Source organism: Mizuhopecten yessoensis, unplaced genomic scaffold (assembly GCF_002113885.1).
Source record: "Mizuhopecten yessoensis strain PY_sf001 unplaced genomic scaffold, ASM211388v2 scaffold10917, whole genome shotgun sequence".
Taxonomy (NCBI): domain Eukaryota; kingdom Metazoa; phylum Mollusca; class Bivalvia; order Pectinida; family Pectinidae; genus Mizuhopecten; species Mizuhopecten yessoensis.
In genome coordinates, this window is record NW_018408786.1 from 676850 (window position 1) to 748938 (window position 72089).

The following is a 72089-nucleotide window of genomic DNA, read 5'->3' on the forward strand; positions in this document are numbered from 1 at the left end:
TACGTGCGTAACCGTATGATGTGATCGCGGCTTTATACCTCTGTCGAAATTGAACGCATCCATCAGTTCTTTTCAACCCATTTTGCAGTGGATCATGAGCATCCCGGAGTCGGCATATAATTGCGCAGTAGTTCTCTGACCTTGAAGGGGAATGTTTCAAGACTTGTCTATTATACGCCCTCTCAGAATGAATTTGTATTCCCATTAAATTACCTAAACAAATCTGACAAATTCTCTGAAGTATTTTGCAATGTTTTGCAATGTTTGCAGACAAAACTGTTATCGATTGTGTAATAAATCATGTACATTGGTTTATGTAGCAAAACAACCACTATTCAACTGTCACTCCACCTGCATATGAGCAGAATTATTGATGCAGTAAATAGAAAGAACCATTCTGATTGGTCAATAATCGATATGATAACTTCACACTGGCAATTGCTAATATTTCGTCGGTAAAAATATAATGATTTGAAATATTTTGTTAAAAATGTTTATTAAGAAGTACCAGTACATCAAAATAAATGGTACAAAGTTGTAAAAAGTATTCTACACATTTCCTCCAACCAGCAGATCCATGTATAATATTTGTAAGGTAATATATAAATGCAAAATACAAAATACAAGTGCAAAATACAAGTGAAAATATTGGTATATTTTGTCATACAAGTGAAATGTATGCATGGTATTCAATGGGAAAACCATTAAATTTCTATCCCCATTAAATTTCTATGTAATACATTTTTTAAGTAGAAACATGCAAATGTTACTAGATCAAGAAAGAGGTGGGATTAACAGTGCGATCTTTGGCGCCGTTATTCTGATGACATTATGCTTGACAACAAGGCATGCTATTTTCAATGAGCTACATAACAAAATTCTGCTTTATTCTGCTATAACCCTGAAGTATTTTGCAATGTTTGCAGACAAATACCCTGAAGTATTTTGCAATGCTTGCAGACAAAAATGCTATCGATTGTGTAGTAAATTATGTACATTTGTTTATGCAGGAAAATCCCATAATGGGATGAGGGAAGTTATATAAACTAGATTGAACTGAAGTAACAAAGATGTGTCCCTTCCTTAAACTATATTCAAAATAACCAAAACTTGTTTTAAAAATGTTTATTATGACGTACCAGTACATCAAAATAAATGGTACAAAGTTGTTAAAAGTATTCTACACATTTCCTCCAACCAGCAGATCCATGTATAATTTGTAGTCAAACCCTTCACTTTTTCTGCGAGATAGATTTGAGGAACTCTACAATGTTTATGTCATCGATGTCGTTGATATCATCAGGACTATAGTCAGTCATTGTTGCCGACAGCAACAGCGACGGATCAAATGCACCGGAATCATCCATGTCCTCATCGATTGGTTGTAGGTGATTCTGAGCCATGCCGACACTGGAAATAGAATGTGTACAGGCTTTTCTTAGTCTTCAGTTATAAATCTTGGTAAACGTCAATAAGTTACATCATCTGTACAACACAATTATAATAAACCCATGGGTATCTTTGATATTAAACTATAAAAGATATGGTTTATTACAGAGTTTGATGTTTATGAGAAAGTTCCTTGTCAGACGACACAATTTACTTAATTGCATCAAGGGAAGAATGCACAATAAGCGTGTTTATGATAGACTACAAGACTCTTTCATGCCCAGGGGTGAAGGATAGGGAAGTTCCACCTGAGGGGTTTTCAAATTTTGTAAAACCTGAGGCTGTGAAATTTGAAAATCCCAAGGATGGAATGTCCCTACCCTACAACCTTGGGCATGAAAGAGTATTTTTTCTCTCATTCCAGCTACAACAATAAGCACAGAAACCATGAAAATGCATTTGGACTGTCTACCACTTTTATATCAATTTCCCCCCTGAGCTTTTTTGACGAAATTGACATCGTCAGCGAGATTAAGCATACCCCATATCTTGCACAGAAAAAATATTCTCATCTCTCTAGCGTGTACGGTAAATATATCGTAAAAGGTTTTAATTTCATCACGTTGCCTTTTTCCGCATTGCGGCATCAGTCTTTTCCAAATTTGTGACGTGACGTCATTGTTGAGCCATGCGCTGGTCATGCAAAATTGTTTCTTTATTGAGCAGTAAATATGTCCCTCAATTCAATTTGCTTAAATAATGACAAACACATGTAATTTACTTTTCATTAAAATTAAGATTCAGGTAAACTTAATATTTTTTTCCAAAAAATCTGAAAATACCCTGTGCAAAGAAGTCACAGTCTAAACATATATATAGTGATTACTGTGAAATCTTTTTTTTTCTTTTTTTTTTTTTTTTAAATTCAAAATCTGCAGTTTTACAAATACCCGGTACTTTGACAATAATGGGGACAAGATATTGCAGAAAAAAATGTTTTGGTAATTTAATGGGAATACAAATTCATTCTGAGAGGGCGTATAACAGACAAGTCTTAATTGAATGTTTAATCAGTAGATCTAGAATAGTACAGATACTGTAGATTATTCCTAATTTGCATAAATATTTATTTACATGTAAACCTGATTTAAGCATCGATTGCAAATTTGTGAATTAGAGGATGCTATATTTTTGCTATTTGAACATTAATATTAATTATCTATAGAATTATCATTCACAGAAAAACACATGCCTAATTACCCTAAAGAATTAACACAAAAACTTATCTTTCACACAAAAATAAAGTGATTATAAGACTTTTAATATTAAATGTTACAAAAAAAATTTCAAAGTCTGAGTTGTTAATGTTACAAAATGATAAGGAATTCCAATGGATAAAAGTCATGAACATATCATATAAGGCACAGTGTTTACACTAGGGTTGATCTGCAGAATTACATCTTACCTGTTGGGTTCGTACACGGGGGAGTCCGGGCTGAGATGTAAGCCTTGAGGAGTCTGGGGATTGTTGAAATCTATCGGTGCTGCATTTGCTCTGAGAAAGGTAAATTGATACAATGCATATAGCATTCTACTTAAGCAACTTACATATAAATACATACTTCGATGTTTTGAACTTTTTAGGGACAACTAAGAAAAATTTGAAAACTTTGATTCACAAATGTTCCAACATCGAACATTAAAATCTTAAGACAGAATTTGACTCTTGTGTAACGAAACACAGACTAAGGAATTTAATTTAAAATGTATAAATATTGGATTTACAGTAATAAGATTAGCATATTTATTTATACACTCTAACTTGCATGGTGATCAAATTCAACATTTCTTGTAAATTAAATTTCCGAAGTCTGTGTGTTTATATGACTGCTAGACACTTCAATGTTCTAGTACAGGTAAAAGACTTGGGGCGTTATGGGTCATTTTTAGCCTCATAAATAAGTAAAAAATTCAACTTGAATTTATTTACCAATTTCTGTTATGAACATCATATTGGTTATTAGGGCTATATATCTTTCTTGGTGTAGATTCTTTCCAATGCACATGCGAAGATGCCATACCATAGCAACGACATCTCGTTGTTATGCAGAAATAGCCAAAATATGATGTTTTTGGACAGTTAGCATGTCTTTACTCTAAAAAGAATACCTTTTAGGGAATGAACACTGGTATGACAATGTTTCAGCATGTCAAATATTTTTTGTCTGTTGCATGCGGAGGCTTTCAAAACTTGAAGAGCATTTAATATCCTTCAAGATGGAAAAATTGCAGGTGTATGTCTCTCTTTGTAATGCCATATCTCCAAAACCACTTGTAGAATGATTTTGAAATTTCATATTTGCATACTTCATTTATTCCAGATTCCGAATATAACAACTAATTCAAAATCCCTGCTGAGGCCAGAAGTTACCCTTAGCGCCCCTAGTCCTTTTTCACTCAATTTACTAGTGTTTTCATGCCGCAAGTATGACTATGTTTATTAATCGTGACTATCGCTGTGTGATAATTTCAAGTTGATGGACAGATTAACGAGATTGTCTCAACGAGAATTATCATAGGACTAACGAATGTTCTCTAAACATATAGACAATATTAATGTATTCGCCCACAAATTTTACTTTTAGCGTACTCGCCCACAAATTTGACTTTTGATGTACTCGCCCACAGGTTTTACTTTTGATGTATTTGCCCACAAGTTTTGCTTTTGATGTACTTGCCCACAGGTTTTGCTTTTGATGTACTCGCCCACAAATTTTACTTTTGATGTACTCGCCCACAGGTTTTACTTTTGATGTACTCACCCACAGGTTTTACTTTTGATGTATTTGCCCACAGGTTTTACCTTTGATGTACATGCCCAGAGGTTTTACTTTTGATGTACTTGCCCACATGTTTTACTTTTGATGTACTCGCCCACAGGTTTTACTTTTGATGTACTTGCCCACAGGTTTTACTTTTGATGTACTTGACCACATGTTTTACTTTAAGTAACAGGAGATAAATCAGGCAGTAAAATTGTATTGCCCATTATAAATTAGGTTATATGTCATTACCCGTGTTATATATCAGGCTATTCAAAGAGACAAACGTTTCATTGTAATACATCTGAAGTATAACCCAAGTTTTATAGATGAATTATGTAGCGTTATCCAAATTTTATAAAAGAAATCTGTAGCATAACTCAAGTTTTATAAATGAAATATGTAGCATTTCCAAAGATTTAAAGATAAAATCGGTAGCGTTACTAAAGTTTTATAGATGAAAACTGTAGCTTTACCCAAGTTAGATGAAACTGGACTACAACAGCTCTGTTTTACCGCCAAGCAAGTTTTTCAAAAAGCATATTTACAATAAAACTATTCACTGACAGATAGACTTAATTTTTGTTTTTATCATATAGAGTTTTTGCGTTTTTAAATACTCACAGACTGTCTGGCAACCTGGCCACCAGTGTGCTTTGTACATATCCATCCTTCACTTCGTTATGTTTTTCTGGAAAAGTCCAAGCATAAATATCAAATACTGTGCTGATTGGGTTTCTTATAAATAGTCTAATGCAGTTAAACACTGAACACAAGCTTGTCAGATTCAGGAAAGATGTTAAAAAGAAATATCATATTTCATAACATAAATATCAATAACAACGACTAAGTTGGGCAGAATAATGGGACAAAAAAATGTGTCCACTGAAAGATGTTTGTCATTAACTTTAGAAAGGACTTTTTAAACATTTTCACCTCTATTGTCCCCATTGTGGGAGGCCTAGGTGTGTTGGGGTTGGCAAACCCTCCAAGTATACAACATTAAGACTAAAAATGTTCCCGACTGAATTTGGTTTAAATCTGTTCTGCCATCCTGGACAAGTATTGTTGAAAAATAAATGTTTATGAAAAAACCTTCAAAAACACAAGATTGATTTCCCTTTGTGGTAGCAGTCTTTTAAATGAAAAATTGATGGCAGATGATGAATACTGCATAAACTCAATGGTGGATTTAGATGTGAATGGTGATAGATGGTACACAGTAACAGTTAATACAGTCCTGGCATTGAAAAGTTGAAGATGCAGTGACATTTTTCATTGAACTAAAAGCAAACATATATCATTCTAAGTACATCTGTGTCTGTTCTACAGTGTAGAAACTCCAGTTCAATATTTTTCATGGGCCTGTGACATAGACCTGTTCAGCACCGTACCTACCTGATACAGCTGTGTAGTATTTCCCAAAGGCTTGTGATTTAGATATGTTTGGATAGAGGGTAACAAGAGCATCCAGGTCCTTGATTCGATCAGACAGGCTGCGAATTATGAAATCTTTACGGCCGTAAGGAGCCAGGTTCCAAACAGACCTCTCTCCTGTAGTGAAAAAGTCAGACGCTCATGATATTATATTCTCATTCCATTTCGTCAAAATATTTTCTTTTCTTTTACGAAAGGAAATGAATATAATTGAACAGATAGAGACATAAGAAAATGCATGAGAGAAGATAGAAAGACGGAGGTGGAACAGAAAAGAAAGAGAGGTTATCAGGAAAGGGAATATAAAAAGAAAAATAGGAAAGAAGAAATAACAGAAAAGAGGAGTGGAAGAAGATGAGAAAGAAGAAATGAGAGAAGAGGAAGAATTTGATATAAGAAGATGACAAAATAGAATAAAGGGAGATAGTGATATAGAAGAAAAGATGTACCTGTTTTAGAAGGATCATCAGCTACCCATGCTATTGTGATCCCACCCGTCTCAGAGTCGCTGAACCTCAGCAGGAACGTTCCATTGGGTTTGGTCATCAACCATTCTTGAGCAGAGTTCTTGCTGATAAACCCAATCACTGACCTGTTCCCAAACATTCAAATCCACAAACTAATTACATTTTCTGGATAGAATCATAAGTTTGCAAAAGATTTCTGCCCGAACAGTATACTGTAAATTTAGTGCATTTTCGATTTGTTTTAAAGATTAACATTTCGATAAACTGGCACTCTCACACTATATGCAGTAGTAAATTGTGTACAGAAACATCTAAAGCATGAACGCTAACTTTAGAATACTGCTAAAATATAACATGCAATGTTCGCTGAAACTTTTCTTTGTGGTTGGAAGCAATTTAGATTGTTTTGGGGTACAAACTTTCGTTTATATACACACAGCAGTCAAGTATATCAAATACATTTTTCATATTTATTTTTTGTAGTTTCATAGCAACCACGAACACCAGGAATGTTTGTACACAGCAAACATTTCATGTCAGTCAGTACGTACGGGAACAGTAGTTAGACAAATTAACAGCATGACTTGCAACAAATAAAAATCTTTCTAAAATAACACTTACCCGTCCATCCACGGAGATTTGAGGTGTTCCTCCGTCAGTTTCATTACGTTGTAGAACCACTCCCAGAATGTGAAGTTACGAGCGGATAAAGCGTCCTTTCAATACAAACATAAATTCATCTAAGGGTCTGTCAGAGTCACCCAACAGATATCTAGTTAAGTCCCCCAAACAAAGTAGAGGACTTATTGGTTTTACTCCGTTTCTTCTTCTTATTAATATTATTATTCTTCCGCCTTAAAAGTTTTCGACACATTTCTCGATAACAATTGGACGAAAATTATTATTAATGAAACTTTACTCAGGTGATCATCAAGGTAAGGGTGTGTGCAAATGACCTTTCATTACCCGATTGGTCAACAAAGATGGCCGCCACGGCCTCTGATTGGTCGAAAATAAATATTGGTCGATTTTGCTCAAATTTCATATGTAGGTGTATTTTGGCACTGCGAACATAGCTGCAGGGTTGTTTGGGGGACTTCTGTAATGATCCCTCATTGCAATTAGTACTTGTACTCTTTTAAAATAATTCATTATTCATAAGAAAAATAGGATAACTATAAACAAAATATTCCTTGTACTGTTTACTGTACAGTGGTTATATTTACGTACAGTACTGAATAGTATTTGTTTTATCTGTATTGAGGTTTTATTTACTGCGATTCTTTTTATATTTACTTGTAATATATAGGGTTTAATTTATTGTACTGTGGTGATATTTACTGTATGATAACGTACATTTACTGTGTAATACCTATACAGCATAGCACTTTCATTTACTGTATAATGTAGGTAATAAATACATTTATATGTTTAGTGCAATTGTATAGTTTATATTTTCTTTATTATACTTAAATATTTACCTACAGCATTTACATTATTTACTGTATAGTGGTAATGTTTAATGTATAGAACTAAAAACTAATTACAATTCTTGGAGCTTAATTTTAGCTATATTTGTGGTCTGATATAAGCGTGAAAAATATAGACCCTGCAAAATTGTTTCCCTTCTAATATATATATGTACTATTCGTAATTAACCGAGTTTTGCAAAACTTCAACCCTGAAATTTCTTTCATGAAGAAATTCCGCCAACATTATTATCCCACAAAATGAAGTACTTCTTGCTAGGTAATCAATGCAATGATAGAATTGTACCGGTATACTATTGATCTCTAGGCAACCTCAGATAAACTTATTTCTTGTACTCGAACAATGTTTTTTTTCTGCTGAATGTATGAATGTTGAGTGCATAAATTAAAGTTCCCTTGATTTACTTTCGCAAATAATGCTTTCTTAAAATACCTTGGCTGAGTTCTGTGATACTGACCTTGTTGAACATCGGCCACGATATTAGTCTTTGTGAGAAGTCCTCCCCGGGTTTGATCTGACCTCCTACAAGTACGAAATTTAAACTTTCACAAACATAAACATAATCCAACCTTTCATCAACAAAATGGCTTGTTCTCAGGAAATGAATTACTTACAATTATTATTATTTACAATTTCATACCCCCAAAACATAACTAAACTTAATAAATATATATCCAAGAAATATAAATTACATAGAAAAATTAAAAGTCACACACAAAACATACAAAATTCAACCTCTCATACACAAAACATACAAAATACAACCTCTCATACACAAAACAAACCAAATCTAACCTCTCATACAGAAAACATACAAAATACAACCTCTCATACAGAAAACATACAAAATACAACCTCTCATACACAAAACATACAAAATACAACCTCTCATACAGAAAACATACAAACTACACTCTCTCATACACTAAAAAAAACCATAATCCAACCTCTCATACAGAAAACATACAAAATACAACCTCTCATACACAAAAACTACAAAATACAACCTCTCATACACTAAAAAAACCATAATCCAACCTCTCATACACAAAAAATACAAAATCCAACCACTCATACACATACACACACAAATTCCAACTCTCATACACAAAACATACAAAATACCACCTTTCATACACAAAACATACAAAATCTAACCTGTCAGTCACAAAACATACAAAATCTAACCTCTCATACACAAAACATACAAAATCTAACCTCTCATACACAAAACAAACAATATCCAACCTCTCATACACAAAACATACAAAATACAACCTCTCATATACAAAAACATACAAAATCCAACTCTCATACACAAAACATACAAAATCCAACCTCTCATAAACAAAACATACAAAATACAACCTCTCATACACAAAAACTACAAAATACAACCTCATACACAAAACATACAAAATCTAACCTGTCAGTCACAAAACATAAAAAATCTAACCTGTCAGTCACAAAACATACAAAATCTATCTTCTCATACACAAAAAAACAACATAATCCAACCTCTCATACACAAAACATACAAAATACAACCTCTCATACACATGCACATACAAAATACAACTCTCATACACAAAACATACAAAATCCAACTTCTCATACACAAAACATACAAAATACAACCTCATACACAAAACATACAAAATACAACCCCTCATACACAAAAACTACAAAATACAACCTCTCATACACACAAAAAACATAATCCAACCTCTCATACACAAAACATACAAAATCCAACCCTCATACAAATACACATACAAAATCCAACTCTCATACACAAAACATACAAAATCCAACCTCTCCTACAGAAAACATACAAAATACAACCTTTCATGCACAAAACGTACAAAATAAACTTTTCATATACAAAACATTCAAAGTCTAACCTCTCATACACAAAACATACAAAATCCAACCGCTCAAACACAAAACAAAACAAATCTAACCTCTCATACACAAAATATACAAAATCTTACCTCTCATACACAAAAAAACATAATCCAACCTCTCATACACAAAACATACAAAATCCAACCTCTCATACACAAAACGTACAAAATACAACCTCTCATACACAAAACATACAAAATACAACCTCTCATACACAAACATACAAAATCTAACCTCTCATATACAAAAAATACAAAATAAACCTCTCATACACAAAACATACAAAATACAACCTCTCATACACAAAAAAAACATAATCCAACCTCTCATACACAAAACATACAAAATCCAACCTCTCATACACATACACATACAAAATCCAACTCTCATACACAAACATACAAAATCTAACCTCTCATACACAAAACATACAAAATACAACCTCTCATACACAAAAACTACAAAATACAACCTCTCATACACAAAAAAACATAATCCAACCTCTCATACACAAAACATACAAAATCCAACCTTTCATACACATACACATACAAAATCCAACTCTCATACACAAAACATAAAAAATCTAACCTTTCATACACATAACATACAAAATCTAACCTTTCACTCACAAAACATACAAAATCTAACCTCTCATACACAAAACAAACAAAATCCAACACCTCGTACACAAAACAAACCAAATCTAACCTCTCATACACAAAAACTACAAAATGCAACCTCATACACAAAACATACAAAATCCAACCTCTCATACACATACAAAATCCAACTCTCATACACAAAACATACAAAATCCAACCTCTCCTACAGAAAACATACAAAATAAACCTTTCATACACAAAACATACAAAATACAACCTCAACCTCTCATACACAAAACAAACAATCCTCTCATACACAAAACATACAAAATCCAACCTTTCATACACATACACATACAAAATACAACTCTCATACACAAAACATACAAAATCCAACCACTCATACACAAAACATACAAAATACAACCTCTCATACAAAAAACTACAAAATACAACCTCATACACAAAAAATACAAAATCTAACCTCTCATACACAAAACATACAAAATACAACCGCTCATACACAAAACATACAAAATACAACCTCTCATACACAAAACGTACAAAATTTAACCTCTCATACACAAAATAAGCTAAATCCAACATCTCATACACAAAACATACAAAATACAACCTCTCATATACAAAAAATACAAAATAAACATCTCATACACAAAACATACAAAATACAACCTCTCATATACAAAAAATACAAAATAAACCTATCATACACAAAACATACCAAATAAAACCTCGCATACACAAAAAAAACATAATCCAACCTCTCATACACAAAACATACAAAATCCAACCTCCCATACACATACACATACTACAACCTCTCATATCCAAAAAAAACAAAATCCAACCTCGCATACACATACACATGCAAAATACAACTCTCATACACAAAAAAAACAAAATAAACCTATCATACGCAAAACATACCAAATAAACCTCGCATACCCAAAAAAAACATAATCCAACCTCTCATAAACAAAACATACAAAATACAACCTCTCATACACAAAAACTACAAAACACAACCTCATACACAAAACATACAAAATACAACCTTTCATACACAAAACGTACAAAATCCAACCTCTCATACACAAAACAAACCAAATCTAACCTCTCATACACAAAAACTACAAAATACAACCTCATACACAAAACATACAAAATCCAACCTCTCGTACACAAAACATACAAAATACAACATCTCATACACAAAAACTACAAAATACAACCTCTCATACAGAAAAAAACCATAATCCAACCTCTCATACACAAAACATACAAAATCCAACCTCTCATACACATACACATACAAAATTCAACCCTCATACACAAAACATACAAAATCCAACCTTTCCTACAGAAAACATACAAAATACAACCTTTCATATACAAAACGTACAAAATACAACCTTTCATCTGCAAAACATACAAAATCTAACCTCTCATACACAAAACATACAAAATCCAACCGCTCATACACAAAACAAAACAAATCTAACCTCTCATACACAAAATATACAAAATCTTACCTCTCATACACAAAAAACATAATCCAACCTCTCATACACAAAACATACAAAATACAACCTCCCATACACATACACATACAAAATCCAACTCTCATACACAAACATAAAAAATCGAACCTCTCATACACAAAACATACAAAATCCAACCGCTCATACACAAAACAAAACAAATCTAACCTCTCCTACACAAAATATACAAAATCTTACCTCTCATACACAAATAACATAATCCAACCGCTCATACACAAAACATACAAAATCCAACCACTCAAACACAAAACATACAAAATACAACCTCTCATACAACAAAAACTACAAAATACAACCTCTCATACACAAAAAAAACCCCATAATCCAACCTCTCATACACAAAAAATACAAAATAAACCCCTCATACACAAAACATACAAAATACAACCACATACACATACAAAATCCAACTCTCATACATAAACATACAAAATTTAACCTCTCATACACAAAACATACGAAATCCAACCTCTCATACACAAAATATACAAAATACAACCTCTCATACACATACAACACATACAAAATCCAACTCTCATACACAAACATAAAAAATCTAACATCTCATACACAAAACATACAAAATACAACCGCTCATACACAAAACATACAAAATCCAACCGCTCATACACAAAACAAAACAAATCTAACCTCTCCTACACAAAATATACAAAATCTTACCTCTCATACACAAATAACATAATCCAACCGCTCATACACAAAACATACAAAATCCAACCACTCAAACACAAAACATACAAAATACAACCTCTCATACACAAAAAAAACCCCATAATCCAACCTCTCATACACAAAAAATACAAAATAAACCTCTCATACACAAAAAAACCCATAATCCAACCTCTAATACACAAAACATACAAAATCCAACCTCTCATACAAAAAAAAAACATAATCCAAACCTCTAATACACAAAACATACAAAATACAACCTCTCATACACAAAAAAAAACCATAATCCAACCTCTCATACAGAAAACATACAAAATACAACCTCTCATACAAAAAAAAAACATAATCCAACCTCTCATACACCAAACATACAAAATCCAACCTCTCATACACATACACAAACAAAATCCAACTCTCATACACAAACATAAAAAATCTAACATCTCATACACAAAACATACAAAATACAACCACATACACATACAAAATCCAACTCTCATACACAAACATAAAAAAATCTAACCTTTCATACACAAAACATACAAAATGTAACATCTCAAACACAAAACATACAAAATACAACCTCTCATACAAAAAAAAAACATAATCCAACCTCTCATACACAAAACATACAAAATCCAACTCTCATACACAAACATAAAAAATCGAACCTCTCATACACAAAACATACAAAATCCAACTCTCATACACAAACATAAAAAATCTAACCTCTCATACACAAAACATCCAAAATGTAACATCTCATACACAAAACATACAAAATACAACCTCTCGTACACAAAATAAACCCACTCATACACAAAACATACAAAATACAACCGCTCATACACAAAACATACAAAATACAACCGCTCATACACAAAACATACAAAATACAACCGCTCATACACAAAACATACAAAATCCAACCGCTCATACACAAAACAAAACAAATCTAACCCCTCATACACAAAATATACAAAATCTTACCTCTCATACACAAATAACATAATCCAACCGCTCATACACAAAACATACAAAATCCAACCGCTCATACACAAAACAAAACAAATCTAACCTCTCCTACACAAAATATACAAAATCTTACCTCTCATACACAAATAACATAATCCAACCGCTCATACACAAAACATACAAAATACAACCTCTCATACACAAAAAAACCCATAATCCAACCTCTAATACACAAAACATACAAAGTCCAACCTCTCATACACATACACAAACAAAATCCAACTCTCATACACAAACATAAAAAATCTAACATCTCATACACAAAACATACAAAATACAACCGCTCATACACAAAACATACAAAATCCAACCTCTCATACAAAAAAAAAACATAATCCAACCTCTCATACACCAAACATACAAAATCCAACCTCTCATACACATACACAAACAAAATCCAACTCTCATACACAAACATAAAAAATCTAACCTCTCATACACAAAACATACAAAATTAATCCAACCTCTCATACAGAAAACATACAAAATACAACCTCTCATACACAAAAAAACCCATAATCCAACCTCTAATACACAAAACATACAAAATCCAACCTCTCATACACATACACAAACAAAATCCAACTCTCATACACAAACATAAAAAATCTAACCTCTCATACACAAAACATACAAAATGTAACATCTCATACACAAAACATACAAAATACAACCTCTCTTATACAAAATGAACCAAATCCAACCTCTCATACGCAAAAAATACAAAATAAACCTCTCATACACAAAACATACAAAATACAACCTCTCATATACAAAAAATACAAAATAAACATCTCATACACAAAACATACAAAATGTAACATCTCATACACAAAACATACAAAATGTAACATCACATACACAAAACATACAAAATACAACCTTTCATACACATACACATACAAAATACAACTCTCATACACAAAACATAAAAAATCTAACCTTTCATACACATAACATACAAAATCTAGCCTTTCATTCACAAAACATACAAAATCTAACCTCTCATACACAAAACATACAAAATCTAACCTCTCATACACAAAACAAACAAAATACAACCTCTCATACACAAAAACTACAAAATAGAACCTCTCATACACAAAAAAAACATAATCCAAACTCTCATACACAAAACATACAAAATACAACCTTTCATACACATACACATACAAAATACAACTCTCATACACAAAACATAAAAAATCTAACCTTTCATACACATAACATACAAAATCTAACCTTTCATTCACAAAACATACAAAATCTAACCTCTCATACACAAAACATACAAAATCCAACCTGTCATACACAAAACATACAAAATCCAACCTCTCATACACAAAAACTACAAAATACAACTTCTCATACACAAAACAAACCAAATCTAACCTCTCATACACCTACACATACAAAATACAACTCTCATACACAAAACATACACAAATCCAACCTCTCCTACAGAAAACATACAAAATACAACCTTTCATGCACATAACATACAAAATCTAACCTTTCATATACAAAACATACAAAATCCAACTGCTCATACACAAAACAAACCAAATCTAACCTCTCATACACAAAACAAACCAAATCTAACCTCTCATACACAAAACAAACCAAATCTAACCTCTCATACACAAAACAAACCAAATCTAACCTCTCATACACAAAACAAACCAAATCTAACCTCTCATACACAAAACAAACCAAATCTAACCTCTCATACACAAAACAAACCAAATCTAACCTCTCATACACAAAACAAACCAAATCTAACCTCTCATACACAAAACAAACCAAATCTAACCTCTCATACACAAAACATACAAAATAAAGCCTCTCATACACAAAACATACAAAATCCAATTGCTCATACACAAAACAAACCAAATCTAACCTCTCATACACAAAACAAACCAAATCTAACCTCTCATACACAAAACAAACCAAATCTAACCTCTCATACACAAAACATACAAAATAAAGCCTCTCATACACATATATACCATCTCACATGATAGTCTAAGCATATTTTTCTCCAGTATTCACAACCTTCTATACATTGAACCTACCAAAGGCTTTGTTGGCTAGGTAGGACAGATTGTCTGCTGTCAACCCACGACCAGTAGCGGCCTGGAACATTCCATTGAGCAGTTCAGCCATCTGACACCACGGAACAGAGTCTGGAACTGCGAACGGGGTCCGGCCCTGAAAGGGAACAGCTGGCACATCGAATACAGGAAGTTCTCCAGTGACAAGCTTTACGAAAGATCCAGTAAGATTTAGATTCTATCATACCAAGCCTTAATGAACCTAGCATGAAAAATAAATCCCTTGTACGATCACATGTTTATCAAGACCAACTGTAATGAGATAAAAGACATGGTCACATCAAATCCTTACAGAGATCAACATTTGTTACATCATGCCATCCCCTTGTTGGCTCAGGGAAAGAATAAGCCCTAAAAATATCTAGTGTGGCATAATATGCTCCTTAAATGATGTACATACTCCTCTTTTACCCTATCACTTTCTGTTCTGAGCTGGCTTCCCTTAGTCACCGACTGTAGTTGCATCATCATTTACTGTGGACTAAATGACATTCTTTTGTTGATAGACTATTAAAGTACAAAAAATACCAAAGAAAAGCAAATATCATACAACATCCTGACTGAGATTAACCTTTGTACCAGTATAACACACTTTACTCACCGGCTCAGCAAATTGGTTGTCCCACAGAACAGTTGCCATGGCGTTGCATTCCTGGTTACCGTGGACAGTCACAACGACAGGCAGTGACAGTGTCTGCAAAAATGATATTTTCTGATTAACTACCCCCATTCATTTATCTAAATAAATTGTATTTCTGGGCAATCTGTTGTAAACCAAAATATATAGATTTCAAAAATTCAATATCGTACAGCTGCTGGACTTTCCGAAGAAAGTTTAACTTATCAACCAGGAAAACCAAAGGTGATCACGAGTACAGGTAAGCCCATATCAAGATCTGCTGTACGTTTTGACAGGTCTGTAACTGTCTTCACCAACGAATTTTCAAATGAAAGTGCCAAGTGTGCTGTAAATTTAGGAATGGATGTGGAAGGAAACAAGCAAATTCGTGGAATGTATATCCCTCCCTTTCAGGACATATTGTTGGTAAACATTATTGAGGTTAGGTTTAACATGTGAGTATCGTGCTGTTGAGACATAATGTATAGCTTGAAACTAGAAGAAAAAAATTCCTTATCTAATATTTGCTAGAGTTATTTAGCGGAAACTGCCTGCAGCTAATGACTCTACCAAATGAAGTCCGATTAAAGTGGTTGTCAAACTTGGCCGAGTCCCTAATGCGTTGAACCCTGTTACTAAGTTTGAAGACAATCGGATACTATTTGCGAGAGTTAATGAACAGAAACGGAAGTTAATGACGTTTTTCGTTATTCAAGGGGCCATAACTCCGCCAAATGGGGTCCACTGAAAGTGGTCATCAAACTTGGCCGATACCCTAAGGCATTTAACCCTGTGGCCAAGTTTGTAGAAAATCGGTTAACATTTGTTGTAGTTATTGTATGGAAACGAAGCGTGACAGACAGACAGACAGATAAACCCAAATTAATATCCCCCGTTTCGGTGAAAGCGGGGGATAAAAAGTGGAAACCATGAAACTATGATTGTTTTTAATATATAAGCCCCTTATCCATGATACATATTTTTGACCTCTGTTACCTTTGAATTTTTTCAATGTTACTTATTTCAACAAAGGTGGGGTCAACATTTGGCCCCCACTTTGATTTCCTCTATTCTTTTGCCATATGTAGATACAAAATATGATCAATAACTGCATAAATGATTATTCATAATTACTACTGAAAACCGTAGTGGATCTCCTTGCATAACACTAGGTTGAGTGATGGGGGTACTCTAACAAAATGATCGATAAATGTCACAGGCGAATGCTATTTTGAACATGAGTTATGGTAGTGTACTGTTATTGTTATTTTGTTACTAAATATGTCATATTGGTATATATCAAGTAAGCTTAGTGATACTTTTATTTAGAAAAACATGCAAAATTTACACAAAATTTAAAATATAATCAACATTGTGAACTTGCCTATCTATAGTTACAGTGGTAGTCTATATTTTAAACTTCGTTAAAAACTTTCCATGTATGTATTTTGTCTACTGAATCATTTTTATGCAATATAAAAACCGGTAAAGTACTTTATTAGCATGCCAAACATGATCAATGCCGAATTTCACATAATCTTTAAGATTTGATTATCAATGTTTATTATGGTAAAAACCGATACATTTTCTGTTTTTGTATCATACCAAAACACTTTATTATATAACGCATGTTTTAAAGTTATGTGCAGCAGTTATAACTCATGAAATTGTATTCTGCCAAAGTAATCTTTCTTCTGGAGAACTACTTAAGGTTGAGATTGTGTTATAGACAACGATATGCAATTATATGAAAATAATCAAATAATCTTAATAGTAAAACTATCATACATTTTATTATACACCCTGCAACAAAGTTAGGAGGTATACTGGAATCAGCTTGTCTGTCTGTCTGTCTGTCCGTAGAAAAAAGATTGTCCGGACAACTCCTTCTAAAGTAATGGATCAATTTCAGCGAAAGTTTCAAGATATGATAACTACCACCTCAAGTTATGCATACATGTATTATGTTTTCATTCTGATCCTTATTTTACAGAGTTATGGCTCTTTGATGAAAACGTTTTGTCCAGACATGTCCTCCAAAACTAAGGGGTCAATTTCAACGAAAGTTTTCACATAAAGTAACCTCCACCTGATGGTGTGCATCCAGGTATTATTGTTTTTCAATATGACCCTTTTTAACGGAGTAATGGCCCTTTGTTGAAATACTGACAACTCCTCCAAAACTATGCAGACAATTTCAACGAAAGTTTAAAGATATGGTAACTGCCCCCTGACATAGTGCATCCAAATAGTATGTTTCATTCCAAACCTTTAAAAAGGAATTATGGCTCTTTTTAGGAAAAGAACCTTTGTCTGCCTCATACTCTACTGTGCCGATGTCAATGAATGTTTACAGATATGGTAATTATCCCCTGATGTCGTGCATTCGGGTACGTGCAACAGGGTAGTACTTTTTTCATTTCGACCCTTTTTAAGGAGTTCTGGCCCTTTGTTAAAAATCTTTGTCTTGACAACTCCTTCTTAACTACTAGGACGACTGAAGCAAAACTGGTTCATCGGGGCTAATAAGATTTGGTATGGAAGTATGTTTTGGCATGGGGAGGGAGTACAGGAAGTATGTAAGTGACATATATTCTTAAATATTTTACGTGTGTGTGTGTGTGTGTGTGTGTGTGTGTGTGTGTGTGTGTGTGTTGAACTATGCATTGCTTTGCAATTCTTTGTCTTAGTTAGCCTTTAACTTACATTTTGGGTTATATAGGAGTGGGGTATTAGTTAATCTTTTTGCTTTCAGTTCTAGTTATTATTTTATTTGGCCTATTGACCATTCATTAAACAAAATATGGAGGAATATTACATTACAAATATCAAGACCAAAGGACTTTTGGTCATGAAGAAACACATGTTAAAGGAAAAATGGAAAGAAAGTTATGTATTTCTTTTTTTGAATCAAAAGTGTTATATGACAAATTTACCGGTTGTCAATTTTCTTGCAATTACTGATGTTGAAAGATATTATTGGTAGCCAACTTTTAAGCAAGTATGAAATATAGACTGGTTTTAAAACTATGTAAATAAACGTGACAAAAATGGAAATTTTCTCATTAGTAATGAAATTTCACAGTCTTTTCTGCTTAAATCTTCAATAAAAAGAACAATACTTTCTTGAAATAGTGTAATATTCGGTATCAAAATGAAAGTTGGAATATGTTGCACACGATGATGATATAATTTTATAGTAATTATTTTATTTAAATGCTCTAGGAAGAATTGTGCTACCGCACCTTTAACACCCACACAGGTGTAAGTCAATGAGGTCCCATTTATCCTAAAATGAATTCTGTAACTAACGGTTCCTTATTTAAGCTTCCTATACCCATACCTTTTTGTAGTTATCTTGTTTTTAAATTCAAAGCGGGGGCCGACGCTAATGTTAAATCTCCATAGGCGTTGACCCCACCTTTACATAATTGCTCATTATTTTTTTATTTGATGCTATTCTGACGCTTTTACATGTTACATTACAGGTATATTTCAAGGGTAATCAATATCACATGTCACATTACAGGTATATTTCAAAGGTAATCAATATCACATGTTACATTACAGGTATATTGCAAAGGTAATCACTATCACATGTTACATTACAGGTATATTTCATGGGTAATCAACATCACATGTTACATTACAGGTATATTTCAAGGGTAAACAATATCACATGTTACATTACAGGTATATTTCAAGGATAATCAATATCACATTGAGATTAAGTGAAATATACTGTACACTGTCTTGACTTACCCAAACCTGAAACATGAGCTCCCCATTGCCAATCTGGAAATCTGACTGGAACAGCACACAGAACTTCTCTTCCGTTACTGCCTGTGGAAGTCAGAGATCACATAGTAAAGATCACGAAAGGTCAGAGTTCAAAGATAAGGCCCAAAGCACCTCCACTTTGCACTGGTAAGTTCAGTTGATAGAAAAATTAGTAAAACTGTAATGATTTTGTGTTCAAAGGAAAATTGCTTTTATGAATGGTCAACTTGATTCATTAGAACATTACATAAGTACATGTTTATTAAGTAAACAAAATTTAATTATACTTCACCAATTCAAAGGAGTAAGATAATAAAGGTACTTTTTGACCAGAAATAATTATGCATCATTTGTCTGGGTTTTTGATAATTATGTCGTAATGGAGTTGGTAGCTATAACAGGGAAGCAAACACGAGACCCCACAAATGAAAACATGTCAATTGATTGATAGATTGGTTAATTGGTATTACGTCCGATTCACTATTGAGTAGTTCAGTTATCCAGCAGACGTCTGTCATGTCCATTACAAAAACGCTATTCAATTATAGCCTTTGGCTGAGGTCTATACCTGGATTTATCGACTTAATCGAGGTATCGACCGAAGTTAAAGGCTACAATTGTTTTATTATTTTCAAAATAGTGATGTAAGCAATCTGAAACAAAACCATAGCAAATATATTTTGGCAGCGGGACAGTGCATTGTTTGGAGACACGGCATAATTCTATTTTTAGAAACACCCAGTCCTTCAACAAAAATCATGCGCTTCAAGTCAATATCGTTTTTTATCGGTGGACACGTGATGCCCTCCTGGCCAATCACTTGTGTGGAATAATATGAAAAAATAATTATGGTTTATATAAGTGGGGAACTAATCAGTATACATAAAACGTCGTCACAATAGCTACATACTTCTGAGCCTTTCTTGTCCGCTCGTTTGATCTTCTTCAATGACTGCAAAAGAAAAAACCAAGAAAAAAGAAAGGTATGTATGAAGTTTCATTAGTCGATTTACAAATTTACACTAACAAGATTACACTCAGTAAGTTATAATGAATTTTTGGCTGTAAAACTGCCAACAGATACCATGTCAATAAGAACATGCTCTGACAGGTACCCACTACCACGAGAAGATAATTTCTATTTATTTTAATATTCTTATTTTAAATGACTTCAAATTAACGAAAAAGGATTTGAATTTGATGATCATGGAAAGATTGTGAAAAACAATTGACATATAAAAATTTCAATTTCGCTGAAGTTTCAAGATTGTTCAAAGCATTTGACAAAGTACGTAACTTAGGTATAATAAGATAGCATAAAATGGAATTGTATTTCAAGTCTGTTATAAAACTGGATGGTATTAAGAGGCTTCATTAACATGTGCAGTATTATGTTTTAAGATGTACATTATTACAACCCTGTTTTCAGATGTACACTTTTACAACCCTGTTTTAAGATGTACATTATTACAAGCCTGTTTTCAGATGTACAGTATAAAGACTCCATTTTAAAATGGACAGTATTTCAACCCTGTTTTAATATAAGATGTTCACTATTACAATCCTGTTTTAAGATGTACAGTATTAAGACTCCATTTTACGATGTACACTATTACAACCCTGTTTTAAGATGTACACTATTAAGACTCCAATTTAAGATATACAATATTAAGACTCCAGTTTAATATGTACACTATTTCAGCCATGTTTAAGATGCACATTATTACAACCCTGCTTTAAGATGTACACTATTGCAACCCTGTTTTTAGATGTAAGATTGATAGGTTTCTGTGTGAAGATATAACTGACCATGTTACGGAAGGTAATGCTGAGCTCTCCCTTGGCCTGGTGGTACTCCATTGTCCCATTGTTGTTGAGGATCTCACCACTTGTATCACTCTTAGCATGGGTGTCGTTCTTCAGCAACGCTATTGCTTGTTCTTCGCTGCAGCAAACAATTAAAACAAATATATGCAGACAACCATTTTGTTGATTAACTTTCTCTCAGACTGCAGTGCCAGGGTAAAGAGGGTTTGGAAATTACGAACACTTTGAACTAAATTTTGATAAATAAAAATATGTGTATTATCCCAATCAGACCTTTATGATAACATACCTTAAATAAATATAAGATATAAGCTCACTCGGCCTATATAGAGATGAACTGATGGAAGATAAGCTGTCAGTACAAGGTGTGTTCTATTTGTATCAGTTGACGGCTAAGAACACAATGGTGGGTATTACTGAACATTTTCTCCCAAGGAAATGCTTATTCGCATAAAATATTTTGACTACCAAATGCAAAAAATAGGAATCAACACCATTTCTTGAATTTTGAATAAAAGACTATCTATAATTGCTTCAGTTCTAAATGAATCTCCACCATTTATTTTTAGTAAGTTAATCCTCAAATCAGTAAAAAGTGATAGATTCAAACTGTTCTAACAGTAAGGATTGCCACACCCTAGGTTTTGTACAGTGCCTGGATGATGTTTGGGGCATGTGCAGGTCTAGCTACAGTATCTGTACATTATGATTGCAGTATGAACTGTAAGTGACATGTTCCAATAACTGCGGAACACCTCTACATAACATCACTTAACATCACAGTATAAATAAAGATGTAAGCAAACCACACTTGTTCTCTTGTATTTTTCATTTTAGTACTACACATCAAATACGTCATGAATTGCAATCTTTGTGTACACACTTACACATGGGCAGTTATGAGTTTAGTTCTCATTTCCTGTCCATTATGTGAAATTCTATAAATAAACAGGAAACAACTCACAAGTATGCACACACCCAGTAATAATTAAGTGTAGTGGGGGTGTTTTAAATAGCACTTGTGATTGCGTATCAGGACTACCTTCAGTGAAGTTATATCCGACTACACTCCAACCTGTTAACACTGAACCCTGGATAATATAAAAATCTGTGTTAAGTTGACCTTCTATTCAGCTGCATTCACAGTACTGTACATTTGTTTATAAGTTGATGTATGAAACCTGTCTTTTGTGATAGGTACTGATAATTACCCTCTCTTGGTGCTAAGCTATATAGTGGTGTAATTTTGTTAGGGAGACATCAGGGAAATAAGACAGTTTATTTGCAGTAATAGGATCAATAATTACATCTACTTTTTCTGCTCCAATCATAAAATTATGCAGTACGTTACTTTTGTGCTTCATATATTTACACTGTGACCATGGCAACTTGAATAAGTCATTATTTAATCAAAATATAAGCAGGATATTTAAATTTGATTTTACAATCAATTCTCAAGAAGTTGATATGAACGTATATCTACTGGTACTTTGCATAATGTTTCAGTCAACCAACATGATATGATGAGGCTGTTGAATATACCTACTTGTACTTTTGGATGAATTGAATGAGTGATGAAAGTGGATGTGTTTACCTCCCACTTAACAGTATAGGTTGGTGACATGAGGATGTTGAGTTTACCTCCCACTTAATAGTAGGTTGTGACATGAGGATGTTGTGTTTACCTCCCACTTAACAGTATAGGTTGGTGACATGAGGATGTTGAGTTTACCCCCCACTTAATAGTAGGTTGTGACATGGGGATGTTGAGTTTACCTCCCACTTAAAAGTAGGTTGTGACATGAGGATATTGAGTTTACCTCCCACTTAATAGTAGGATGTGACATGAGGATGTTGTGTTTACCTCCCACTTAACAGTATAGGTTGGTGACATGAGGATGTTGAGTTTACCCCCCACTTAATAGTAGGTTGTGACATGGGGATGTTGAGTTTACCTCCCACTTAAAAGTAGATTGTGACATGAGGATGTTGAGTTTACCTCCCCCTTTATAGTAGGTTGTGACATGAGGATGTTGATTTTACCTCCCACTTAATAGTAGGTTGTGACATGAGGATGTTGAGTTTACTTTCCACTTAACAGTAGGTTGTGAGTTTACTTTCCACTTAACAGTAGGTTGTGACATGAGGATGTTGAGTTTACCTCCCACTTAATAGTAGGTTGTGACATGAGGATGTTGTGTTTACCTCCCACTTAACAGTAGGTTGTGACATGAGGATGTTGAGTTTACCTCTCACTTAAAAGTAGGTTGTGACATGAGGATATTGAGTTTACCTCCCACTTAATAGTAGGTTGTGACATGAGGATGTTGAGTTTACCTCCCACTTAATAGTAGGTTGTGACATGAGGATGTTGAGAATACCTCCCACTTAACAGTAGGTTGTGATATGAGGATGTTGAGTTTACCTCCCACTTAATAGTAGTATATCCAAATTATGGTGGATCGCCGGTGGTTTAAAATATTTCAAAACTTAATCGTATTTGATTTCAAGAATCTATACAATGGCTTCTATTCTCTGAGGGTCTATATAATTTATCATCCTTTTTAGTTACACAGTTTATTATTCTATGCCTCTGTTTTGATGATGAAAGTAATCCTGGACCGTTACACAATCTTAATATGGTTCACCTTAATGTACGATCCCTTAGAAACAAAACTTCCTTATTGGAACTGAACCCGAAAGTAACGATATAGTATGCCTGACTGAATCACATTTAAATCCATTGATTAGCAACACTGACATTCAATTGTACTCCTTTACTCCTTCTCCTCGCAGAAAAGATATAACTACTGGTCCAGGGGGTGGGTTTATAGTATATTACAAAAACACTGTTATTATGAAACGAAGAGCTGACTTAGAAAGGGATGATGTAGAGCTACTTTGGTCAGAAGTTTTAATTAATAATAACAAATTTCTCCTTGGTTGTTTGTATAGACCAGACAGTAACATTGACTACTAGAACAAACTTGATGATACATTGACTAGAGCTACTGATACTTCTATGGATGTAATACTTACGGGTGATATTAATGTTGATATGCTAAACTTAACATTAAATGATCACTTATCAAGACTCCTTATCAAACATAATCTATCTAGTTTTATTAATGAACCTACACGAATAACACCTGACAGTGCCACATCCATAGATATTATATTATCTAATAACAGAAACATAATTAAAAGTACCTATGTATCAGCACCATTCTGTAGTGACCACTCATCAATTCATGCCCAAATTTCTTTTAACATATTAGTTATAAAAAGACCATTCTGAAATATGATGAAGCTGATTTTGAAAATATGAATAATGCTCTTTTTAATGTTGATGGTTATATTGTCATTCAACTAGGACACTGAGCTATTTAATGCTTCTATAATTAATTGTTTAACGGATCAGGTCAAAAATTGTATTCCAACAAAAGTGATAACAGTACGCCCAAATGATAAACAATGGATGAACAGCACCATTAGACTTAAGATGAGACAAAGAAACAGAATACACAAAAAGGCTAAAATAAATAATAATCCTAATTATTGGCACAGATTTCATATTCTAAGAAAAGAAACTATTGACCTGATTCGGGAAGCAAAGGCAAATTACATAAACAAAACCTTGAAAATTCACTAAATGATAGTATGGTCCCTCCAGACAAATGGTGGAAGATAGCAAAATCTATCACTAACTTTTCTAACAAATCCTCCTCTATCCCCCCTCTTGAATCTAACAATCAGGTCATTCACCATCCAATTGATAAAAACTGAAATCCTTAACAGTCACTTTACTGATATCTCTACATCATCACCTGACCTTGAACTCCCTCAAACAGCACAACATTTCACCCCATTTTCACTAACAAATATCCATGTCACTCAACAAGATGTCTCTGACCAAATGAATAGTCTAAATGTTAATAAACCACCAGGTCCTGATGGTGTTATCCCAAATAGTTGGAAACAAGCAAACATTAATGCTATTTATAAAGGAAATGGTTCAACCAATGATGTTTCAAACTATAGACCTATCTCAATAACTTCTTGTCTTAGTAAATTAATGGAAAAAAATATTTTCAAATATCTTTATAATTACCTAGTTGGAAATTCTATTATAACTAAGAATCAGTCAGGATTTACACCAGGTGATTCTACAGTAAATCAATTATTGTTCATATTCAATGAAATTGTTAGTAATATGAACCAGGGAAAGGAGTTAAGGTTTATATTTTGTGACATCAGTAAAGCTTTTGACCGTGTGTGGCACCAAGGTCTTCTACATAAACTAAAAAACTATGGTGTTGATGGAAATTTACTTATCTGGTTCCAAAATTATCTTACAGACAGAATGCAAAGAGTTAGTACTGAGGGTTATCTTCCTCAATTCAAGGTTCTTAATGCAGGGGTACCTCAAGGATCTGTACTTGGCCCACTTCTCTTCCTTATTTACATCAATTATATCACTGAAAATCTTTCCACTAATATTAACCTTTTTGCAGACGACACTTCTGTATGTAGTTATAGATGAAGACCCAGCTCAAGCAGCACAAGCACTAACAACTGAACTCACTAACTTGAATGAATGGGCAAACACATGGGACATACAATTTAACCCTAATAAAACTAAAACAGTTATATTTTCAAGGAAACATAACACAAATCACCCCACTATGACTTTTCAAAACAGCCAAATTACAGACACTACATCACATACACACTTAGGACTTACCCTTAAAGATGATGCATCATGGAAACAACATATTCAGAACATATTTTAAAAAGCTTACAGGAGACTCAACATTCTTCGTGACATAAAAACTAGAGTAAATCGAAAAACATTAATTATAATTTATACTGCATTTATTAGGCCAATTTTGGAATATGCTAACATAGTTTGGGATAACTGCACACAACAATCAACAGATCTTTTAGAATCCATACAATTAGAAGCAGCAATAATTAGTACAGGCCTTCGCTCAGGAACATCTCATAATAAACTTTATACCGAACTTGGTTGGAAAACTCTGGCTGCCAGAAGAGAGAAACACAAATATATCATGATGTATAAATTAATACATGGACTCTCACCGCAATATTTACAAGATGTATTGATCCCCTTTACAAACAATCCTAATGAAAATCATTATTCTCTCCGGCAAACTAGACTTTTTAACCCACCAATATGCAGAACTAATAACTACTTTGACAGCTTCTTTCCTTTCATGTGCCGCACAGCTAACAACACTGATACTAATCTTTTCGACTCTCCTACACTTGCAAGTTTTAAATGGTTGTTAGATAGAAATGCTATAACCGATAGTGAATCTGTTAAAATTTTCGAAGGTGATAGAAGGGCAGACATTCTTCTTTCCCAAATTAGAAATGATTGTAGTGATTTAAAGTTTGATTTGCATCATGACCACCTAACTGATAGTCCAGTATGTACTTGTTCAGATGAATTGGAAACAGTCTCTCATTTTTTTTAGAATGTCCTATTTACTATGATTTGAGGATTAATTTATTCAACTCACTCATAATTATGCCCTTGACCATAACCATATCGGTATTGAAATTATTTACATGGCTGTCCTAATTGTGAAGGTAATATAAACAGACTAATGCTTCGTGATATACATTACTTTATAGGGAAATCCAATCGTTTTAACTTTCACAAGATCTAGAAAGCCATTATATTGACAAAAACTGTAATTTTCTATGAAAATAGTTGAACATGGTTGTGAATTTATTTGATTATGTAATAAATATATATTTTCATTTAATTATTTTGTGCTCCTCTACACAATGTTTCACTTATACTTTTAATAAATGTACATATCGGGTTAAATCTGTAGATTAAAAAGTTACATATAAATAATTTAATACACAGTTCTAGTGGTGATGACCTGTGCAGTACTTGCCCATGAACTTTTGGTCTATCTACCTAACTGTATCGAATGTTAAATAGTAACTCATGTGTATACGTGTAGTTATGATAATCAATAACTATATTTATGTTTTGTTTGTGTGTGTGTGTTTGTGACGGCGTGTGTATGTCCTATGTTGTATTGTAAATAATCAAAAGTGAGTTACCTCCCTTTTATTAATTTATTGTTTACATTTATGTATTTTCATTTCAAAATATCTATAAAGTATATTTAGCTATAGTTCTAAAATATTATTGTAATACTCTAGCCACCTATGGAAAGAATTTATATAGGCTTGCCTGTTATTCGATCCATTTGAACATAACACCATGTCAATAAAATCTGTTTTCATTTCATCAAATTTTATTGACAAGATGTCATAATCAATTGGATTGAATAACAGGCAAAGCCTATATAAATTCTCTCCGTCAAATGGCCAAAGTTGAATAAACAAGGAGACATAATATTTTAGACATGTTGCAAATGAAAAAAATAACACAAAATAATTAATATTAACACAAGGCTAAGGGGAAGTAACTCATGAAGGAAACATCTCACACACCTCATACACACTTACACACACATACAAGTACATGTACAAATACATTTATTTCAGCATATATATACACTATCATAGACAGATATTGGCAGGCTTAGACCAAAAGTCCATGTGCATATATTGCACAGGTCACTGCTACCAACAACTGTTACAATTAGAAATAATAAATTCATTTAATACATATAAAGTGTAATTATTTACAATGTCATGATAAGTACACGCAATAGACAGTAGTCATGCTCAACTAGAATCTCCTGGATGAAATATAGAATATATAGTATATTTTTGTATAACATCATGGCTTTAAGTCATATAAAAATTAAAACGACGGGATTTTCCAATAAAAATATGCACATCATCAAGTATTCTTCTATTTGTAAGCCCATCACAATCAGGACAGCCCTGGAGAAGAATGTTTTTATCAATGTGGTTGTGATTTCCATAACTATTAAGAGAAGGGAACAAAGTTGTTCTTTGATTATTGAAAAAAAGACATTCCAAAAAGTAATGAGATACTGTTTCATGTTCAGCAGAGCAGGTACAAGCAGGACTATTAGTAAGATGGTCATGGTGTAAATCATAATTTAAATTACTGCAAGAGTTTCGAAGTCGACATAGAATAATACTTGCTCTTCGGTTACCTTCTGTTTTGAAAATTGAAACAGATTCACTATCAGAAATAATATCTTTATTCAAATATTTTTTTAATGCTGCAGGAGAGGGAGAATTAAGAAGATCAGAATTTGCAATGTTAATTGTGCGGCACATTTGAGGGAAAAAACTGTCAAAATAGTTATTAGTTCTACATAAAGGTGGGTTGAACAGCCTAGTTTGTCTGAGAGGGTAGGGGTTATCATTTTGATTATTAATGATGAAAATCTGTTGAAATGAAATAGTAGGTTGTGACATGAGGATGTTGAGTTTACCTCCCACTTAACAGTAGGTTGATGCCATGAGGATGTTCAGTTTACCTCCCACTTAACAGTAGAAGGTGAAATGAAGATCTTGTGTTTACCTTCCACTTAACAGTATGAGGTGAAATGAAGATCTTGTGTTTACCTCCTACTTAACAGTAGGTGGTGACATGAGGAAATTGTGTTTGCCTCCCTGTACTTACCTGATTATAAAGGATTTGACAGTGGGTGGTGACATGTGGATGTTGAGTTTACCTCCCACCAGTAAGCGGACGGTTGCTGTAAATCGTAACCCTTTCTTCAGAACTTGAGGTGGCTGAGATTCCACAATGAATGTGCTAGAACAGAAATCTAGAATGTATCAGTTATTGGAGATTATTATGGACAACTCCTTTAGTGAGCTTTCACTTAATAAACCCAAATATGTGATATATACATATATAGATCGTATCACCTGTAAAGCCCCAATATGGGCGAAATTACTTGAGAGATTTAGTCTTCAGTGTTTTGTTTTAATTATATATATAAAAATAAAAGTAAAATATGTGTTATTACTACTATATCTTCCAATAGAGAGGAAATATTTAAAATCACTACAGTTGAGTACTGTATCTTGTAACTAGAGAGGAAATATGTGACATCACGTGATATTGTACCTTGTGACTGGAGAGGAGATATGTGACATTGCTACTGTACCCTGTGACTAGAGAGGAAATAAGTGACCTCACTACTGACCTTGTGACTAGAGAGATGTATGTGACATCACCACTGTACCTTGTTACTATTGAGAGTATAAGTGACCTCACTACTGTACCTTGTAACTAGAGAGATGTGTGTGACATCACTCCTGTACCTTGTGACTAGCGGGATGTTTGTGACATCACTACTTTACCTTGTGACTATAGAGAGTATAAGTGACCTACTACTGTATCTTGTGACTAGAGAGATGTATGTGACATCAATACTGTACCTTGTGACTAGAGAGATGTATGTGACATCACTACTGTACCTTGTGACTATAGAGAGTATAAGTGACCTCACTACTGTACCTTGTGACTAGAGAGAATATATGTGACATCACTACTGTACCTTGTCACTAGAGAGGAAAGAAGACCAGTGATTTTCTGGTTAAGTTCTGGGACAAGGTCAGGTGTACCAGCAGGAATATCTATTGGAAGCATTTGACGGAGGATCTCCACACCAAGGACCTGTTGTCGGTTCTTCCAGATCATCTCAGCCAGGGATTCACACCTACAGCGATCACAGGCACAATCATTTGTTATTCAATCTTCTACCCGTATAACCTGCATTATGTATACATGTTTTACAGTATAAACTACATAAAGATACATTTACCAGCATAAACATATTTCAGATACATTACAAGGATATTGTAATTAGTATGCTGGGACATTCTCACTTCCAATCAAGCCCAGCTTACTTGTTTATACTTCAATCCTGGATACAATTGTACAATGAAACTTATTATATTACGATGGTAGCAAATAATTTTGAAACATTCCTTTATAAAAATTGAGGTGTTCTTTTTCAGTCCCCAAGGCAGTATATTTCAGTATACATTGTATTTCAGTATAATTTAGTGATACTCCTTGAGAAACCTGTTAGGTTTCAGATTTTTCAACACTATAAAGTTTCACTGATTAAAATGTACATGTAAAGAACAACAGTGACCCACTGACCACTGTTGAAGGTTGTCCAGCAGCTGTGTATCAAATTTGACCCCATTGCCCGACAACTGCTGCCTGCGTTTCCATGCGATGAGTGCTTTATCTACAACTATCTTTTGTAGCTCTTCAAGTCCAAGAAATGTATCACTAAGCTTCTCAGCGAGTATCTTTAAAAGAATAATACAAATATATTTAACACAACAAAAATGGTAACCACAATATTTTCATATGTACATGTATGTATACACAACACAGAAACTGTGGTAACCTTAAAATTACCCCGTCAACATATACACAACATAGAAACCATGGTAACCTTACAATTACCCCGTCAACATATACACAACACAGAAACCGTGGTAACCTTACAATTACCCCGTCAACATATACAAAACACAGAAACCGTGGTAACCTTACAATTACCCCGTCAACATATGCACAACACAGAAATCGTGGTAACCTTACAATAACCTCATCAACATATACACAACATAGAAATCGTGGTAACCTTACAATAAACTCATCAACATATATACGCATATATACACAACAGAGGAACCATGGTAACTACAACAACATTAACACAACGCAGGAACCATGGTAACTAGAACAACATAAACACTACACAGGAATCATGGTTACTACAACAACACAACATAGGGACCATAGTACCTACAACAACATATACACAAAACACATGAATCATGGTAACTACGGCAACATAAACACAACACAGGAACCAAAATAACCACAACACAGGAACCATGGTAACTACAACACCATTAACACAACACAGGGACCATGGTAATCAAACCATAACAATATAAACTATTACATATGCGCAATACAGAAATCATGGTAATTAATTATTTCTTAATTTAAAAATCTTTTTTATTGTTTTATTTCTTCAAATTTCCAATGTCTACTGGGTATTTCAATTTGAATTAAACATTCCATGTTCTTGATTCATCAAATGTGTATTTAAGCATGATTGCAAAAAGACATGAGTGGGTTTTTTGCCTAGTTTTACATCCGAATACAGGCTGCTTCCTCTACCAAAAAGGTGCTGTAATAATTTCTTTAAAACGAAGGATGTCTTCCCAATTTCACCGACAATAATGCTACATTTTCCCAATTTATGTTAATAATTTTACACTGGACATAAATAAACAATCAAATAACCTACTGCTATACTGTAGTAACTAAAGGAAACCATCAAGAAAGGAATTTGTGATACTTTAAAGCATAAAATTCATAAGATTTTTCAAGAATTAAGGATTGATTACCTACCAGACGATACTGAAGCAGTTCCTCTGCTTTACTGAGCAAGTCACGTTCCAGGTCCTCCTTCTGTTTACGTAAATTTTTCTCCATTTGGCCACTGTTTTTAATAAGCTGTTGGTATTGCTGAGGTGTCATGCTCTCTGCGAGCGGACCGCCGTCTGCCCCGTTCGTATATAGATTTAGGTCCTTGTTCTGTTTTTCCACCTGCTGGATCTGTGCTGTAACAGTGATAAGTAACCTATACAAGGACTACCATATATCAGAGTGATCATGCTGTAAAATGTCATGCACTATTTTATTTAGTCCAGTGCCTGTATTCATGAAATCATTCTCATGCTCAAAACTTAGGTCATGTGCTCAAGCCTCAAGTTCTTGTTCAGGGAAAGTGAAAAAGTGAAAAGGAATGCATATTTTGTCAATAATTTGGAAGAACTCTTGAGATACTTAATGCTGCATACTGTTTTTGCTCTGTTTATACTTTCATCTTTTTTATTGTTAAACACAATTAAAGCATTTTAGAGGAAAGCTAGTTTGAGCACAAAATCCATGCTTTAGAATGAGAAAAAATGCTTTTTCACAGGCTGAATAGTCTCTGTTTATGAATGAAACAATCAGAGATTGAAATATCATATACTAACTTTTCAGACAACAAACAATATGCTTATTTGTTTCACTAATGTCAGGACAAAGTTTTAGAGGTTTTTAAGTATAAACTTCCTTGTTGACTAAAACTGCTTTAATTTCCTTATGGTTATTTTCTTAATATTGGGTTCACATTCAGTTACGACTTTTATTTTCTTCCAGCAGTAATTACTGGGCCTATCATAAACCACCAGCTAGTTTGCTACCATTGTACCAACATTTCGTAAAATGACCTAACGTTATATCTCAATCTTGATATTTGACCTAGAAAACCTTACCGTTCACCTTGACCTGGTTCTGGAACTGGATTACAAACGACTCTTGTAGATTTTGCAACTGTTTCAGACCAGCCTCTGTTGTCTGTAAGAGAATAAAGTAGTGAAGAACACTGTATGATAACAAAACCCCAGGGAATAATGTGCAAAGGTTTTTTCCCAAACCTTTCACTTTTCGTAAATCCTTTGTTTAATTTTAACGTTAACCTCATCAAACTTTGAACAACTAATCAAAGACTGATGAATGTATCCTCTTTGTCCTTGCCTGTGTTTTTTCTTGACATCTGTCAAACCTTTCATCAATCTGTTTGTAGATCTCCGTAGATTTGAGCTGGTCGTTCATCGTGTCCTGGTTCTGCACCGGCTGTATCAAAAAACAACAACATCAAACCACGATTTCTTACGATTGTCAATTTTCAAATTATTTTCTTTCCATTATATGAGACACATCATTTATAAATCAATACAGAAATTAAAGCTAGTATTTTGTTAAAAACATTACCTGACTTGAATTAATTGTTAATGAATGTTGAACTTTGACAATAGTTGTCATAATAGACTCTTCAGTATCTATTTGATTTCTTCCTGAACATATTGGCATCTATTTGATTTCTTCCTGAACATAGTGGCAATCCAATTATACAACTTGCCATTGTATGAATGCTTACATTTTCAGCCTGGTGTACAAATCTTTCCTCTTGAGCCAAACAGCTTTTGATTTCCTTGACCAGCAGTAGTGGAGAATTGCTGTACAGTGTCTGATTAACAAATCAAAATATGAAAACTTTATCAAATATTAATCATCATATTTCCTTTTGATTAATAGTGTATTGGAAATAACTCTCACTGTTTTCTAAATATTTCAATACTTAAATCTGCAAATATTTTAACATTTCTGTAACACACATGACTCTTTTCTTGTATACATGACAATGCCCCCACAAATGTCACTGCTACTACACGTGACACTGCCCCCACAAATGACACTGCCCCCACAAATGACACTGCCATTACACATGACACTGCCACTACACATGACACTGCCCTCACAAATGACACTGCCAATCAACATGCGACTGCCCCCTACACATGACACTTTCCCTGCATACATGGCACTGCCTCTACACATGACACTGCCACAATACAAGACACTGCCCCCACACGACACTTTCCTTACACATGACACTGCCCCCATACATGACACTGCCCCAACACATATCACTGCCACTAAACAAGACACTGCCCATACACATGACATAACTACGTTCATGCCGCTTTTACATACATGACTTTAATCAAACTGACATGACACTACTCCTACACAATTTAAATACATGTATTGAGTTTGTTTGTGTAGATTTGGTTGCCTGAAATCAGTACATCCGCCGTAAAACCCAGTGTAATTTGCGCACCTATGCAATTTGCACAGGTATTTTTGGGGGTTGAAAATTCAAAATAAAAACTGGAAAAATAACCTCTGACATGAAAGTGTGACACAAATATCTACTTTTTCATATCATTAATAAATTAAATTTAAATTTAAATCAATTTAGTGAGTTTAGTTCTTTTTATGGGTTGACACTGAGAGAAGAATGTGCATATAATTGTTTGTTTCTTGGAAGTACCCGTTAACATCAGACTGAACATGTATGTGTGCATATTGACACACACCAATCGAATTTACATAAACACTGTTCTACCCAAACCTTCACAAGGTATGCCGGTGTAGCAAGCATAGAATAGAGCGATACTCAATAATGAAAGAAAACTATATTCTGTCAACTTCTATGAAACGTATTTAATAATATGTTAGAAATATTGTAACATTTATATATATAAACGTTACGTAAAAATATAGGGATTTTATAGAAATAGGGTAAACTTGTAAATTTACCGAGTAGGAGTTATTTCCCTTGGTATATATGTAGGTATGTGAGTGGCTGTATGTAACCGTGTGTAACTGTTTATTTGTATTTTATGGGTTTTTTGCTCGGGTTAAGCCCTAAAATAAAGAACCACGAATTCGAACCAACTGGGTCGTTAGCGTTGTTTCTGGCCCGATAACACATATACGGTAGTTTATTTGCGAGAGTGCCTTACCTGGAGTTTGGGGGCTAGGTACATGTACTTTATTTGTAGAAGTGACTTACCTGGAGTTTGGGGGTTAGGCATATGTAGTTTATTTGTAGAAGAGACTTACCTGGAGTTTGGGGGCTAGGGACATGTACTTTATTTGTAGAAGTGACTTACCTGGTGTTTGGGGGTTAGGTACATGTACTTTATTTGTAGAAGTGACTTACCTGAAGTTTGGGGGTTAGGCATATGTAGTTTATTTGTAGAAAAGACTTACCTGGAGTTTGGGGGCTAGGTACATGTACTTTATTTGTAGAAGTGATTTACCTTGAGTTTGGGGGCTAGGTAAATGTACTTTATTTGTAGAAGGGACTTACCTGGAGTTTGGGGGTTAGGTCCATGTAGTTTATTTGTAGAAGTGACTTACCTGAAGTTTGGGGGTTAGGCATATGTAGTTTATTTGTAGAAGTGACTTACCTGGAGTTTGGGGGTTAGGTACATGTACTTTATTTGTAGAAGTGACTTACCTGGAGTTTGGGGGTTAGGTATATGTAGTCTATTTGTAGAAGTGACTAACCTGGAGTTTGGGGGCTAGGTACATGTACTTTATTTGTAGATGTGACTTACATGGAGCTTGGGAGTTAGGTACATGTACTTAATTTGTAGAAGTGACTTACCTGGAGTTTGGGGGTTAGGTCCATGTAGTTTATTTGTAGAAGTGACTTACCTGAAGTTACGGGGTTAGGTACATGTAGTTTATTTAAAGAAGTGACTTACCTGGAGTTTTAGGGTTAGGCACATGTAGTTTATTTGTAGAAGTGACTTACCTTGAGTTTTGGGGTAAGGTACATGCAGTTTATTTATAGAAGTGACTTACCAGGAGTTTTTGGGTTCAGGTACATGTAGTTTATTTGTAGAAGTGACTTACCAGGAGTTTGGGGGTTAGGTACATGTAGTTTATTTATAGAAGTGACTTACCTGGAGTTTTGGGGTTAGCTACATGTAGTTCATTTGTAGAAGTGATTTACCTGGAGTTTGGGGGCTAGGTAAATGTAGTTTATTTTTTAGAAGTGACTTACCTGGAGTTTGTTTGCAGTTTCCTGTAGCTTCATCTTCTGTAAGAAGTTTTCATTGCTGCTAGGAAACTCGTCTTTCCGTATTTGGATGGCCTTGATCAAGTCAGATAGTACCTGGTGGGCGTACACTTCATGGGCAGGGTTGTCCTCCTCAATCTGACTCCTGGAGAACAACAGATTGAATTTGGTACATATACAACAATGACATCACAGAGTCCATCTCCAGAAATTCTGTTCAGCATTAGGGGTGGCGGTGGTTTATGGGATGAGGGGAAGTTACATAAACTAGATTGAACAGTTATTAATGCAGTAACAAAGATGTGTCCCTTCCTTAAACTTTATTCAAAATAATCACCCAGTCATTTCCCTTGATAACTGCAATCGTTAAATTTTTATCGTTCAATATATCTTTGGAGATATCATTGCAGCCTACTACTTAAAATTGGGTGTTACATAAGAAGCTTATGATAATCATTTAGAAATGGTAACAGTTGGTACACCCTCGGTACTGGTACTTATTTTGCTTCTATGGTCAGAATGTATGGTGATTTTCCATTCACAAATATTCCATTCTGATTGACAAGCCATATATTTTACATAAATTATTCAGAACAAGAATTCTGTCTTTGAAAGTATGTGTCTACAATTGGCTTAAAAAGCTTGGGTCGTGTAATTGAAGAGTTGGTTAGTAATAATACATGTACAATGAAATCTAAACCACAATTTGAAAAGAAAAATATCGCATTACCAAGGCTGCTCCTCCAGCCACTGGGCACAGTAGTGGCGGACCTCAATAGGGAAGTGCTGGCCATACTGAGACTGGATCCTCTTTATGACATCCCCCTCCAGGTGCTGAACACGAGCCCAAAGGGACATTGCTGGGTCCCAGTTCCCGGTTGGCTGTAGAATGAAACTTATGTTGCAGTTCTGATATGTTCATTTGAATTCTAAATACAGCAGTGTCTTATCTCCCTTTCATCATAGTGAGTCATTTATAACCGTGGTATCAAGTACATATACTGAAAATAAGCAAGTCAAAAACTAGCACAGCAATATATCAGTAAATATATACACGAAGTATATCGTTATTGCATTTATGGTTTTTTGTAAAGCAAAGATCTCTTTTATTACAAATACATACACAGAGAAATACATTTTTTGGCCAATAATCCATACCATTACTGTTCTTAATATCAAAATTTACTAGGAAAAAAAGGTTGAATGATAAAGAAAGAGACTGACCAACAAATATTACAATGAGAAATTTAAGGTTGAAAAATAATTACCTGAACAAGGATGAATGACCAATATAACAAACTTCTGCAATGTTAAACATCTTAAGTTTTAACATGGGTAAAAACCACATGAACCAGTCTTATACAAAATTTGGAAGAATTTCACCAGAAACTGTAGGACAACAGTATTTAAATTCACAAGGTTTATTAAGAACAAAGACATGTTTAAACAGCAGTGAGATTGAAAGCCTTAGCATCAATAAACACTTTCACTAATGTTATATGGACCTATGACAAACTTCAGCTCTACAGATCTAGAGGCATTATAAACCTATGTACATTGTTCTTAACATTTTATATTCCAGCTTTGTTGGACATATCTCAAATTCAATTTATACCTTTGCTGGCCATGGTGAGAAATGAGTGCCCCCTTTGGGTTGGTATGTAAATGTTGTGTTCCCCGAGGAAAAGCCTGCTGTGTATTGGCTATAGCCTGTCTCCATGTTGTACATTCCATCATGTGACTGCATGGAATGATGGTTCTGTGAGTAAGCACATGGTTGATTGTGTAGGTCTGCCTCAGATTTAGTTTCTAAATGAGAGTAATTGTGAGACAAACCTCCCTGTGCGTTGTGACTTAATCCTTTAAGTTGATCAGTTTTACAATCCCTGTCATCCACTTTTGTCTTTAAGGTTTCAAAATATCAAAATTTTAAGAACAAATGGCTGGTAAAAATCACCATTGCCTGTTAACCTTGAAGTATTCTGCTACAATACTCGTTCACTAAAAGGAAAAATCCAGCACGTCGAAATTCCTGAGCAAGTGCCCGACTTAGTTTCCTGTTTTCTATGTAGTAAATAAAAGGTCAGTGACGCTAACCTCACAGGCAGATATGTCAACTTTATTTCGTGTCTACACTCCTTTGACATTGGGCAAACCGAAAGTGAAAAGACATCTTTCAATGATAATTGTATACTATTGTCAACTGAGCCCTCAAGTCATGCAGTCGGATTGACGTTACATAGGCGATGGCGATCATTTATCAATGGATCACGTAGCCTACTTAATGACTTACCGTTCAACTGCATAACGGGCACAACAGGGAAGAATCCCGTACGTGGGAATTCTCGGAAGAGACCATCAGGACCTGTCAGCTTACATCCCAGACTGTACTCGTACTTGCCTGTGCCGGAAGAACAGTATACATAATACATTAATTACTCGATAAAAAATGTAATCTGAGTAATAACAAAGCACCGGATATTGATGGTATCATAAACGAATACTTCAAAAGCACTCAACACTGTTATTTAGCTGAATTTAGAAATAGGATAGGTTTTTCTACAACAGAAAATATCTTGCATGCACTTATATCAGGTTATTTTCCCTCGGTAAAATAAGTTTTCTGTTCAAATGTTGATTTCCGTAAAGCATTTGACACTGCCGTGGAGATAGGGTTATGGGCAAATGTAATAAAAAGCAACATGATTCTGCTGTAGTCTAATAGGATTGTCATCCATAGAAAGTATTGTTGATGTCAAGAAATTACTGATTTTTGGAAGGCCATGTAGAATGGGCAGGAATACGTTATCATTTAAGATCTTTTTGAAACTATTGATTACAGCAGTTCTGTTGATGGATACAAATTGTTTGATTAAAAAGCAAAGTTTCTGTCCAGATTTATTAAGAATAATTCAGAAGTATAGTCTGAACAAATATGTGAATGAATTTATGGATAATTGTAATTGTCCTGAAAAGATGAACTAGAAAACTATTGTGAAAGTGTCTGTTTTAACCAAACAGGAAAATGATTTTAGAGAACGTATTTCAAATGTTTTTAGCAAATTTAAAAATATTCATGATAAGTTACAACCGCTCTGTCTATATTGTTGTTATAAAAAAATACTCTTTATACAGATACAGATATAAGATACATTTTATAATGCATCTAATTGTAACAATAAGAAATAGTAGAACTACAAATCTTTGTCACAAGTGTGGTGTGCTCTACCAAGACTATACAGAATATGTTGTATTAAGATGAATTTACGAGTAGAATTAGAGATAAGCTATGGATTGATATAGTCAATATACACGACCTGACATTTAGTCATTATATACATTCATTATCTGAAGATGAAATTATGTATCATCTGCTTGGAGACGAAGTTAACTTCATGTTAGAAAATAATGAATTGGAAGAATTTAGATTTACCTCTGTGGTAAATATCTATACAATGTAAACAATTTACAACAGCTGACTTGAAAGTGACTCCGTATATCAATATTACTACAAAATTATTTACGACACTTTCTCTATTGATTCACATGCTTATATAACCGATAGGGAATATTTTATTGTATAATGTACGCAAACCTTACCATATGTCCAATAACATATACACATTTATTGTGACCTGTATGTAATTATCCATTGTTTTGATTTTGATATTGTATTATTTTGTCTTTATAAATATGATATATATTGTAATATTCAAAGCATTTGACACCGCCGTGAAGATAGGTTGATTGGCAAATGTAATAAAAATTAACATTGCAGGAAAAATCTTTCAAGTTATATATAACAATTACACGAATACAAAATCAAAGGTTGCAAAAATGAATAGTAACTCCGATTTCTGTAACATTGGGGTAAAGCAGGGTCAAGGGTAAAGATCTCTATCCGTTTATGTTTTCAGTCCATCTCAATGATAAGGAAATATGTTTTATGCAAAACAGTATCGAATGCCTTTTAAATATATATTTTTATTGACCAGTTTATTCAACATTGGTGTACAGAAACAGGAAATTCATGACGTGATCAAATGAACGCAATGCTTAAATCTCAATTTGAATTTTAGACCATATCAAGTGAATTATTTAGCCGATGGCTAGGTATCAAAGGAGAAGTATCATTATTCGTTTAAATTTTACCTGTATAACAATAACATCTGTCAAATTAGAAGTAAATATACACCTGACAGCTATAATGTCGTTAATCGGAATAAAATGCGCAGTCTACCAAGATCATCTGCTGCCGATTCTGACTGTTTGTTATCGTTTAGAGCTACAGGAGGACGAGGTACAGGCCTGTCTTAATTTGAGATCACCACAACGGAAGTTAGCTAACATCTGCCTATGCCTAAAATTGACAACATTAAATACTAGTGTATGATTCTGGTACAAGAGCTGATTTATACGTTCGATAAGTCCGTAGTTTGTTTCCTTTAAATTGTCCCATATAGTTCCACAGTTCTTGATACCAACTGTTTTAAATCTAGTTTTGGATAAGTTTAAACAATGACCCACATTCGGACTTAGAGCTAAAAGCTCATACAGATTATAATCTTTTAATTTGTTCTACACGAATAAGTAATATTAGTGTACCGGTACAGTTAGAGATGTTGATCTTTACAGTGAAGATGTAAATTTAAGTTATATTATTGTAATGTTACAGTTAAGGATGTTGACCAGTACAGTCAGTGATGTAAATGGAAGTTACATTATTGTATTGTTACAGTTAGGGATGTTGACCAGTACAGTCAGGGATATACATTTAAGTTACAATGTATGTTATTGTACTGTTACAGTTAAGGACGAATATTTAGGTTGTATTATTGTACTGTTACAGTTGGGATGTTGACCTGTACAGTCAGGGTTGTAAATTTAAGTTGTAATATTGTACTATTACAGTTGGGATGTTGAACTGTACAGTCAGGGACGTAAATTTAAGTTGTATTATCGACAGGTACAGTTAGGGATGTTGAACTGTACAGTCAGGGATGTAAATTTAAGTTGTATAATCGACAGGTACAGTTAGGGTTGTTGAACTGTACAGTCAGGGATATAAATTTAAGTTGTATTATCGACAGGTACCGTTAGGGATGTGGAACTGTACAGTCAGGGATGTAAATTTAAGTTGTATTATCGACAGGTACCGTTAGGGATGTGGAACTGTACAGTCAGGGACGAAAATTTAAGTTGTATTATCGACAGGTACAGTTAGGGATGTTGAACTGTACAGTCAGGGATGTAAATTTAAGTTATATTATTGTACCGGTACAGTTAGGGATGTTGACCTGTATAGTCAGGAATGATAAAGATTATCGTACGATTGACGACTGGGACTGACATCAGAGGATTAGATACCTCGGGTATCTACAGGGTACATTTTGATCAAATCGGTGTTATGTACGAAATATGGAAAGAAAATGTAAATAAAAATAGCTATGATACCGTTAAATATCTGTATTTGGACTTAAAACTCAGTGTATACATACATAACGGGTGAAAACCGATAACCATGCAATAGCTACAATGAGATAACACATATGTGTACTCAACATTTCCCAACGAAATTTTATCGTAAGACGTTGCAAAAAAGAAATTAAGAATGAATGTCTATGATCTCAATATCAGTACATTATTTCTTGAAAATATCAAAGTAAACTTTTACTGTTTATCACTCCAATCTTGTTTGCATGTCCGGTCACTTTCACACAGCATCTTTATTCTACATCATTTTAAATAAGTCAATAAAATAAATAAATAAACAAATCAATTAGTATGCAAACAAAAATGTTTTTGATTTTCACCTGGATGGGAAAACCCGCGCATGCCATATGACTGGCACCAGCTTGTCTACTGTGCCGCTGCTGCTAGAATACGCTAGCAGGGAAGAAAACGAATTTCAATCAACTCTCTAAAAAATATATAACGTAAGCCCACCGTGTGCAATTACTTTTGCAACATATGGAAATAAGTCTCTTTTAACTACCACGTCGCAGCTGCAAAGCCGGGTCACGGAGAGAACGCTTGCAATAAACAAAATGGAAAGGACGGAAGTCGCTTGAAAATTAGGTGTAATCATCGGCATCCATATATAGTTCGGTATCGACCGATATCTCTTTAACTTTCCTTGATATTGCTGCTTAGTTTGCATTCGGGATATGAGTATGGAGTGTTTTTTTAATTTTTATTATTTGCGTGCTTCTGTATGAGCGTGAGTGTTTTAGTAAACGATGATTGGAAAATACAGGTAACAATTACATGAGACTGGATAGCAATTAAGAATTAAACATTGATTAGAAATAAGGACCTAAAATAATATATAAAATTACACATAAAGACTTAGTATCATAAAATTAATGATAGCAGTTTTCGAGCTAAAGTATATTACAGTTGTTTCTTTATATAAACAATAGTCATATCTCTATTTGTGACCACAAGAATTTATTCAAAATTGCAAGTTTATGAACATGCTTTGAATTCACGATAATTATGCGTTATGATTCATTTGAGTAATTTATTGATATATTTAAAAACTGATTATGAGAAGTTCTTTTTACACAACCAATAACATTTTTTATGTGACGTTTCGATGACTAGTACATTATGTACGCTGTCACCTTCATCAGACAAATGACCAGTGAAGCGTATACCCACAAAGGTGAAAATGACATTGTGTACGAGTTGTCAATAAAATCGACATTTTACACTTTTGTGTGCAAAGTTTTTCAGTTCTATTAACAACCCGGATGATTCCTTTTTCACGCACGATGAGGATGTCGTAAACAGATATTTGAATGATGAAGTACAAGTAATGTTTGATGAGCTCAATGATAATATAACTAGAGAAGAAATTAATGAAGCTTTAGGTCAGCTTATAAACGGGAAAAGTGCGGGATCTAATTTAGTGTTAAATGAGTTTTTGAGTCGGGGGCGTAACATTTTATTAATGTTATGTAATACCTATTTATAAGAAAGGTAAGAAATAAGAGGTCGGTGATTACAGAGGCGTTACTTTATTAAGTGTAGTTGGGAAACTATGTAAAAGATTTTAAATAGTCGGTTAACAAAATGGGCTGAAACATATAGTGTGTATGTAGATGCACAGGCCGGTTTTCGAGCTGGTCATATACAGTGATAATATATTTATTTTACATGGTCTAATGTCATGTGTTGTTAATAGCAAAAACAACGTTATTCGGTACATTTGTAAATGTTTCGAAAGCTTTCGATTATGTAGTACGAGATAATCTGTGGCTGAAGTTAATTAAATTAGGAATCAGAGGTAAGATGCTTGATATTGTGAAATCATTGTATGATTCTGTTAAAGCTCGAGTTAAAATTAAAAATTAAATATCAGAAGAGTACGAATGCATAACCGGGGTAAAACAAGGTGAAAGTTTATCCCCATTTTTGTTCGCTATGTATGTAAATGATCTTGAGCACGAATTGATTATAGTGGGTATGAGGGTGTATCAGTTGGATTTTTAAAATTATTCATACTATTGTATGCTGACGATATCACTCCGATAGCTAGCCCCAGTGTCGGTTTACAAAACGGATTAAATATTTTGAACGACTACTGTAAACGGTGGAAAAATCTAAAGTGATGGTGTTCAGAAAAGGAGGAAGACTGCCAGAAAATTTAAGGTTTTACTTGGGTGAGGATGAGATGCAGATAGTTAGGAAGTTTTTATTTTTAGGGGTTGCTTTTACTTCAGGGTTGTTTTCTGAAGCCCAATTAACTTTATCGGGCCAAGGCTCGAAATCTTTATTTCAATTAGAAAAACTGTTACAAAAGTTTATAAATTTAACACCAAAACATGTGTATGGTTTGTTTGATAAACTAATATGTCCTGTATTGAGTTACGGATGTGAAGTTTGGGATTTTCTTTTGGCGATGGCGATAGAAAAACTGCACTTGAATTTTTGTAAGCGGTTACTTGGAGTTTAATCTTCTACGAAAAACAATTTTGTTTATGGAGAATTAGGTTGTCTTCCCCTTAAATTTAAAAGATACGTTAAAATTATGAAATATCGGTTAAAAATTGTTCATAAAAAGAAGAACGTTTTAGTCCAGTCAGTCTATGGTGAGCTTTATACACGAGCGGAAACGTCACGTGTGATAAATTGGTTAGTTAGTGAACAATGTATTATGTACTTCGGATTTGTATAGATTGAACAAGGAGTTGGAGATGAAAACATATTTTTAGAATTATTTCAGACCAGACAGAATTAGGGATATTTTTAAACAGGATTGGCATAGTGCTCTTGTTGACTCGCCAAGAGCAAGATGTTATATACTTTTATCAAATGAGTTTGGTTATAAGAAATATCTTGATATAGTAAACGTTAAAAAAATCGAAAATCTTTAACAGCGCTTCGCATCTTCCCATAGATTAAATATAGAAGCAGGGAGATGGCATAGATCTAACCCAATACCTTCAGAAATGCGATATTGTAGTGTGTGTACTAAAATTGAAGATGAATATCATTTTGTTATGGAATGCCCGTTAAACTCTGAAACTAGATCAAAATGTTTGAAAAAGAAATATTACTGTAGACCAAATATGGACAAATTTGTTGAACTTGTTTCTTCGAAAAAAACTATTTTATTATTAGAAATTTAGCTTTGTTTATTTACAAAGCTAATGAAATTAAACATGAAATTTTGTTAAATGTGTAACTCAAATTCATTTTTTGCATCCTTCGCTTCGCATTAATATAAGTCTATTGCATCCTGTGTTCATGCTTACTATTGTGAATGAGTATGTTCCTTGTGAATGTGTGTTATTTTGCTGCTATAAAATTCATGTAAATGCCCTCAATATTTGAGAGCAAATATGTATTTATTATTGCCATCATGCCATTGTCATGTTTAAATGTGTGTAAAGCACAAAGGCATTGTTGTCTATTGCAAATTAAATAAAGTTATACTAAATATGAACGAAATCGAACAATAACTGAGTTTCGACCAATCAGTAACCAGTTTTTGGGAGCCATTTTAGAAAACGGATGTCATGGGTGAGTTCGCGGTACCATCATACACATACATGTCAAATTTGGAATGGATTGGAAAAGATCTCTAAAACATGTGAAATAGGATAGGTGACATTGGCTATCTTTAGCGAACACCTTAATGTATTTTAAATTCACAAACAAATCAAAAATTCATTGCGGCCATTTTGTTGACAATGTCATTTTTTTGTATTCGACTTTAAAGCACATCCCATACCGATACTTTCCTCAAAATTTTATTTTGATGCGCCAAATAGCTATAACAAAACTTATGGCTCAAAATGTTTTAGCCAATCCGAGGCTGTGGCGGCCATTTTGGATGGTAATCGGAGAAACAAAAAGGTGTTTGCACATCTAGTAATAATCCCTCAAAGTTTGGGGAAGATCCGACTGATAGTTTCTTAGAAAAGTGTCGGAAACATTTACGGCGGAAAGCGGAAGAAGAAGAAGAAAGAAGAATAATAATAACTGGAATTGCAATTGTTGAAAACGATTGGTGTGACGTTATCATCCCTTTCACAAAGTTTCATTATGTTCCGTCAAATAGAACGAATGTTATTTCTGGATATAATTTTGGCCAATCAGAGCAGCGGCGGCCATCTTCGATGGTTGACGCGGAAAAATAAGTTTCGTGTATAACCTGGTAATAGCAAAGTAGCAACAGATAATTTGATAAATGTCAGATCAAATTTGACAAAACCTGATACATGTATACTGAAATCTATCATGTGAAAATTAATGTGAAATAGCTGCTGCTTCTGTCTCTTTAAGTATATTAATAGTCTCTTTGCTGAAGCAAGCATTCACCAAGATTGATTTCTGGTGATATATTAATCAAGACATTAATATATATAGTAATTAAAATTTTGAAGAAAAAATGTAATGGTGTAAAAACTTGGAAATAGGACAATGGTGAGTTGACTTACTTCCTCATAGATTTAGCAACACATATTATACATGTCATATTTTTCAATATGGATTGTGGAATAAGCTGTTATTAAAAGTAACGTTTGTTTTATTTTAATAAGACTGTATTCTACATGTTTATATATATATTTCTAGCTTATCTACTAACATGAAAGTAAATATTATCAATATTTATCATTCCTGTAAGTTTGGATGAAGACCAGGTATAATTATGCAGTATTTGTATAATTTGATGCAGTCATTTCTAAATTATGACATATGTGATTATCAATAAGATATTGTAAAGCAATACATGTATATACAGTGTAGTCATAATTATATATACATGTAATTGTAATATGGATTCTGCATACCAGGTTTTTGTTACAAATCATTAAATTTATTTTTCCTTTTTACAGGAATGTTCTAGGTCATGGATATTTATGCAGAAAGCCTTATATAACAAGACACCAGGATAGAAACAAAACTCTGGACAATTTAATGTGGAAAAAAATCAAATACATAGGTCCTGTAAATGTGTTATTAATTTGATACATAAAATGGATACTACCATGCACATACTCCAAAGACAAATATTCCTATCTTTAGTTAATAATAATAATAATAATATGATAATTAGATATACCGCTTCATCACAACCTAGTTCGTAGATCGTCTCAAAGCGGTTCACAATTTGTTTCCCGTTGCAACCAGCCAACATCTTTCTCAACTCCCTGGGGAGCATACAGCCGGTGCTGCCGTTTCGGCGCTCACAGCTAGCATTCAACAATTCTAGCACTACCAAACCACGTACTGATTTACAGCTGAGTAGACTGGGACAAGCGGAGTAAAGTATCTTGTTCAAGGATACAACACGATGCCGTGCCGTGACGCGAACCCGCAACCCTTCGGTCACGAGCCCGGCGTCCTACCACTAGACTGCCGTGCCTTCCACGTTATATATGTATATTGTTAAAGATTAGTCACAATATTTCATAATCCGTTTTAAGAAAAAACGTATCTGAAAAGGAACATTGAAAGGTTGTAGGTGAAGTATATAAATTGTAATGAATGAGATAAAAAGAAATGAACAAAGTTACAAAAACAATGCTTGAAGAAGTATATATTCTAAACAAGGTAAAAACATTCACTTACGTTTATGCGACTTGTGCTGTGGTTTGGAGACTTTTGCAATGTCCGTAAAAATCATGAAGTGCTTGGGCATTTATATGTTCCTTAATAATGCAGAACTATTCAAGGAGTGGGTAGGTGAACAACAATTCCGAGAACTGATTTCCAAAAACGTGCTCCAGATTAGGTTGTTTTGTAATGTTCGTAAACGTGATTGAACATGTCAAGGTTACCTAACAATGCTGAGTGAACTATTTAATTCCGACTATCGGATTTCTAAACTGTGTGTGAAGATTCCCGCTATTGTTGATGCGTCTGGCAATATATAATAGTTGTTTCTCGGTCAAACGTCCTAGTTTTTAAGGGTTGTTAGCTTAACTCATGTAAAATACACGTATTCGTTTATTTTTTGTACCATTTATCTGACATTATAATTGTGGGGTTAGTTATTACCATTCAATTCTTAACGGCCCATCAACAAAGAACCAATAAATAGTAGCATTGTTGGGTTAAGCTTTTCACGACAACTGACACAGATGGAAGTATAACTCATGTGGATTAACGCATGCTGGATCACGTCCAATATATTAAATATTTCTATACGCTTTATTTATTTTACAACAATCATGAAACAAGCTATTACAACTTATACTAATCACTCTTGTTGGCCCGAATGTTAGCGCGCGGATGTCCTACTGTGGGAGGAAACCGGAGTACCCGGACACAACCCACGTGTTTCGTAAGTATTTCAGATAAACTATGCTGCTTTTCTTATCAAAGCTGGCTTGTTACGGCACAGTTTCTCACCCCGACTCGATTTCCCACCCGGGTGAGACATCGTGCTAAAAGTGCTGCGGCCACAACACGATTTCTCACCCTAATACGATTTCTCATCCGGGTGAGAAATCGTGCAAAACATATGGGCACAGGTGACACGTTTTCTCACCCGGCACGATTTCTCACCCCAACTCTCAATTAGGGATGGATTTTGTCCGTGGTGTCTTAAAAGTTGCCGAAGTGTACATGTAATATATGAGTTGACATGATTTCAAATGAGTAGTAGTTCAATGTACAACATGCCTTATATGTCTTGGTTGATTTATCTATTAATCTATTTATTCATATCTTATTATATAATTTATTGCCTTTTACCGAAAGTCGATCTAAAGCCCTCAAACATATAAAAAATTACATTTTATGACTTTTTGTTTCTATTCTATGATTATTGGACTAAATTTTAAAGGTTTTGTCCATATGAATAAATGCACTTCTGGTCTTTATAGTAGAGTTTTTGTTATAAAATGTTGTTTGAAACGTTTAACATGTACCTGTTCCAGTTACCTTAAAAGTAAGTCAAGTGTGCTGCAACCGTTCAAGGTATCTGCTGGTCAAATATTAAGACTACTTGGCACAGGTGGTACATAAAAATAGTTGATAGACTACTGACGTACGATACCACAGCATAGCATTACAGACAATTCGAGGCAGGAGTGTAAAAATATTTGATAAACAATGAAATAAAATTACTTGAAACTAAATAAAAATACCGCAAAAATATCCGATGGGAGACAAACCAGTGGCCATGGCATACTTTATAAACGTCTTAAGTACTCTTATGAAGTGTTTGATACCGCACTATGTTGGATACAGTCTTATCTGAGTTAACGACGACAGTGTGTTGCCATCGGATGTACCACATCACATTCTTAAAGTACTAGACTGCCGTGCCTCCCAAGTTATATATGTATGTTGTTAAAGATTAGTCACAATATTTCATAATCCGTTTTAAGAAAAAACGTATCTGAAAAGGAACATTGAAAGGTTGTATGTGAAGTATATAAATTGTAATGAATGAGATAAAAAGAAATGAACAAAGTTACAAAAACAATGCTTGAAGAAGTATAATATTCTTAACAAGGTAAAAACGTTCACTTACGTTTATGCGACTTGTTCTGTGGTTTGAAGACTTTTGCAATGTCCGTAAAAATCATGAAGTGCTTGGGCATTTATATGTTCCTTAATAATGCAGAACTATTCAAGGAGTGGGTATAGGTGAACAACAATTCCGAGAACTGATTTCCAAAAACGTGCTCCAGATTAGGTTGTTTTGTAATGTTCGCAAACGTGAATGAACATGTCAAGGTTACCTAACAATGCTGAGTGAACTATTTAATTCCGACTATCGGATTTCTAAACTGTGTGTGAAGATTCCCGCTATTGTCGATGCGTCTGACAATATATAACAGTTACTGAGACTGTGATAGGTGTTGTGGAAAGTTAAACGTATTTTACATCATATTGTGTAATACCTGTCGTAATGTCTGTCACCTTGTTAAAGGTCACCCGCTTTCTAAACTCAAGTGAATATGTTTAAAAATTGTGTATGCACTGGAATGCTTTAGCTGCAAATCAGATGCAAACAAATCCGATACTCTTTGTTATGATAAAGTGAACCTTATTTTTTAATCATACCATATGAATTTTGTTCGCATAGATTCAGTGAGGCGACAAACTGGTAACATTTACGGTGGCCCGTTAGAGCTAAAATATGAAAAGGATTTATCAATGACTGCCACTACTTTATCTGGAAACGAGACCGCCAATTGCTTATCAAACAGAAGTTTATAAATCTATAATTTATTCATTTACTTTTGAAATGCGCAACAGAAGTCTTAAAACTCTTCACATATTCAATTAGACGATGAAAAAAACCCTGTTGCCTGATTCATACAATGCACATGCGCGCACCTTCTTAAACACATTCAAACGCAATCCGGTTACCTAAATTAATCCGTTACGATACTTCAACACGGATTCCGACATCATCAGTATCGTACGAGAATCTACATGTCATCAAGCCAACAACAGCTGATCGCTGTAAGTCATCTATTTCTCTGAATTTAGTGTCCTTAAACTGTCGCTCGGTGCCCAAATGCCCCGTGGTATAATGAAAATATCCGCGTAGAAAAATAGAACCGTAGAAAAGCAGAGAAACAGGGCGAAGGACCCAATTAACCGTTCACCAACAGATTTATAGGGAACAATGTCGGCTAGTTGGTTCACTTCTCATTCAGTCAAAGAAGGCTTATTATTTCGAAAGAATTGAAGAATGTGCTAAGGACCATAGACAGCTTTTTAAACTCACCAAAAACCTTATGGGTCAGAAAGGTGAAATTGTCCTACCTAAGCTGTAATTCTGAAAAAGACTTGTCAAACAAGTTCAGTTATTACTTTCCGAATAAAATCAGCTCGATCAGGAAAAATATGTCGGAATTGAACTCTACTGCTGACAATGATATCTCTGTCATGATTGCTGACATTAAATTGATGGGGAACCCTTGACAAAACTCTCACTAACAACCCAGGACGAGTTGCGCAGTATCATCATGACCTCGCAATCAAAGTCCTGTGATCTTGATCCACTGCCTACAGACTTATAAAATAAACGTCTTGAAGCACTGCTTTCCTTGATTACCTCAATCATGAACAAATCAATGGCTGAGTCAAAGGTTCCATGCTGTTTCAAGATGGCACATGTTAGACCATTGTTGAAGAAGCCTGGAATGGACAAGGAGGAGTTGAAGAACTACCGCCCAGTATCAAATCTGCCTTTTCTGTGTAAGATCTTGGATAAGGTTGTGTCCCGGCGTTTAGAGGTTATCCATACAAACAGTCTCCATGACAATCTGCAATCGGCCTACCGCATGGGACCCTCTACTGAGACGGCCCCTCTACGTGTACAAAATGACATAGCTTCTGCATTGGATAACAAGTGACATACTTTATAAACGTCTTAAGTACTCTTATGGAGTGTTTGAGATCGCACTATGCTGGATACAGTCTTATCTGAGTTAACGACGACAGTGTGTTACCATCGGATGTACCACATCACAAGAAAAAGTACTAGATTTTTGGGTGCCTCAAGGGTCGGTGTTAGGACCACGAAATATTGCCTGTACTCCAATCCGATTGGAGAGATTTGTCGTCGCCATAGTCTTCGCTATCATTGCTATGCTGATGACACATAAATTTACATGGTCATCAAACCACAAGACAGTTGGGATACAATTACAGAAAATCCGAAAGCTTGCCTGACAGATATCAGTATTCCGATGAACGCAAACATCCTAAGGCCTAATCTGGAAAAGACGAAACTTAATCTCTTTTCCCCACAGTGTCGGCAAACAATGGCTCTCCAGCTCAAGGTCGGTGCCAGGACTAATGAGACTGTCCAAGCTGTTAAAAACCTAGGGGTAAACTTTGGTAGTTCACTGAACATGGAGAAACAAGTGAACGCTATTGCCAAATCATGTTACTACCATTTCGACTTATCAGAAGCCAGTCTGCAGCAGCCGTTTTTCGGAAGATATTGGCCTTTTCCCCATCTTCAAGAACACGATTAAAAGATTCAATTATCAGAACAGAAATTATTATAGCCTGAAATGTCGGCATATAATCTAAAAAATAAAATGCTTGAATAATGGGAGTTCATTTGATTATAATTATAGTATTTTTATAATATCAATATATTAACCAATGGTATGTTTATTATTATCTACCTCTTTCTGAATCCACAACACTTCTAATACTACTAGGCCTAGACTATTAACGTACATGTTGACTTTAGAAGTAATGTGAATATTAACCACGCCCCCTTCAAATACTAAACTACAAATTTATTATATAATAATCTATAGTAAATACACATTTATATTTACTGTTTTATTTCCTTTGTGACGTACCAGCTGTTGTGAGATGCTCAAAGGTGGTTTTCCAAGTTATAACCAGTGCAAAAATGACTTTCCAAAGAGTGCTGTGTCTCCAACATTGCGTGTCCGGTAATACCCATACACAGGCCCCTATGAAGATATTTTGCTACAACAATACTTGATGACGTTATTTATGACACAATCTGAGACAAGTAAGACTGTTACATGCCATTAGCACAGGTCTGACAATGGCATATGAACGATTTTTTTGTTATCGTTGAAAAACGATGAGGTTACATATTAATATTTGCCAAACGGAAAGTGGAAATATAACGACAACATCGTCGCTTTTGACGATAATTTACCTGATGGCGAGGAATGCTTTGAAAGTTTTCCTATATCGGCGGGAAAAGGTCAAAGCTAAGTATACCAGAACAGTTTTTAGGATGATGTATCGAACAAAGGAAAAATAATAAATTTGATTGGCTTGCCCGATAATAGGCCATGTCCGATAAATAGCCCGATCCACCATTTACTGGGGAGAGCTGACACACCCATCTCTCTGCGACCCTCCAACAAATTGCCAGATCGCTGTTTTTTTAAGTATGTAAGTGCCAAACATTAAAGATTTTCCGAAATAATAGATGTACCTGATTTCGTACTCGATGTTCCTATGATTTTTCAGTGTGGATATATCGTTTAAATATAAGAAATCGTGACTGCATCCAAGGACTCCTAATTGGCCGCCATGCAAGTTTTTGCAAGCGTATAAGCGGTTTTTCCCCCCATGACCTTTGACATAACTCTTTGAGGCCGCTTATGAAATTACGTGTTGATACGTCTATACTACTGGAACTGCTTAAACAGCCTGTGTGTTTAGATGATGGTCAAACAAGATACTGACACTTAATGCTCTGTGTGACCAAAAGAGTTATAACAAGGTAGACATGTGCTCGAATGTATGAAAATGCAGTCAACTCATATATAAAATTAGCATTTTAAACATTTTGAATGTCAGAAGTATTAAATGCTCGGTATATATATAAATTGTAAGACATATGACCAAAATAATTTGCGATATTGATTGTTACGTCAGTTGTTTGTGAGAGTAACGTCATCGATTTTTGAGAAAACGACGTAATTTTCTCACACAAACCAACGACGTAACAATCGATACCTGCTCACAAGAGAGGATAACTCTGCAATACGCAAAGACGGAATAGCGACAATGCCATGCAAATGTTGTTTTTTTAGTTTAAACATATTTTATTGCAATATGAAAGCAAATAGAGTGGGCATAAGTTTCGAAACATTATAAGCGTCCTTTCCTTACAATTTAGTTAAGGATATATATAACATCATAAGATGGCTAATTATACATGTATATCATGAAGATTGAATGAGGAAAACGAGAGGAAGAAAGATATCGGGAGAAGCAAAGGAATGATTATGCTTGCATACAAACACATATATGTTTGCACAAACACACATCCGCGCGCACGCATGCACGCACATATACACACATAATCGTACCCAAACAGATGTACAGTCATTAAGCGTATAATACAATGTGTTTGAGGCCGTGTGAAACTCGGTTAGACCGGTATATGGCCGAATACGTTGTATGGTATCCTTATTGCATTGTACAGGATATAGTAGAATTTCGCTTTGATTCCGCATGATAGAAGTTTGGAGCTCTTGTTGGATGAATATCAGAATGCTTTCCTGGCAGAATTTCTTAAAGATCCTACCCCGATCATTGTCACTGCATTTGTTCTTATTGGAGTTTCCATGGACATACATATACACAGAAACGATGTGGGCTTGAGTTCCCATACTAGAAAACACGATCAGGGTTACATTTACATCCATGGTTTTGTTGTAGAGCGCAACAGATCCAACATAGCTTTCAGGAACCGATGTTGGGGGCACCAGATTGATGGAGTCGACTAAATAGCTGTGCGCAAATTAAAAAAAAAACGGTGTTGAAAGAAATCTTGATACATTCAGCTATTTATTGCTACCGATTCTCCAATACATTGCACTCGTTGACACGGAGGAAATGCACACTTTTCCCGGTGTGAGATATCCTTTTCCAGCACTGCGGATATCTCGGTCTAGCTAGTATGCGAGAAAAGGATGTCTCCCACCCTTCACCGGTGTGTCCCCCGTTTTAGCCTGGAAAGATCAGCTTAGTCGGAGATAGCCTCGTGCCGATTAGCACGTGTTCAATTGTGACGTCATCAAAAGTGAATGACGATATTCATTCCCCACATGTGTTTATGTTTACAAACAGACTACTGTCGGTCGATTTGTGACTGAAATAACAGGGTGGGAGAAAAAAATAATTATCTCCTACCTTGAGGGTGTAACAGAGAAATTTGCACCCCTCGGGGTGATGTTGGGGTGGTGGTGAGATATTCTATTAGTCTAGTATGATATGACAGCCCTGTTAACCTGTACAGTTGTGTTTGAAACAATGGGTATTGTGCACAACACATTTTTGGAAGACCATGTCTTAGCTATTGTTAGAACCATCGTTACACCATAACACACAGTTGATCCACTGAAGGTAGTTTTGGCCACTGCATTCCAGGTATCGCTTTACCAAAAGAAAATGTAATCAACAGTGTGGCCGAATATTGCCAAAAAATTCATGGGCAGCTTTAAAGAACAGGACACGACCATTATCTCATTCCACCACTATCTTCATGGTTCAGATCCGTCGATGACACCTTTATGATACAACTGAGAGTATTAAACACCATTTCACAGAATTGATCAACACATCCACCCACAGATTAGGCTAAGTATTGAGAGGGGAAAAGACAGCAAACTAGTAATGATGGGCACTCTGGTCAGTAGGAAGGAGGTTTGTCATATCTCTACATCTATATATTGGAAACCAACAACGCATACTGACCAGTACATCAAACCCAACTCGTATCATAAGAACCCTACAGCGGTTACCATCATAACGGAGGAAACAGAAAGTCAGCGAATGCAGCAATCTCTGAGAAGGGCGGATTGGTCGAGTTGTTAACACTCCGGCCTTCCACGCAGGCGGCCGGGTTTCGATCCCCGAAGTCGTGGTACGCATGGATATTCAGAGAAAGTGATTTTCTCCTGCCCACACAACTCCAACAACACAGGTGGAGTATAAGATGGTCTGGGGTGGATGTTGCGGTATCTGTGCTGTAGCATTCAAATGAGGTGGCAATATAAATGATGCCGTTGGAAGCACGGTCCCACTACAAACAGACCACACGCAGGCATACACACAAAGGGAGATATTAGCCATGTGGCATATGACTTGTAGTTACCGCCTGATAAGGGAGCTCCTGCGAATTCCTCAAAAAATATATTGATTAATTATTGTATTAATTGTATATCTATGTACTGTAAAACGCTTTAGAGTGGCTTATGCTAGCTAGATAGGGCGCTATATCAAATGTTGTATATTTTTAATGAACATTTCAGTCAGTGAAACATTCCAACAGAAGAGAACTAATATAGGCTATGCCTGTTGTTCAATGCTTTTTCTAATTGAAATAAAATTTGTTGAAATGAAATTCCAACACTGTCCAACCTACCACTGCTCTCTCAAAGATAGACCACCTGCCAAGACCCATGTGACCATTCTAAACGAACAGGGAGTCTCGGAAGGTCTTCCAATGAGGATTTACAACCACCGTGGGGAAGATTCACGTTTTAATCCACAGAACCTTCGCAGATCTAGTCTGGAACCTCCTCGACCAAACCCTATATGAAAAGACAACAAGTGTGATTTACTAGATAACCTGCACGTAGAGTTCAGCATTCTACATCCAAGAGTAGGAGCGTGCCCTCAGAGTTCGACTCAACAAACACAAAAACGACAAGTAAAGGGAATTCTGCTATCTTGGCACATGCCAAGAATACCGGGCATGTTATAGATTGGGAATAGATCAAAATAGAAGTCAGAGAGGCTGAATGGTTCAAAACCAGTTTTGCAAGAAAGAAAACCATAAAATTAGTTTTCGAAACCAAACAAAAGCTACGGTAGATTCGAGGCCGGGAAACAAGATTTAAATAATCCTAAAAAATCTTGCTTCGTCTATGTAACCTATCTATTTAATGGGAAACCATTACATTTTCTATTTATTTCATTTTTAAGGTGAAACAGGGGTTACAATCCGGTTTACTCATCGAAGAGTAGGTACATCGTATCGGATGGTAACCTTTGGCTAGCGAAGGTGGTTATGGTGCTAATGTACCTGTCAATTGTTACTATTTATAGTGTAACACTAAAATTATTTAAATTGTAAATTACGTCTCAATTACTTTTATTTGAAATGTTTTTATGAGGCATTTACTGGTCGGTTGGCACAGTGGATAAACGCACTCGCTTTTCACTATGACGGCTGGGGTTCGGTTCCTTGATTAGACCTGAAAAGATACGGGGTCGTATGTCCGATGTCGTTGGTTTTCTTCGGGTACTCCGGTTTCCTCCGACACTAAGACCTCATACGCGCTTCCATCCTGGCCATTTACGTTTATAAATAATAAAAATGTCCATTGATTTTTGTAAAATAAAATAAAATGTTTATGTTTCTATATTTCATATGTAAATATATAGCAATAGACATTCTTCTCTAAAGTTACTTAATTCATGAATATTTTTGCTCTGTACGTAAATAGTCCCAAATCACATAGATATATCTACTACAACGTAATAGAGAGGAAAAACATAAACAAAATTCAACAAGTCAAAAGTTCGGACTGAAAGGGCTGTAATTTTCCTGCGTTTCGTAGTGTAGCAGGAAACATTTGTCTGTCCAGGTTCGATCAGACACGTGTACAGGTACTCATGAATATTCATGAGTTGTTTGTCGGGTGTACGATATATTCGGGCTAAGTACTAGGGAGTAGTGAACAGGTGTATTGAGTGGTCATTCTAGCCTCAGAGCTCACAGCATACGGTCAATTTTTATTTCAACATTTTTTTTTTTAATTTTTTTTTTTAAGATCAGATGTGACGACAGCAGTTTTAGAGAATAAGAATGTTTTTTGTCTTGAATTTTTTGCCTTATAAGTTTTATCTCTGGAGTTTAGCCCTGGACGTGAGAACACATTGACTGTTGGCATTGCATGTGAAGATGAATGAATAAACGCCGCTCCAGTGAGCAGGCTCATCCCATTTTATAGTTGTGTTATTTATTGTGTCTAGATAGGCAGACAGGTAGGGCTACTGTCCAGTATAGGACAGTCATTACAAGTGTAAATGTATCTTAAAAATAATATAGACATTCGAAAAAGGTATAACTTCGTTTATTTTGAAGACTATGTAAGTAGAAGCACCAATAATTCAACTTGAAAAACTCGACTATACAAATTACCCGGATCAAATGCTGCAGCCCAATATTGATAAGTTTAAGACTAACTAGTGTTATATACACTTTGTATGTTGCAATCACGATAGAAAATCTTATTAAAATTTCTTTATCTAATTCCTGAATAAGCCGGTCACGTGTTGGTACATGACATGAGCTGGTCACGTGATGGTACGTGCTATGAGCGGGTCACGTGATATGAGCAGTAATCCATTCACATCCTTGTTACTATAATCATCATTGTCCGAAGTGTTGTTTTTTTTCCTCTCCGTTCAAGTCATTCTATAGAACTAGTTGTGAACATTGATGCTGTACTGGTCAGATGTTGGACGATTGTAATTTCTGCTTAGCTGCCAAAAGTTCGTTTTAGTTTCATATCATAATGAAAATTCCCGTATATGTACCATTTATGAACTGGCATTCATGAAATTATGTACCTGTTATTTTACCGCCCGTAGGTCAGTACTCTGAATAAGCACAGGCATGCTTACGTGTACGAGTGACGTCACAATAAACTTATTTGATTGTCAGTGAAATTTTATTCTTTCGGATTGTTATACTACGAAAAAAAAATGTTCAAGCACCATTGTGGCATTGTAACATGGGGTAAAGTTGCAATCCCGTCATCCTCGAAATTCCAGAGGCTATGTTAGCGTACGTCCTCTGCACCACTGGAATTTGTTCAGACAAAATGACTTCAGATTTGGTCAACGCTATCGTTACGCTGTCACGCGATTCTTTTGATGTATATCAAATCAGCAATGTAGCCTGCACATTACATTCGATTTTGTAATGATATATTAATTCCAGGGGTGCAGATAATGTAGCCCTTGGGCTTTTAAGGATGCGGTCCTGTAGACCAAATTTGTTATTAACATTAGTCATGTGTTTACATTTCATTCTTGAACTTTTGTAGCCAATTTTTCACGTCCTTGGGTTTGTAATTAAATGGCCCGTAGCTTCCACGGTACACAATGGTGGATCGGTAGACAATGTATAGCCGCTCGGGAACTGTGACAAATATCTTGCTGTTTTGGTCATCCATAGGGTCTACTAGAACTGGACATGGCATGTCGTCTGACCGGAGTCGGTCGGACGCCTCCACGCGGTCAGCTAGCGTTTTGTGGTGGTCGATGTCGGAAAAGTCTTCAATACTCAATCCATCGGAAGCGTGCGCCTCTACGATGTAAATGGTTATAAAGTCAGCTACGTCGGCAAAATCTCGGGCGATCTCTTTGAACTCCGCAAGCTTTGCCATGAACGGGGGTGAGGTACAGCTTCCAAAGTTCAACACTAGGGGTCGCCCTGACTTCTGAAAGCTGAGCAGCTTGACGATAGACTTGGATGAGGTGTCGTACAAATCTGTGTCCGGAACCTTCCTCCCGAGCGGAGCCTCACCAGACCACGCGTCATACACCAGTGGCCAGAAACTTTCACGGAGCGCGGAGACAGTTGCGCGCACGTTTAAATTTCCACATCCCTGCGGAGCAAGTTTTCTGGAAAATTTCAGCAATATTTTTCCAACAATTGGAATTTTAAAGAGTACTATAAAAGTGGATATTATGATCATCATGATTAACAGGCGAAACATACGGAGCCACGTCAGAATCCATCTCAAAGGAGGTTTATCCCACCACTTCTGGACTGACGTTGAAACCGTCATATCTGAAAAAAAGGAAAATAACTTAATTTCGGAGAAAAAACCGTTCAAGCAAATCCATATTAACAAACTTGAGATAGACATAACAAAATAATTACCGTGTTTCCACTTTCGGCCCTTAACTATGGTAGTTTTAGGTGGCAATGTGACACATCTCCGTCTACCGGGGTAGGTGATACTATTATACCTCATCTACAATGTATGTTACTACGTGTCTGATTGGAATATGTCAATTGATCACACGGAGGGGAAAAACCAATGTGTTCCACTCACGCGCTCGGGTTTCCCAGGTCATATATCCCTATTCCGGAGCCTCTCTAGAACAAGAGACCTCACATTTGGATTCTTAAAAGTGATCTTAAATAGAGCTAAAGGCAAAATATCAGTATTTATGATTAAAAGTAATTCAAAAGAACGTGTTGAAAGATTTAAAAACATTTCACTCCTGTGACCTTGAAAGTCGAACAAGGTCATTATGTTAAACAAATCGTATAGCCCTTTATCTCAGGATGCAACTCGCACAACATCATCTACCTATCCTTTTGCTATTGAAAATAGGTCATTTAAATGTTTAAACATATTTCAGTAAATGTGACCTCGAAAGTGGGTTAATGCCATTCAAATGAAAACGCTTGATAGCCCTTCACCGAAGCATGCTACTGTCTAAATATCAACATTCTGGGCCTCATGGTTATTCAGAAGAGGTCATTTAGAGATTTTAAACAAATTTGACCCCTGTGACCTTGAATATAATCAAGGTCATTCACTTGAACAAACTTAAAAACCTTCATTCCATCATGTTACAGGCCAAATATTATCATCCTGCGACTTTTGGTTATTCAGAAGTTGTTTTAAGATTTTGAACATATTTGATCCTTGTTGATCCTGGCGAAATATCATCATCGTAGGGTTTTCGGTTAATGAGAAGAATTGTTTAACGATTTTTTAATATAATTGACCCCTGTGACCTTGATATGGATGAAGGTCATTCATTTGAACAAACTTGGTGGCCTTTTATCCCAGCATGCTACTGATCAAATATCATAACCCCAGGCCTATAAGTTATTCAGAAGAAGTTGTTTAAGGTTTTTTTTAACATATTTAACCCCATGTGACCTTGAATATGTGTCAAGGTCATTCATTTGAACAAACTTAGTAGCCCTTGATCCCAGCAAATTACTGACCAAATATCATTATCCTAGGTCTCTTGGTTATTCAGAAAAAGTTGCTTAATGGTTTCAAACATATTTGACCCCTGTGATCTTGAATATAAATCAATGTCGTTCATTTGAACAAACATGGTAGCCCTTCATCACAGCATGATTCTTGCCGAATAGCATCATCCTAGGGTTTTCGGTTATTGATAAAAAGTTGTTTAAAGGTTTTTAACATATTTGACCTTTGTGACCTTGAATATCAATAAAGGTCATTCATTTGAACAAACTTGGTAGCCTTTCAGCCTAGCATGTAACTGGCAAAATATCATTATCCTAGGTCTCTTAGTTATTTAGAAGAAGTTGTTTAAAGATTTTAAACATATATGACCCCTGTGACCTTAAATATAGGTCAATGTCGTTCATTTGAACAAACTTGGTAGCCCTTCAGCCTAGCATGTTACCGGCCAAATATCATTATCCTAGGTCTCTTAGTCATTCTGAAGAAGTTGTTTAAAGATTTTAAACATATATGACCTCTGTGACCTTGAATACATGTCAAGGTCATTCATTTGAACAAACTTGGTAGCCCTTCAGCACAGCATGCTACTGGCAAAATAGCATCATCCAAGGGTTTAATGTTATTGAGAAGAAGTTGTTTAAAGAATTTAAACAAATTTGACCCCTGTGACCTTGAATAAAATCAAGGTCATTTACTTGAACAAACTTGGTAGCCCTTCATCCAATCATGTTACAGGCCAAATATCATCATCCTGCGACTTTTGGTTATTCAGAAGAAGTTGTTTTAAGATTTTGAACATATTTGATCCTTGTTGATCCTGGTGAAATATCATCATCGTAGGGTTTTCGGTTAATGAGAAGAGGTTGTTTAATTTTTTTAAGATAATTGACCCCTGTGATCTTGATATGTATGAAGGTCATTCATTTGAACAAACTTGGTAGCCTTTTATTCAAGCATGCTACTGGCCAAATATCATAACCCCAGGCCTATAAGTTATTCAGAAGAAGTTGTTTAAGGGTTTTAAACATATTTAACCCCATGTGACCTTGAATATTGGTCAAGGTCATTCATTTGAACAAACTTAGTAGCCCTTGATCCCAGCAAATTACTGACCAAATATCATTATCCTAGGCCTCTTGGTTATTCAGAAAAAGTTGCTTAATGGTTTCAAACATATTTGACCACTGTAACTTTGAATATATTTCAATGTCATTCGTTTGAACAAACATGGTAGCCGATTATCCGGGCATGTTACTGGCCAAATATCATTATCCTAGGCTTCTTGGTTGCTCAGAAGAGGTTGTTTAAAGGTTTTTAATATATTTGACCCCTGGGACCTTGAATATAAGTCAATGTCGTTCATTTGAACAAACTTGGTAGCCCTTCAGCCTAGCATGTTACTGGCCAAATAGCATTATCCTAGGTCTCTTAGTCATTCAGAAGAAGTTGTTTAAAGTAAAATATTGACGCCGGACGACGGACGGACGGACGACGGACGCCGCACCATGATTTCTGGCATCTTCAAATTTAGAGAGTTTTGCTTTGGATACAAATATTTTCTTTATAAGTGTTGAAAAGATATATGTAAATGTTTATCGAGAGTGAACCCTACGAAGGTGAGTTTCGAATGAAACAAGATTAATCGCGGGAAAACAAAAGAATCGTGCTACCCTAACAAAGACAATGAATGCGTTATGTGACACTTCTGTCTACCAGAGTAAGTGTTACTGTAGCACACGCTCTTCTTCGGGGGTAATTAAGCATTGAACTTTTCTTCAGTTAGCATTTATGGCCATTTTTCGTCCCGTGAAAAAAGGTGACCCCCATTTTAGGAACAGGAAGCATCGCGCCAATTGCTCGGACATACACCAGCATACCGTACGTGTTCAAGGTCATAGTCACACATGACTAATTCACCAGATTTGTTTTCGTCACCCCGGCATCTACATTTCCTCGTGGATTTTACTAAAGCTTCTCAAGAATATTTGATTTGGTCGTACATCCGAAAATAAGAAAGATGGTCATCAAAGGATCAAAAACAGTACCTTACCGAACGTAACCTATCATCGCTATATAGCAGCTGCATTTTGACATGAGCCACAAAAATGTTTGTCTGGACTTCGAACCCTAAAACTCCGACTATTTTACTATAACTGAGGACCTTGTCACCGGTACTACATGTATTATAGAAACGAAAATAAGGGGAGATTACTGTGGTTTGTTTTATAGTGGGGCTGGGATCCTAAGTCGATGCAACAGCTGGATAATGCAATGTATAATGAACGGTCACGTTATTATCGAGGTAGATACTTAAAGAATAATAGTGTATTGTAGCAGTAATTTTTAAATAAAGTAGCCTAGATCTACATCATATCACAAACACCTACCGGGAAATTAGCTCATCTGATACAATATATAAATACAGCAGCATGTACGATGGACAACCTCCAAGGTCATTCAATTACAAGTCCTCACATGTACAGTGACACGTATGTGTACAGGACGAAAAAAGCAAACGTGTGTTACAAGTGTTCACACACGCACGAGGTCATTTTTCATGTTCTCTCGTTTAAAGAAAGCTTTATACAAATAATTTGCTGTATATTTTGATGATATATACATATAAAATCCTTTTCTATTNATATATATATATATATATACAATTTTGTAAGAATACACCTGCCTATTGTGTATTACAACCCGGATATATATATATATATAAGTGACGGATATTTGTCAGCAACAACCAACAGCCAAGCTCTGCCATAGGTTAATGGTGTTTTACTTGCAATATTATTTAAATTGAAGTATCAGTGTTTCATATAATTTATTGTAGTAAAATAATGAATATAGATTATCAATGTCTTAATAGATTAAACAGAGAACTGTTTATGGAACAATCTACCTCAACTGTTGTGAATTCAAGCACAGGGAATCAAATTGAATATAAATTAGATGAACACTGGCAAAACCAAACGCAGAAATACAGTTTTAAAGAAAAATCGAAATCTAAACGTCGCAAATTTTGAAATATTTTTTTATTTAATTGTTTTTTTTTTTTTTTTTTTTTTTTTTTTTTTTATTTCAGAGCTGACTGTCAAAGGATTGTAAATTCCTTATTTTTTTCAGAATAAATCTATGTATCCATGTAGAGAGTTTCCAAATATAGGTATGACGGAAATACAAATGTAGGTATTACATACACGTTTTGGGTTGTAAAAGTACAAAAAATTGTATTGATATAATTGTAGATATGTATAAATACAACCTTAAGTATGTACACAATTGTAGGTGTTGTAGATAAGTATACATACAAGTGAAGGTTGTACATACACGCATACTATGTAAACATACAGTATATCTCCATCCCAACGCTTTATATATTCTGTCATTCCTCAGTATGGCACTCGTAATAAAATTTTGTAAAATGTATAGTACTCACCTGGACGCACGTACGGTACCTATCAACACCTGCCGCCTTTCAGGAGTCGGTCAGGACCCGGGTTACAGCAAATATTACGTTATACCTTATTTCTGTCTAGCATAACCTATCCTTAGGTTACGACGGTGTTCCGGGACACATGACCTTGTCCATTACCCATGGTTCACGTGTTAGTGTTTGCACTATATAGACCGTTGTTGTATATTGATTTTTTTCTACGTGTGTGATAGGTATGGCGCAGAGGAATGATCAAGGCCGGATCAGCTTGTGTCGTTTGGGCCAAGGACGCATGAAATGACAGTGTAATAATTCTTAACTTCAATATCGTTTTAAGATTCAAGGAATTCACGAGTACAAACAAAACAAAGTGGCCAACATTGCAGACAACAACAAAGTAGCCAAAATAACAGACAACAAAAAAGTTACTAAGTGGCCATGAGTACAACAACAAAGTGGCCAACATANAAAGTGACGAAGTGGTCAACATTACAGACAACAACAAAGTGGCCAATATTACAGACAACGACAAACTGGCCAGCATTACAGACATCAACTAAGTGGCCAACATTACAGTCAACAACAAAGTGGCCAACATTACAGACAGCGACAAAGTGGCCAACATTATAGACAGCGACAAAGTGGCCTACATTACAGACAGCGACAAAGTGACTAAGTGGCCAACATTACAGACAACAACAAAGTGGCCAACATAACAGACAGCGACAAAGTGACTAAGTGACCAACATTACAGACAACAACAAAGTGGCCAACATTACAGAGAGCGACAAAGTGGCCAACATTACAGACAGCGACAAAGTGACTAAGTGGCCAACATTACAGACAACGACAAAGTGACTAAGTGGCCAACATTACAGACAACAACAAAGTGGCCAACATTACAGACAGCGACAAAGTGACTAAGTGGCCAAAATTACAGACAACGACAAAGTGACTAAGTGGCCAACATTACAGACAACGACAAAGTGGCCAACATTACAGACAGCGACAAAGTGACTAATTGGCCAACATTACAGACAGCGACAAAGTGACTAAGTGGCCAACATTACAGACAACAACAAAGTGGCCAATATTACAGACAGCGACAAAGTGGCCTATATTACAGACAGGGACAAAGTGACTAAGTGGCCAACATTACAGACAACGACAAAGTGACTAAGTAGCCAACATTACAGACATCAACAAAGTGGCCAACATTACAGACAGCGACAAAGTGGCCAACATTACAGACAGCAACAAAGTGGCCAACATTACAGACAGCGGCAAAGTGGCCAACATTACAGACAGCGGCAAAGTGGCCAACATTACAGACAGCGGCAAAGTGGCCAACATTACAGACAACAACAAAGTGGCCAACATTACAGAGAGCGACAAAGTGGCCAACATTACAGACAACGACAAAGTGACGAAGTGGTCAACATTACAGACAACAACAAAGTGGCCAATATTACAGACAACGACAAACTGGCCAGCATTACAGACATCAACAAAGTGGCCAACATTATAGTCAACAACAAAGTGGCCAACATTACAGACAGCAACAAAGTAACCAACATTACCGACAACAACAAAGTGGCCAATAATACACATAACAAAATGAACACAATTCTACACAACCAATCTGATTAAAATCATATCCTATGTTCTCTACGTAGAGAACGAAGGACATGATTTTAATCAGATTGCTTCACAACAAACAAAACGGCCACAAGTACATACAACAACAAAGTGACCATTGTACATAATGACGAAATGATAACAATTACACAAAATAACATGGAGCTATGACGTCTTAAAAACAGACAGGTTTTTATCAAAACTAGATTTTTAAAATGGCAGAAATCTTCTGGATGTTTATTTTTAGTTTTTAACAGAAAACATAGTGCACTCATCAGCCGCCAAGATAGCCAGTCGTCCATCTAACTTGTCACATTTGATCGCCCAGTAAGTAACATGCTTAACTACCAACCCCTATGGCAAGCCAACTTCACATTTATTCAATGAACAATGTCGATCCCGAATTTCATAAAACTATGCAAGATATCTTATATAATATATGAGATATGTATCAAAGTATATGATATACCTTATATAATATATGCGATATCTTATAAAGTATATGCGATATCTTATAAAGTATATGCGATATATTATAAAGTATGTGGGATGTCTTATAAAGTATATGGGATATCTGATATAGTATATGCGATATCTTATAAAGTATATGGGATGTCTTATAAAGTATATGCGATATCTGATATAGTATATGCGATATCTTATAAAGTATATGAGATATCTTATAAAGTGTATGTGATATCTGATATAGTATATGGGATGTCTTATACAGTATATGGGATGTCTTATAAAGTATATGAGATATCTTATACAGTATATGAGATATCTTATACAGTATATGAGATATCTTATATAATATATGAGATACCTTATATAATATATGAGATACCTTATATAATATATAAGATCTCTTATATAGAAATTAAATGAGATGCTATATGAGATATCTCATATTCTATATAAGATACCTCTTTTAATTTTCTGTATAAGATGTGTCTTATATAATGTGAGGCCTCGTCACTATATAGGACATCTTATTTAGGAACGAGCTATTAACAAAATGTCAAAAACCAAGTCTCCCCATCCGGGTTCTCTCGAGGATCTAGTACTAGAAAAAACAGTAGCTAGGTTTGTTGTCAACGCATGGTCCTGTCGCCATAATCTCGGAGCCCATCTCAAGGGACGTAATCGGAATGATTATTACACTGTATGTGTAGTATTTATGTGCCCTTGAATCACCGATATAACATGAGTCAACCTTACTACCAGACATGGCTTTTTCAGATAACATGCGTGGCCTTGGAACGTGTATAACGGGTAGCAGACGATACTAGAAGCTGGCTCGAATTGTCTGGTGCTCTACATGTTGGAGTCAACTGCTTAGAGATAGCTATGTGTGACTTTGCAAAATAAAAATAAAAAGTACCGTATTCCCTGTTTTTATACGTCTGAAGATATGCTGTCACGAGCTCACGCTATAACACGCGAAGCCGCGAGCATATACAGAATGGTTTCAGATAAAAATAATTGATATGAATAATTGATATGAATAATTCATAATAATTGACATGTATATTTCGTGAAGATTCGGTTATAGTTTTTTGTCTGTGTACACTCATCCGTGTTCTAAATTCATCGAGTTCCAACACTCTTGTAAGAGTAAAGAAAGAAAATATATACTATATATATAGATATCCCATATACTATATCAGATATCACATATACAATATAAGACATCCAATATACTGAATAAGACATCCCATATACTGTATAAGACATCCCATATACTATATCAGATATCGCATATACTTTATAAGATATCACATATACTATATCAGATATCCCATATACTTTATAAGATATCTCAGATACTATATAAGATATCGCATATACTTTATAAGACATCCCTTATATTTATAAGATATCTCATATACTTTCTAAGATATTGCATATACTTTATAAGACATCCCATATACTGTATAAGACATCCCATATACTATATCATATATCGCATATACTTTATAAGATATCCCGTATACTTTATAAGATATCGCATATACTATATCAGATATCGCATATACTATAAAAGACATCACATATACTTTATAAAATATCCCATATACTATATCAGATATCACATATACTTTATAAGATATCCCATATAATATATCAGATATCACATATACTATATAAGATATCCCATATACTATATAAGATATCGCATATACTTTATAATATATCGCATATACTATATAAGATATCGCATATACTTTATAATATATCGCATATACTATATCAGATATCGCATATACTTTATAAGATACCGCATATACTTTATAAGATATCCCATATACAATATCAGACATCTCAGATACTGTATAAGATATCGCATATACTTTATAAGATATCGCATATACTATATCATATATCACATATACTTTATAAGAAATCTCAGATACTATATAAGACATCACATATACTTTATAAGATATCCCATATACTATATCAGACATCTCATTTACTTTATAAGATATCTCAGATACTATTTCAGATATACCATATACTTTATCAGATATCTCATATGCTTTATAAGATATCACATATACTTTATAAGATATCTCATATACTATATAAGATATCGAATATACTATATAAGACATCCCATATACTATATCAGATATCGCATATACTTTATAAGACATCCCATATACTTTATAAGATATCGCATATACTATATCAGATATCCCGTATACTTTATAAGATATCGCATATACTATATCAGATATCGCATATAATGTATAAGACATCCTATATACTTTATAAGATATTTCAGATAATATATAAGATATCTCATATACTTTATAAGATATCTTATATAGTTTTATAAAATTCGGGATCGACATTATTCATTGAATAAATATTAAGTTGGCTTGCCATAGGGTATGGTAGTCAAGCATGTTACTTACTGGGCGATCAAATGTTACAAGTTAGATGGACGACTGGCTTTCTTGGCGGCTGTTGTGTGCACTAAGTATACAATGAAAACGAAAAACAAACATCCAGAAGATTTCTGCCTTTAAAAAAATTGTTTTAATAAAGACCTATCTGCTTTTCAGATGTAATAGCTCCATAAATATCTACCGTTGAGTTTAATTTCAGACAGGAACAAAGTAGGATTTTTTTCTCGCTGCTTTTAAGGTAAAACTTACCAATGCTCAAGTAATAAAACAAGAGAAGAGTTCTGTTTAAGAGAGATTTTTCTACTTGGAATGTCTCCTTTTCTTATAGAATATAAAACATCATTAATCATTATAACTCGTGAATAGCAACATTGGTAGAGTATCCGAACATCCGCAGCTATTCTGTTTATGTGACCATGTCAAAATAAACGTTCCAGTTGAATAAACAAATTCGGCTTCTTTTATATGTGTTCGAGTGTACAAGTTATGTACAATTTAACAAGCACGTCAACAAATGATACCTATAGGGTTTGTTCTAAAAGAATATGGAAACAATCACGTCATCGAATACATCGAACATTTTCCCCTATAGTTAGTACAACCTACATCAAAGCTATTTAAGTGATATGGGGCATCTGCTATTGTAATTAGCATCAATTAGAGGAGTTTAGAATATTCAGTCATTTTTTCGATGTTTTACAAAGTTTTTTCTCTTGGAAACTATTGACAACACATCTGAACAATCGCAGTATCAAAGGTAGGAATGTGTAGACATTGAAAATACGTCTTCAGGAGAAATATAAAGGTCGTTTAAGAATGTACACTATGGTTGCCAAGAGAAAAAAACTAAGCGTTAACTAAAACAAAACTAAACTGACAGAACATTCCACTAAATTATTAAAATGTAAATTGTTTGCCATGACAAAATTATTTGAAAACTCAAATGAAGGTTTTGAATTTCTTTAATTGGGGTCCAAAGAAGGCACAAACCATACAGAACCCTTTCCAAAGTTTAACTGCTTCATTATCGATTTGTCATTCAAGTCTCAAGATAAATAAAAAGGAAATGATATTTGACAGGTGTAAAGCAAAAACAATATAAAGATATAAACAGACTAAATTACACCACATCTGTCACGATCCCATTGTGGCTTCGATAAAAAATAGATACATATTAGTAGTTTACATAGAGTAAAGATATCAAACAAATTCATCCATAAAATGTTTACTTTGCGAGATATTTTTATGGTATATGACACGATACCATCACAACTTTATCATACAAAATATAGGTTTGTCATTTCCGTCGCATCAGTGACACGTTGATAATTATAAATCAACGAATGTAGCCATGTGGGACATTACGTTCAGCCTGATGTTTGCTTCGTCAATATTTTTGTCAGGAACTTTAAGCAACGATTCATCTAAACAAACAGACGCAACAGCAGACTAAAGTATATATTAACGGCTTGGAACGATCACTTCATCAGTATAATAAATGAGTAACACATATTTATATTTTGCAATTTTATGAAACAATATTTAACGTTTGAATAACGTAACATATCAGCAACAATTAAATATAGAATTACCACAAACAAAACATGAGATTAACTTCTCAAGAACATCAACTTCCTCTTGTGCTTTCACTAACGACATATATCACCAATATATATATTTATCACATAATGTACTGTGTTATCCAGTGAATATACCCTACGTCATATTTTGTTGGCGTATTAACCCATGTTATATGACCTATCAGCCCTGTGATTGGTTGTAAGTTTCAATTATTTCAATTGTGGTTCACTAAATTGAAAAATTCTTAGACTCGTTTCATAAATCTCATATGAAATGGAAACTCATGTCAGATCCTATATGTACGCCTAAATTCCGCCGGTTTATATATTATCAAACAAAAGAATATACTTGTATGTTACATCATTGTGATATGTGTAAGCCTGATTAAAACTGAGCTTTTCTGTTCTATCTTTCAATGCTTGATGTTAAATTAAAGTCATATAAATTGTAAAAGGGAAGCAAAAATGATTACATTATTTCGATCATGACATTCCGTTTTAAATCCCTTATCCTAAGGTTTTTTGGTTGCATAATGCGATTGGGCAAAAAAAGTTTAAAACGGTCGTAATCTGTTTTCTATGTTGTCAAACGTATCTAGCTCACCGATCATCGTGATAAATTTAGAAACTAAATTTTGATCTTGATTTGTTTAGCTATACAACGGGAAATTGTGTGAATCTAGAATTTTTTTTATAAACCCCCTATTTTTCATCAAATAAAGATACATCACTAGAATAGCGTTGGCATATCCAAATGAAAGAGCTAAGGATCACTGATACTTCGCTATAGCGTTCCTTGCTGGAGCGATCCTTTCGGTGACGTTATAAAACATGACGTTGCAACAGTTGCTAGTTTGATTAAGCAGTATGTAAAATCTTTCAGACGAGGTCAACAGCGCTCAAGAGTGTTAAATAAGTCTATGAGTGAGTAGTATTGAGAGTATGAATCAATACAATCACTAGACACGAATAACCGCAGGTTTGTTGGATACGTACTATCGATACTAGGCGATACATTAGTATATAAGTTATTGCCACAGGGCACACATTACAGTTTTTGGGGCAATCCGTCCCTTCGTTAAAACCCAAACATCAAACCATTACTTTATACTAAAATACAAGACAAAGAACAATAACCACTATAGAACTGTTCGTAGTGAAAAATATTGACTGTGAAAAACAAGGGGTCATGCCAAGATAAAAACATAAAACACAACACCATGAATATCCCAAGTACTTTATCTCTCCATCAGCTACAATGTGTCCAAAACGCAATTGTCTTAACTTTATTCTATGTGACTGCAGAAAATAAAAATAACGTTGTGACCGTGTCTTATCGAAATATGATCCATCCCCTCGCCGTCTTTGCTGTGCATAACGAAAAAAGACCATAATGAACTCACTGAGCAAGTTCTTAATGTGAATAAAAGTGACATTTGTGACATAATAATTGTGCACAAAGTTTACAACAAAACCATAATACGATGACGTCATAATAAAACATTACACATTGGCAATATATAATCTTATTTGCAAGACGAGTCCCTTTTGCTGCAATGCAAATATATCTGTCCTTCAACCTACCCTCTAGACAACTCATGGCTGCCTCAGTGCCGTCCATTTTGGATCCTTCAGGGCCATCCGCAACAACAGGCTCATACACGACAATAAAAACAATTATACATTTTAATTCTTTATGTAAAAACATATTTATATACACCTATGTACATTAATTATGTCATGTCCACTTGTCACAGTAAATCGTGTCCCTTACTTCGTAATAGTAAGTATCCAACGAACAAGTGGTGAACTCTGATGTGGGTTATTTGTCCCCGTGGTCGGCTGTAACCTTGTAGCTGGACTATTAGTACCCAAGGTCGGCTGTAACCTTGTAGCTTGAATATTAGTCCCAGAGGTCGGCTGTAACCTTGAAGCTGGAATATCAGTCCCCAAAATCGGCTGTAACCTTGTAGCTCGACTATCAGACCCTGAGGTCGGCTGTAACCTTGTAGATGGACTATCAGTCCCCGAGATCGGCTGTAACCTTGTAACTCGACTATCAGTCCCTGAGGTCGGCTGTAACCTTGTAGATGACCTATCAGTTCCCTGAGGTCGGCTGTCACCTTGTAGATGGACTATCAGTCCCCGTGATCGGCTGTAACCTTGTAGCTGGATTATAAGTCCCCGCGATCGGCTGTAACCTTATATCTACTGGTGGACTATTGGTCCGCGAGGTCGGCTCTAACCTTGAAGCCGGAATGAATTTGTACTTGGTAGGCTTACCAAAAATACTAG

General features: G+C 34.8%; 2 protein-coding genes across 2 annotated transcripts; both read right to left on the bottom strand.

The window, feature by feature from the left end:
- Positions 1-1110: 1110 nt before the first annotated feature.
- On the bottom strand, positions 1111-38449 carry LOC110463564 (signal transducer and activator of transcription 5B-like). Its single transcript, XM_021518254.1, has 23 exons — positions 37857-38449; positions 37510-37543; positions 36972-37123; positions 36227-36386; positions 33743-33832; positions 33340-33438; positions 33078-33159; positions 32164-32375; positions 30886-31040; positions 30275-30436; positions 29389-29523; positions 21756-21891; positions 20857-20898; positions 19929-20009; positions 16149-16241; positions 15509-15644; positions 8064-8128; positions 6737-6831; positions 6098-6240; positions 5610-5765; positions 4836-4902; positions 2855-2944; positions 1111-1410 (listed from the first exon to the last, which is right to left on the bottom strand). The coding sequence occupies exons 1-23, from the start codon at positions 37976-37978 to the stop codon at positions 1233-1235; spliced, it is 2685 nt and encodes an 894-aa protein (XP_021373929.1). The 5' UTR covers positions 37979-38449; the 3' UTR covers positions 1111-1232.
- An 18856-nt stretch (positions 38450-57305) lies between these two features.
- LOC110463568 (type I iodothyronine deiodinase-like) lies at positions 57306-63846 on the bottom strand. Its single transcript, XM_021518265.1, has 2 exons — positions 63662-63846; positions 57306-59048 (listed from the first exon to the last, which is right to left on the bottom strand). Exon 2 carries the CDS (start codon positions 59044-59046, stop codon positions 58273-58275), a length of 774 nt encoding a protein of 257 aa, XP_021373940.1. The 5' UTR covers positions 59047-59048; positions 63662-63846; the 3' UTR covers positions 57306-58272.
- Positions 63847-72089: the final 8243 nt, after the last annotated feature.

Coding starts and splice junctions, on each gene's coding strand:
- LOC110463564 (XM_021518254.1), bottom strand. CDS start 37,978: ATGATGGAATGTACAACATGGAGACAGGCTATAGCCAATACACAGCAG. Junction 30,437..30,885: donor CTGGACAACCTTCAACAGTG/GTCAGTGGGTCA, acceptor TGATCGCTGTAG/GTGTGAATCCCTGGCTGAGA. Junction 4,903..5,609: donor ATACTACACAGCTGTATCAG/GTAGGTACGGTG, acceptor GGACTTTTCCAG/AAAAACATAACGAAGTGAAG.
- LOC110463568 (XM_021518265.1), bottom strand. CDS start 59,046: ATGACGGTTTCAACGTCAGTCCAGAAGTGGTGGGATAAACCTCCTTTG.